The sequence below is a fragment of the Lactuca virosa genome, chromosome 1 (genome assembly GCF_052849685.1).
Source record: "Lactuca virosa cultivar CGN04683 chromosome 1, Lactuca_virosa_CGN04683_v6, whole genome shotgun sequence".
Classification (NCBI taxonomy): Eukaryota; Viridiplantae; Streptophyta; class Magnoliopsida; order Asterales; family Asteraceae; genus Lactuca; species Lactuca virosa.
In genome coordinates this window covers 89,202,047-89,274,135 of record NC_136426.1, presented here as the reverse complement: position 1 = coordinate 89,274,135, position 72,089 = coordinate 89,202,047, and the positions used below count along the sequence as shown (strand labels likewise).

Here is a 72,089-nt window from a genome sequence, read left to right as displayed (position 1 = left end):
AATCAAATTTGGAGCTTGATTGAATTGATGTAGATCCGTCGGTTGAACGATCTTCAACCGTTGAATGGTAATGAATTTGGTGATTTCTCGTCATGGATTTGGAAATTAATGATCAAAAACGTGTTTGGAGAAGCTTTGAATGTGTTTGGAACCCTCCAAAATTGTGGAAAATCGCAGGGAAGAAGTCCAAAGTCGATTAGGGTTAAATCTCCTTTAAATAGGTGCTGAAAAACTAATTTCCGGAGCTGTTTTCCGCGTCTGCGTCATAATGGGCGTCTTAGACGTCATATAGGACGTTTGGGCGTCCTTCGGTACATTTTACATGTCTTCTGTCGTCGTCTATTTACACTTGAAAATGGCCTAAAACGGGTAGGCATTCTAGGGGCCGTCTTAGACGCGTTCTAGGACGTCCTTCATCTTTGGTGCCCCTTTTTAGTGATGAAAAGGGTAGAATCAATAAAAACGCAAAACATGAAAGTTGTAGGAAATTTTGTCTAGTTTCCAGAACTTCTTCATTCATGTCAATCGGAGCTCTAGATCTTGAGATATGATCAAAACATTGAAGAGTGGTCAAATTTCTCAGCACCATTTTTCTTCATTCTTTTAATAATTTGTCTCCCATGCTTGTTAGCTTCATTTTGCTCTTTTTCTTGCGGATTCCGCCCACTTTAGCACTAAGTAGTTGCCGACACATAATGTTCAACATTTTATCAAAGTAGTGTCATTCTTGGACAAGTATACACCAATTTAACATATTTAGTATAATTTATTGTGCTATAAATATAGACCGATCAAACCTCCCCAACTTTATTCCAAACTCGTCCCGAGATTGTCCTGAAATAATCAGTGTAGGCTTACTCTCTAATCCTAAGAAAAACTCAATGGAATCACGAATTTCGTACATTTTATCACAATATTTTTGATAGCACAATATATTGTTTTTGGCCTGGGGATTATTAGTTGCTTATCCGGACTTTTAAACTCAAAAGACATGTTATGCTTATTTTACTTTGTTGTTTGAAACCCTCCGCTTTTTGAACCCTTTCCAATAATCAACATCATGAGTAATCAGGTTAACTCATTGCCAAAGTCCCATTTTCAAGGTTCACTAACATAGTTAGCGCGGTCGGTAACACTTAATGGACCAACCCATACACTCCCACTATCGAGGGGCCACATATTGTTTCACACAATGTCTTAAACTTGAACTTTTCTGCATATTTATCTTGATTGTGCATTCTCCAAGTTCTTTGATGGCTTCATCGGATTTGATCGTATTTATATTTGACTTGAGCTTGAATATATATACTTTGAAGTTCTTCAATGTCTTCTGATGCTTTTTGCTTGTGTGAAAACAATAATAGCCCCCTCCTAACCCCAAAGGCGCAGGAATAAGTAAGACCAACTACTCAGAGCATGATGACACATATTGTTCGGTTGGGTCCTCAACTGAAAGATCGTAGGCTCGGGCCAAAAACCTTCATTTTTCAAACTTGGGTATTTCACATAAAAATTTTTAAATAAAAATAAGTATTTCCAAACTGGCTGAGCAACCCCCAAAATCAATATTAAATAGATATTATGACTCTGTTGGAAAATTGGTGTTAACCAATTTATAAAAACAGTTTTTCCCCATTTTTTAACACATCCAAAATGGATTTAATATGAATGAGAAATTAATCCTTAAAGTAAGGGTGTTGGAAGGAGTAAATAAAAGAGTTTAATGGGTGGAAGAAAGAAAAGAAAAGTTCAAGGACCTTTCTTGAAAATATTTCTTTCTATTGTAACTGAAATTGTAATTAATATTACAATTTAATTCATATTAACACACATTAATCTTTGTGATTAACAGAGGTGTTTAAATGGGAGGTTATAGAATGTGTAGTATAAATACCACTACTCTACAACCATTTGAGTACACCAAAAAAAATATAAGAGAACTTTCTTCTTCCCACTTCATCTTCTTCTTTTTCTAGCTATATTGAAGATATAATCCAAGCCTAATGAGGGTTCGGGTCGTGTAGAAGAACCACTTCTAGTTGTTGTATCCTGGGAGACAAACACCCGATAGCGGGCGAATTTGTTTTAAGGACAATGTGTTAAACACATGCCTCAACTTTTTCCTATTTCTTGTTTGTTTTCGTACATTATCGGAATATTATTCCTACAATCTTAAAACAAATTCGTTTGTACGAAACGAACTACAAATTGGAAACAATTTTACTTGCATTTTTTTGTTGATATTGTATGATTTTCATAAAGAAAAAGAAATGGTTTTTTTTTTTTTGTGATTTTGAAGCACCTTTGTCCATTATGTCATTCAGACATGTATTTGTTATTAAGTATCTAATTTTATAGTTTTGACTCTGATTTCATTAAGTATCTAATGGGTTAGGAAGCTAGCTTAACTCAAAAACACAATTTACGTGTTGGTTAGAAATGCTCTAATCTGTCCCATTCTTTGAAATATCATAACTTTTTCATGGATACTCATTTTTTGTTGAAACAAATTCTAAACGTTTGGTATATGAGTCTACTGCATTTCATTAATTTTGACCAAAAGCTGTAAACAACTCTAACTAGGGTGAAAAATACGATTTTCACTGAGTGGTTCGGTTTTAACAGCTATGATACACAGTTTTGTAAAATTCATAATAAATTGTCGAAAAATCGTGTGCACTTGTGCAAGTAGTCCCTGGAAAGCTAAGATATAGGACTACTGGATTATGAAATTAAATTGCATTTTTGATAAGTTTAAATAGGGCTAAAGTAGTCTTAAACAGACTGCATTTTTGTGAAAAACAAAAAGGCTTTGTTAGTAAAAAATGACTTCAATTTTATGTAAAACAGTTTTAGAAATCAGAAAACAACTTGGTTTACTTAAAAACATCACATTTTAAATAGTTTTGTTGAAAGAAAACATCAGTTTTATGATATCATAATTTATGGATCAGTTTTCTGCATGAGAAATCAAATTTTAGAATTTATGCATTAGAAATCAAGTTTCATAATTGTTGAAATATAGATTTTTAATTATGTTGAGTTTTATCCAAGTAAGAGGCAAAAATATTTTCTAGAAATTATAATTCTATACATTTACATTTAGTGTATAAATGATTTCAGAAATGTCACCATCCAAAGTGGAATGATTTCGAAAGTCAACTCTATGGATGCTAACTCCATTGAGTGATGGATTGATATGGGTGTTACACACCATGTTTGCTCAAAGTGGGAGTGACTCAATAATTATAAGGTTGTCCAAGTTGAGGCAGAAATTTATTCTTGAAATTGTGAATGGTATCACATTGAAAAGAGCTAACACTTAATGATGTGTTGTATGTTCCATTGATTAGGAAGAACTTAGTGTTTGGATGGTTGTTGAACAAACATGGACTTTATTTGGTGTTTGAGTCCAATAAGTTAGTACTAACTTACAATGGTATGTTTGTAGGCAAGTGTTATGCGGATGGTGGAATGTTTAAATTCCATGTAATGGCTAATGGGCCTAATTTCAGTGAATTGGATAACTCTTCCGATTACTTGCTTAAATCCTCTAATGTGTGGCATGCTAGACTTGGACATGTTAATTTTAACACATTAAGACGGTTAATCAAACTTGAACACATACCTCACTTTCGTATAAGTCAAAATATTGATGAAACACATGTATTGAATCAAAGTTAATACACAAAGCATTCAAGTCCATTGAAAGGACAACTAAACCCTTTGGATCGATTCACACAAATGTGTGTGATATGAAGTCGAATCCATAAAACGGTGATATAAGTACTTTATCACTTTTATTGACGATTTCATTCAACTTTGATATGTTAATTTACTTAAAAGTAAAGACGTACAAGTTTAAATTGTACAAAAGTGAGGTTGAGAATCATCTCAACAAAAAGAGTGAATGTGGAGGTGAATATGCATCACCATTTGAGGAACTTTTTGCAAGTCATGGTATTAAACATGAGCTTAAGGCACCTTATTCACCATAACAAATGGCATCAACGAGATGAAACATCATATCTTAAATGAAATGATTAATGCCATGTTGTTGCTTATGTTTTGGGTTGCCACACTCAATGTGGAAGGAAGTTGTGTTGTCGACTAATTACCTTTTTAATAAGGTACCCCAAAAGAAAATGAAAAAAAATACCATCTAAGTTATGGTCGGGTATAAAATCATCTTACAAATACATTCGAATGTGGGGGTGTCTCGCAAAGGTTTTATACCTAACCCCAAGGTTGTAAGGATTGAACACTAGATTGTTGGTTGCATCTTTATTTGTTATGCACAAAACAATAGTCGTTCTTATTGATTTCCTCTATATGACTCTAAAATGTTGGAGATTCATAAAGGCATGCTAATGGAATCAACAAATGCAAATGTGTTTTTTATGTTTTGATAAGTGCTCCAAAACAATTGGGCATAACTTTCTCATTAAGAAGAAATAGAGGAAGCAATTTAGCCTCATCGAAGTAAAAGGGCACGATTTAAGAAATCATTTGGAAATGGTTCTTACAATTATATGGTTGAAAGAGAGCCTCAAACTTTCAAAGAGGAATTAACAGTGAAATAGATTCCTAAGAAAGACCTGAATGGAGAGAGGCAATTAAAAGTGAAATGGATTCTATCTTGCCAAATCACACATGAGAGCTAGTGGATATACCTTCTAGTATGTAAACCACTAGGCTATAAATGGACTTTCAAGAGGAAAATGGAAGCAGATAGATCCAAAGAATATGAGAATCAGTTAGAACATAGTGTTTTATGATTTCAATAGAATTATGCACTGATTTCTTATTTGGAAATTTAGAATCCAATGATACTTCTATACTCCAAGAAGCTATTTCCATTAAATCCAATAATATTGGTTGGAATTCATAAAAAACAAGATAAAGATTTTGATGAATATTAAGATATTCAACATGAATTTGAAAGGACTATGAATGGAAATATGATTACTCTAAGTCTGGAATCAAAGGATCGTTTCTTAAAAGATCGTATTGGATTAAGCTGTAAAAAAAAAAAAAAAAAAAAAAAAAAAAAAAAAAAAAACTAATAATGGTTCTATCGTTTGAACTATTGAGTTTGAGAAATCATTTCGATTTAGTGGGTTTCCAAATGAGAAGTAAGAGCTGATGACATTTTTGAAATATATGTTTGGAGTACAAATATAAGAATGTCTTGATTAATTTCATGCTCTTATAATTATATGTGGTTGTAACTTCACGAAATTTGGAAGTATATCATTCTGATATGAAACTAAAACTTCTAAACATAGTTTTAGAAGTATAAATCTACATGGAATTGCCAAGCAATTATCTTACCCGAGGGAAAGCAACAAAATGTACGAGTAAAGCAAGCTTTGGAACAACGGGTAACAAAGTTTGAATATGTCGTTCAACATCAATGGATGTGATGAAATAGATCCATATAAATGGCATTCTACTTTATGACATAGTAGAATCCTTGTGATAGGATGCCTAAAGAATTTTACATGTAGATGGTTAAATCAAGAAATTGCATGGAAAAATACGATATTTGCAAGAAAACTCATGTATGGAATATTCATAATTACATCTGGCCAATGTTATTATGAATTCACAAATACATGTAGTACATATGCTTATCGTATTATGTTGACATAATTAAGCATATTCAATAGTGGTAACTATGGTGTAGTTATAAACATATTGATAACGGTCAACATTTGTTAGAAAATATAGGAGATATTTTTTTTGCAAGTTTATCCAAGGTTGGACAATAAATTAAAGGGCTTTGTAAGTTCTTGGGAGACGTCCCATGATGAGCCAATAACTCCTATATATGTACATGATGATGTAGATAATGGTGAGTCTAGATATATTTGTCAAAGACATAACACCATTCAACAACGACTCTCAAGATGAATTATCTTTAATGACTATATAAAGTCAAAATAAGATTGCGGATCCGCTAACGAAATGCTTGGAATGAGAGGTCGTTATGAGGAATGGGACTAAAACCCATAGATCAATCACTTATTGCGAAGGAAAACCCAACCTAGTTGACTGGAGATCCCAAGATCTAGGTTCAATGGGACAACCTACTTGCATATAACATTTGTGAATCACTTTGGGGTTTAACCCCAACCCATTCCTAAAACAAACAGTGATGCAGGTTAAGCTTATAGCCGAAGATGATAAGTTGGAAATCATCATGCATTAGCTTTTAATGATTATGATGGAATCACCTATGTGAGAGAGAAGTGGGGTCGCTTCAAATGGAATTGTATGGGCACATTCCTAACAGCTCTTACAGAACCAGGCAAGTGTCCATGACCATAACGGATACATCAATGAGAACCTAACTAGGTCAGGGAGAATCGTGTGAGACACATATTGATTATTTACACAAACGGCAGAACAGTTCAAGGACATCGAGTCTACTGGTCCGCTAGTAAAATAAATATGTATCTTAAGGGAAGGTTCAAAGGGTAACACCTACCTATCCTATGCATGATTCAACTGTTGGATTTTATCTAGGTAGCTTGCAAATGCTTGATCAATTTTCATTCATGTGGGGGATTGTTGGAAAATTAGTGTTAACCAATTTATAAAAATGGGGTTTCCCCATTTTTTTAACACATCCAAAATGGATTTAATATGAATGAGAAATTAATCCTTAAAGTAAGGGTGTTGGAAGGAGTAAATAAAAGAGTTTAATGGGTGGAAGAAAGAAAAGAAAAGTTCAAGGACCTTTCTTGAAAATATTTCTTTCTATTGTAACTAAAATTGTAATTAATATTACAATTTAATTCATATTAACACACATTAATCTTTGTGATTAATAGAGGTGTTTAAATGGGAGGTTATAGAATGTGTAGTATAAATACCACTACTCTACAACCATTTGAGTACACCAAAAAAAATATATGAGAACTCTCTTCTTCCCACTTCATCTTCTTCTTTTTCTAGCTATATTGAAGATATAATCCAAGCCTAATGAGGGTTCGGGTCGTGTAGAAGAACCACTTCTATTTGTTGTATCCTGGGAAACAAATACCCGATAGCGGCCGAATTTGTTTTAAGGACAATGTGTTAAACACATGCCTCAACTTTTTCCTATTTCTTGTTTGTTTTCGTACATTACCGGAATATTATTCCTACAGACTCGATGTACGAAACTCCTATCATTTTCCATCTCGATGAGTTACATTCAAGATATAGAGAAGCTACTAACTCATCACATATTTCATGGTGACCAACTTCAAGATAAGATAATTAAAGATAGAGTTTAATATAGCAGTACATTCATCCTAAGTTGATTATCCAAAAGAAAATTCATCGAAGTTAATGTAAAAGAAATTAAAAATATGGAGGACGACACACATGATGGTACTGATAGTAGAGGCGGTTTTGATTTCCAAAAAACTTCACTAGTTGGAGGTATTTGCAAAATACTTCGTTATGCCCAAAAAAACATCGAATAATTTTGATTTTTTTTAAAATCACTTTTTCTTCAATCATCCATCTTATTCTTGTGTACACCCCCTCCCCAACTTTAAGTCTTGTATCGTCTTCGATGCATCAAAAGATAAATTCCTAAAACAATAACAAAAAAAAACTACAAGCACACAACTCAAATCAAATAAAAATAAACGACACTAACTACCCTCAATTTCGTCGGGGTCCACGATTGCACTTGGCACGCGCAACAAGCCTTTTAAACCCCTAGGTTATCCCTAGTGGACGAGTGAAGTCTCGTGAGGGTTTGCAGTGAACTTACCCATAAAGTTCCAAAATTGCCAAGTTTAACGTCATTAGCGGGACAGGTTACCTCGACCGATGTCTATGGAGGATCATATGTTAGTTGACTTCCTTGAAAGCCAACCACGAGGTTGCTCACCTTACTTTGAGGAATCGGATCATGTGGCAAGCCATTTTTGGCCTTGTGTAAATCAACTATTTTGCGTTTAATCCTTCCACGATGATGCTTAAACCTTGTTTTGAGGAGCCATGCATCTTTCCATCTAGTAAACTTCTTTAATCGATACTTGATATCATGTAACACTTTCATTTTTGATTTGTGGGCACGTGTTGCATCATGTTTTTTGTTCCACAACTTTCTTTCCATGTGTTGAATCCCACTATTATCCAATGATTTTGACCTGTTACATGAGAAAATTTTCTCCAAATTGAGGGCGGTGTCGGAAAGCATATTTGCGGTATGCTCATAGACATAATCATGAATAGTATTGATTACACACAAGTCACCACTGATCAGAGAATCATTAGTAGGTCTAAACACAAGACATCTCACCTTATGGTTTCCAAATATCATATCAATTGCACCTTCCTGACAACCAATCTGAGCATAGATGGTTGCCAAGAAGGGACGATCAATGATTAAATTTGTTTGTTTGTATTTGGAATTTCTTTTAGAATCCGTTAGAACAAAAAGTTGTGTTTCAGTTTTTTTCAAAATTATTGGGTAGGGGATGGTATTAGCCTCCACAAACCCCTCCCCAACTTTGGAGTCTTCCAACTCATGAAAATCTACATTATGCTTATCTGATTCAATTTCAACTTCTTTGATTTCAGAAATACTCTCAGTCTCATGATCATTTAAAGATACATAATCCTCCACCACAAGCTCTAGTTCGGGTGGTGTAAGTTTATGCACTTTGTTATCAAATAATTTATCACTACATGGAAAAGTTACCTCATTCACCAGGGTAGTGTTTGAAATATTGTCTGAAGGTTGTTGATTTAGTTGCTCGGCTATATGTTCTGATTGTTTTTCAATAACTGAAATTGACTTGGAGTTGTCTTATTCTTTGTTGAAGGTTTCATTCGGTATGTCCAACATTTGATCCAACTTCTTGCTAAATGAAGATTCATCTGATTCTTGGTCCTCCAGAAAACAAGGTGATTCATGGTGTTGGCTTTGAGTTGAATCGTCAGTCCACCAACGATCATCGTCATATGGATCATCACATGTATCATAATTATATGACTCATAGTAGAGATCATTATAATATTGATATTAGCCTGAATTTTCGTTCCCCAACCACATATCTTGATTCATGTAAGTGTATTCCTCCATTCACGACTGTCCCTACACAAAAACAGTAAAATAGTGAAGATTCTAAACTAAAAATAAAACAAAATAAAATAAAACTTAATGACTACTTCAACACAATAGTTTAAGCGCACAATCTCCCCGGCAACGGCGCCAAATTTTGATCGAGGTCGTTGTCTCGGTCAAAAATAAACCTCACACACACTAGATAGCTAGGGTAAGTGAGGGTCGAATCTACGAGGAGTTCGTGGTTAAACTTTGTTTCAAAGTAATCAATGAAAAAGAACTAATACTTGCAATTGTCACAAATTCAAATTAAAGTAAAATAAACTAAACAACTAGAGACTTCATGTTGCAAAAGGTTGTAAAAAAATACTATGAGTGAGAAAACAAGGTACTTCCGGTTCAGTTGTTCAGATGGTTGGACAAAAATGTTTTCTTCCCTTAAATTCCAATTTAATTACCTAGACATAAGTATTGTTGACTCACATTAATTATGGGCACACAAAATGTTGATCCAACTAATTGTCTTACTCCCTATGTCTAACTGGATTAGGAACAACTAGTGGTTTGGCGATAATGTGTTTTACGATTACTTATTACAATGTTGAGCGTTTAATACTACAAGTTCGGAATAATGTATGTGGGTTCAACTGATCATCTTAGTTCCTAAACTACTTGAATTCAGAATGATTAGTGAATTAACAATACACTATCTTAGTTTCAATATCACACAATAAGAAAACCCAACTCCAATTACTGTAAGTAAAAATCATAACTTTAAGAATGAAACAATAATTGAAATTGACTAGAATAAAAGTAATAATCAAAACGTGTTCATCCTAACATCCTACAACGTTCCCGGAAGTAACCTAGGTGGTTTAGCCTTCCATATGATTAACAAAACACACAACTTCAATATAAACAATGGAATTAATGCTAAAATTCACAAACCAACTTGAAATCATAAAATCAATGAAGTCTAATGATCAATCAACTATGGAACGATGAAACCTTGGGGATGAAATAATCAAATTTGGAGCTTGATTGAATTTATGTAGATCCGTCGGTTGAACGATCTTCAACCGTTGAATGGTAATGAATTTGGTGATTTCTCGTCATGGATTTGGAAATTAATGATCAAAAACGTGTTTGGAGAAGCTTTGAATGTGTTTGGAACCCTCCAAAACCGTGGAAAATCGTAGGGAAGAAGTCCAAAGTCGATTAGGGTTAAATCCCCTTTAAATAGGTGCTGAAAAACTAATTTCCGGAGCTGTTTTCCGCGTCGGTGTCATAGTCGGCGTCTTAGACGTCATATAGGACGTCTGGGCGTCCTTCGGGACGTTTTACATGTGTTCTGTCGTCGTCGATTTACACTTGAAAATGGCCTAAAACGGGTTGGCATTCTAGGGGGCGCCTTAGACGCGTTCTAGGACGTCCTTCATCTTTGGTGCCCCTTTTTAGTGATGAAAACAGTAGAATCAATAAAAACACAAAACATGAAAGTTGTAGGAAATTGTGTCTAGTTTCCAGAACTTCTTCATTCATGTCAATCGGAGCTCTAGATATTGAGATATGATCAAAACATTGAAGAGTGGTCAAATTTCTCAGCACCATTTTTCTTCATTCTTTTAACAATTTGTCTCCCATGCTTGTTAGCTTCATTTTGCTCGTTTTTCTTGCGGGTTCCGCCCACTTTAGCACTAAGTAGTTGCCTGCACATAATGTTCAACATTTTATCAAAGTAGTGTCATTCTTGGACAATTATACACCAATTTAACATATTTAGTATAATTTATTGTGCTATAAATATAGACCGATCAGTAAATCCACTTCAGAGTTAGGTATGTTTAGCTTTGCGTGGGTTTTGGTTCAATAGTGTATTGGATCAATGGATTAGTTGTCAATGCATCCTCGATCATTGGTCATTTTCGTTCCTCATCAATAGCAGAGATTCATCGGAAATTTCAAGGTGTATTAGTTGAAGTTCAATAGATACATCAACATATCGTCAAGTTCGAATCGAGTTAGCAGATGTCCTTGGTTATTGGAAGTTTAGAAGTTGGGGTAGTGTTGTTCAGTTTTCCTGATGTGACCTTAGATTTGTGTAGAATCCAATTTTGGCATGTCGTGTCGATAGGTTTGGTATTTGGATTGGTCTAACCAGGGTGTTAGAAACGTTTCTGAATAGCTTTGGAAGTTTATCGAGCTAGTTACGTATTGGTGGGATCTGTTCAGTTTCAATCGAGGTGTGAGATCTTCTATCGGTCGTTTATGAGAATGTTTTGCTAACGATTGAGGTTTGTCATTTCGTTAGATCTGTTGGTACTTCACCCTTTGGGTAAGGTTGTGAGGAAGAAGGAATGCAGTAGATCCAAGGCTGGTTATGTGTCTCCCTTGAGGGCGTACATTATGGTAGTACCACGATTATGGTCACGAGGTAGTGTATATGGACTAAGTGTGATGGAATGAGAGCATTGGATTCAGATTATTGGCATGGTTCTTATTTGGTTTATAGTTTTTGAATTAGAACGACCGCCTATCTCATTCTCTGGTTGTGTGCGACCATGTTTTCATCTGATTTTGCATTGGTAACAGCATGTACTGTGAAAGGAATTGTATGTGATAAAAAGGTATGGCCCATGTTGTGTTTGGTAAGCGACGAGGGGGATGTTGATTGGGTTCCTACAAGACGTTGAATTGGCGGTTGAGTGTCTTTAGGACCCTGTGGGGCTGTTCATGAGTCTTCAGGACAGTGTTGGAATAGCGGCAAGATCGGTCTGATACCGTGAGCTTATCGTCCTAGTGATTAGATGATGCCACGATGTATCGTGAACCAATGGTTGCATGACTCATATGAGTGGGGCCCGCTAGCCATTTGATTGAGACTTTTAAGTCTCAGATTGCTAGTTTTCTTGGCATGTGTAACGACCCAATTTTTCAAAAAAAAATTTCATTTTTGATTAACCAAAACACATTTCCATCAACCACAAAATTCAAATACAATTGTTTTCAAACTTCATATTAATAGATAATTAAGGATTTATATTATTGTATTTATCAACTCCTTTGTTATAGGAGTGTATCTTGTATAATTTGTTGTTATCTTGAATATAAATACATAAACACACACATGTTATTTTGTGTGGTTTTAATAATAACCTTCTTATATGCTATCAGCCTAATATCACCGTTCTTTTCTGTCCTCCCTCCTTAACCCTACCTTCTGTCGTCTTCTTCCTGGTACCTTCAATGTCGACATCACAAGATGGAACCTTATCCATGAAAACGCTTCTCCACATGATTCCAATCAAGCTGTGTTCCACAAATTATCTCTTATGGCACAATCAAATGCTCCCTCTTCTTTCCTATCAAAATCTAATGCCTCACATCATAGGAGACTCCATTGCCCCTCCAACTACCATTATCGTTGATGATAAGCACGTTCCAAACCCTGCTTATACTTCGTGGCATGAGCTGGATCAAAAAGCTGTGATTCTTCTCAACTTTTCTCTCACAGAGGAGGCAACGGCTGAAATCCTTGGTCTTACCACATCTTGTGCCATCTGGACTGCTCTAGAGAAAACCTACAACAACTCTTTTGTTGAAAGAATTCATTCTCTAAGGGATTCTCTTCAACAAATGTCAAAATGTACTTCCTCTGTCTTTGAATATGGTCGGAAGTTCAAGATTGTATGTGACAAACTTACTGCCATAGGGCAGCCAGTTCATGAAATGGATAAACTCCATTGGTTCCTTTGTGGGTTAGGTGCTTCTTTTGAAAAATTTTCCACAGCCATTCGCACAACCAAACCTGCACCAGTTTTTCGTGATTTACTCTCTCAGGCGGAGACTCATGAGATTTTTATTCAGTCCATACATGGCACCACCACTCCTCCTGTTGCTTTTGTCTCTCAACAGTCCCGTTCTACTACATCTCGAGGCCATCAGCAATCCTACTCAAGAGGAGGAGGTTCTCGTGCTTCTTCTAATGGTGGTAGGGGCCGTGGGGGTAGGTGTCCCCTATTGTCAACTATGTCGTACAAATGGTCACTACGCATCCTCATGTCCCAATCTACATACGTATGCTTCAAACTCGAATGCAAATCTTGCACAAGCCTTCCACTCACAGTCCCATGTTACTCAAGGAAACCCAGACTAGTATGTTGACTCCGGTGCCACAGCTCATATGACACCTTCATCAGAAAATGTTTCTTCTTCGGCTCCTTATTCGGGTACTATGCATGTCACTGTTGGTAATGGTGCTAAACTCTCTATTTCTCATATGGGTCGTTCTAATCTTTCTAATAAACTCGGATTACATGATGTATTGGTTATTCGCAAGCTCACTAAAAATCTCTTGTCTATTAGCAAACTCACCATGGATCATCTGGTTGATGTTCTCTTCTCTCAACCATTTTTTCATATTCAAGACAGGGCAAGCAAGCAGGTGATACCTCAAGGAATATGTGAAGAGGGACTCTATGTGCTTCGTGATTGTCAAACCGCTTTGGCTGCAGTTTCTAGTGTTTCTAAGAAGGCTTTATTTGAATTATGGCATAATCGCCTTGGACATGTTTCCTTTGATGTTATTTCTTTTTTTTGAACTAATTAGGTGTTTTACATGTTACTTCGGTTTTACCTAAACCAAACATTTGCAAACCTTGTCAGCTTTCTAAGGGACACCAATTACCATTTGAATTAAATTCTAAACACTCTCTATTTCCTTTAGATTTAATTCATTGTGACTTGTGGAGACCAGCACCTGTTTCCTCAAATGGCTATCTATATTATGTAGTTTTCGTTGATTATTACTCACGTTTCACATGGTTTTACCCGTTGAAAACCAAATCAGGTTTCTACTCGGTATTAACAGCCTTTATCAACCTTGTGCAAACTCAATTTTCCAAAAAAATCAAAGTTTTTCAAAGTGATGGTGGCTCAGATATGTTGTTATCTTGAATATAAATACATAAACACACACATGTTATTTTGTGTGGTTTTAATAATAACCTTCTTATAAAATGCATGAGAGAGTGCACGCCGCGTCATCAAGCCTTGCCCATGCCCTTGGGCTCAGATGTACCTGAAACAAATCCATAAAATGTAAGTTAATGCTTAGTGAGTCCCCCAGAACATACCCCCCACACAATCCACATAACACATATCATATTATCTATAAAATCTACACATATCACATAAGCCATACATACAACATATATAGATGTCGTGGGCTCCCCCCAGGGTCTTATACCTTCGTGTCATGGGCTCCCCCCATGGTCTTTACCTAGGAATTCCATGGGCTCCCCCACATGGTCTTATATCCAACTTCCATGGGCTCCCCCCGGGGTCTTCCATGCAATTCACATATATAATCAACTAGCATATCATATATCACAGAAATATTTATCATACTACCTAACACATACATAAACATATAAGGATGTCGTGGGCTCCCCCCAGGGTCTTATACCATCATGCCATGGGCTCCCCCACATGGTCTTCACCTAGAAATGCCACATGCTCCCCCACATGGTCTTATATCCAACTGTCACGGGCTCCCCCGGGGTCTTCCATGCAATAACATACATAATCACTAGCATGCCACTTATCATAAAGCTAACTATCATACTACATATCTCTACTACAGCTAGTGTACTACATATCATCAAATGGGCCGGCCTTGGTGCTGTAGACCCATTGGTATGGTGAGAAGACTCACCTCTCAGATGCTGAACTGACAAGCTAGAATCAGATATGTCCCACGTGTTGCTCCAGCTCAACTACCTATAGTCATTAAGTGATTAACTTGTCATAATCCCATATTTACCCTCAAAGTCAACCCTGGTCAAATTCAAGGTCAACAATCAAGGTCAGCAGTCCAGGTTGACCTCGTCTCGTCGAGTGCATCTAGCAACTCGTCGAGTTCCTGCATAGTCCAGAACACCTGAACAAACCCTAGCCAACTCGCCGAGTTGGTTCATCAACTCGACGAGTTCACTTGATATCCAATCGACGGGGAAACCCGATCCGACTCGTCGAGTTTCCAGGGCAACTCGTCGATTCCCCCTCCCTGTTTGCTTATTATGATAATCCATCGAATGCAGGGACTCCAGGGCTTAGATCTGAAACCCTAAGGTGTCTAGAAGGATAAAGTTTCCAACTTTACCTTCCAGAACCACTCTGAATGCTCTAAGGCCCTTATCAAAGGTTGGAAAGATCCAAAGCTTAGCCATTTCGTCCAAGACTCTAGGGATCTGGAATCCCTCCTTTCCAGAAGATTTTATAGTCCTCAAAACGTTCCAAAGATAGAGGCTTTATGGACATACATGTCCAATGCATGTCCTTAAGTCAAAATGATCAAAAAGGGGGAAAATACACTAAAAACCCTTGCATGGTATCCTTGCTTGACCAAAAGCTAGATCTAGCCCACCTTGGGACTATTTTGCCCTGGAGATCCATAAAGTTGCAAACTTTATGAATCCCATGCATGCAATCAACAAGAATAATGGGAAATGAAGAGTAAACTCAAGATCCAGCCATTTCCTAAGATAAAAATCAAGTCTTAAAGACTTACAACTGTCCACAAGATGATCAAGCTCAAGAGTGAGGGCTTGGTTTGCTGGATCTCCTCCTTCTTCTCACTATCTCCTTCTTCTTAAGCTCCACAAATCACTCTTGGCTCATAAAATGGAAGAGAATGGGGATTAGGGCTTATCACAGACGTTTTAGGGTTTTGAGGCTGATGAAAGGCCAGCCTCAAGGTGCTTAAGAAGATTATATAGGGTGCAAACCCTAAAAATTAGGGTTTCTCTTTACAACTCCTAGTCGTCGAGTCGGGCCTTCCGACTCGTCGAGTAGGACCTAACTTCCGCGTCCTCTTGATAGCCTCCACTCGACGAGTCGGGGCTCCCAACTCGTCGAGTCCCAATGCCAAAACCCTAAAATTTTGAAAATTACATTAACACCTGGAACATGTGTTACAGCATGGTTGAGTATTAGTGCATTGTTGGGAGTCGGGAGACTTAATGACCGGCTGGGTTGGATCATATGGGCAGTTAAGGGTTGGGAGTAATAGTTGTGCATCTTTTGTGTCTTGCGAGGTGTTTTCATTAATGATCCTATTTGCTTATGAGTTGTTTATTGGAATTGGTTACCGGTGTTGAGTACCGTTTATGGAATCTCGAGTCATGAAGTTCAATGAAATTGTCTCAAGCGATCTGCCAGGTGGAGGTACACCTGAGCTGATAAGGGATTTAGATGCAACGTGAAATTCTTGGATGGACCATCCTTAAGGAGATTATATAGGGTGTAAACCCTAAAAATTAGGGTTTCTCTTTATAGCTCCTACTCGTCGAGTCGGGCTTCTGACTCGTCGAGTAGGACCTAACTTCTGCGTCCTCTTGATAGCCTCCACTCGACGAGTCGGGGCTCCTAACTCGTCGAGTCCCAGTGCCAAAACCCTAAAATTTTGAAAATTACATTAATACCTGGAACAGGTGTTACAAATCTCCCCCACTTGAACTAGACTTCGTCCTCGAAGTCTGCTGACCCAAATAAGTCCGGGTAGTGGTCTCGCATCTCATCCTCTGGCTCCCATGTCCATTCGGAGCAGCTTCGGTGCCGCCATTGCACCTTCACCAGCTTTACTTCCTTGTTCCGAAGAACCTTGGTCTTCCTATATAGAATCACAATAGGCCTCTCGATGTAGTTCATGCTCTCATCCACCTGAATGTCGTCCAGAGATACGACTACGGCCTCGTCCGTGACACACTTCCGAAGCTGTGACACATGGAAGGTGTTGTGAATCTGGCTAAGCTCATCTAGCAGCTCCAAGCGATATGCCACCTTTCCCACCCGGGTCGTAATCCTGAAAGGTCCAATATACCGGGGACCTAGCTTGCCCCTCTTCCAAAACCTGATGACTCCCTTCCATGGTGACACCTTTAGTAGCATAAAGTCCCCCATCTAGAACTCAAGATCCGCTCGCCGCCAGTCAGCATAACTTTTCTGATGACTCTGCGCGACCCCGCAGCCGGTCATGCACCTGCTGAATCAGCCCGGTAGTCTTGAGCACCACCTCGGTGCTCCCCATGACCCGGTGTCCAACCTCGTCCCAGCAAATCGGAGTCCTGCATCTCCTACCATACAACATATCAAATGGAGGTCGGTTGATACTAGCGTGGTAACTGTTATTGTATGAAAACTCTACCAATGGAAGGTACGTATCCTAACTCCCTCCAAAATCCAACACACATGCTCGCAGCATATCCTCCAGTGTCTAGATCATCCTCTCGCTTTGGCCATCTGTATGAGGGTGGTACGTTGTACTAAAATGCAGCTGAGTACCCAGTTCCTCGTGGAACTTCTTCCAGAACCTAGATGTAAACCGAACATCCCTGTCAGAGACTACCGATACTGGCACCCCTTGTCTAGCCACCACCCCTCGCACGTAAATATCTGCCAAATTCTCAGCGGATATACTCTCAGAGATCGGAATAAAGTGGGCACTCTTCGTCAGTCTGTCTACGATCACCCATATGGCGTCCACACCCCTTGCTGTCCTTGGTAACTTCGTAATGAAGTCCATAGTGATCTCTTCCCACTTCCACATAGGAATGGGTAGCGGCTGAACCTTGCCATGAGGCCGCTGGTGCTCGACCTTGACCTTCGTGCAAGTCAATCACCGCTCCACAAACCAGGCGATCTCCCGCTTCATGCATGGCAACCAGTAACTCAGTCTCAAATCCCTATACATTTTTGTAGCCCCTGGATGTATAGAGAACTTGGACTTGTGCGCCTCCTCCAATATCTTCTGCCTCACTCCTCCAGTCACCGGTACCCATACCTGGCCACACTGCATCAAAAGGCCACGGCTATCCTTAACAAACAAAGGATATTGCCCCCGAATCCGCTCTATCTTCCAATTTTCCTTCTTCACCCCCTCGACCTGAGCCTCCTTGATCATATCCAAAATTTGAGAGATCACGGTCATCCTTAAACAAACATTCCCAATCGGGGAACCTGCCGCCTTGCGGCTCAAAGCATCGGCCAGCACGTTGGCCTTCCCGGGATGGTATAGGATCTCACAATCATAGTCCTTCAGCACGTCCAACCACCTCCTCTGTCGCATGTTGAGGTTCTGCTGATCCATCAAATACTTCAAACTCTTGTGATCAATATAGATGGTACACCGCACTCCAATCAAGTAGTACCTCCAAATCTTGAGGGAAAACACCACTGCCCCTAATTCCAGGTCGTGAGTGGGGTAATTCGCCTCGTGAGGCTTCAACTGCCTCGAGGCGTACGCTATCACATGTCCCCTCTGTATCAGCACCGCGCCTAACCCTAAAAGTGATGCGTCACATTACACCACCAAATCATCTAACCCCTCGGGTAGTACTAGAATCGGAGCCTCGCATAACCTTCGTCTCAGGGTCTCAAAAGCCAACTGATGGTCCGTACCCCATCGAAATGTCACATTCTTCTTGGTCAAACGGGTCAAGGGCACAACAATCTTGGAGAAATCCTGGATGAATCTCCGATAATAGCCCGCTAGAACCAAGATGCTATGGATCTCGGAAGCATTCTTCGGCACCTCCCACTGCATCACTGCCTCAACCTTGGATAGATCAACCGAAATACCCTCCTGGTTGATGATATGCCCCAAAAATTGTACCTCCCGCAGCTAGAAATCACACTTGGAGAACTTGGCATACAACCTCTCCGCCCTCAATGTCTCCAATACCTCTCTCAGATGTTGTTCGTGCTGCTCCTTGGTCTTAGAATAGAACAGGATATCATCAATAAAAACGACCACTGACCGATCCAACATCGGTCTACACATTCTGTTCATGAGATCCATGAACGCTGCTGGGGCATTGGTAAGCCCAAATGGAATCACAACAAACTCATAATACCCATACCGAGTCCTAAAAGTTGTCTTCGGTATGTCCTCATCCTGAATCCTCATCTGATGGTATCCCAACCGAAGATCAATCTTGGAAAACCAAGACGCACCCTACACCTGATCGAAGAAAATCATAGATCCCCGGTAACGGATAACTGTTATTCACCGTTAGTTTGTTCATCTCTCGATAATCAATGCACATCATGTGTGATCCATCCATCTTTTTCACAAACAGGATCGGAGCTCCCTACGGGGAACTGCTCGGACGGCTAAACCCTCGGTCTAGCAGCTCCTGAAGCTGCATAGATAGCTCCTGCATCTCAGGCGGTGCTATCCGGTATGGTGCCTTCGCTATCGGAGTGGTACCCGGCACCAAATCAATGTGAAACTCCACCTGCCTCTCCGGAGGCACTCCTGGTAACTCTTCGGGAAAAACATCCCGAAATTACTGCACTACCGGCACACTGCCCACATCTGTCGTGGTCTCAACCCTCGTATCCGAGATATAACCCAGAAATCCCGTACATCCCTGCTGCAAAAATCTCCTTGCCCTCACGGCCGAACAGAGGGTCGGCCCTTGCGAGGCCCTATCACCATGTATAACCAGTTCTCCCCCACTTGGGGTTCGAACCCTCATTAACTGAATCGATCTTGGCCCCATTGGACCCCAACCAATCCATCCCGACAATCACCTTCATCCCTCGCAACAGTATCGGGACTAAATCAACACGAAACCTCTCCCCCAGCACATTTAGGACACAGTCCTGATACACCCTCGCAGCACTCACAGTGCGGTCGTCTGCAATCTCCACCTCGAGCAGGGAGTCCAAAGTTCCCGGCGCATCTCGGAACTTCTTGCTAAGCGCAAGAGACACGAGCGAGCGGGTAGCCCCCGAATCAAACAAAACATGATGTGACAACCCGATATTCCAAGTCAATGTATTGTTCAAAAGTCAAATGTTATAATCTATTTTGGAATCATTAAAAATAGCGTCAAAAATAAAGTGTTCTAAAATCTCAATTGGGATACATAAAATGTTAGATATTGTGTCAAGGTTTTCAGAAATATAAAGAACACTCAAATCCGAGTTATAACGAAGAAGTTATGACCAATCAAAAATCCGCGACACAACCAGTAAAACACTGTTAAGCGTAAAAAGTGAAATTTCAATAAAATACTTTTTAGCCTTAAGTATCTAAATGAAAGTTGTAGATAATAACAAACCATGAGCGTACATAAAGAGAACGTCCAAATCTGACTTCGTATGAGGAAGTTATGATTTTTCTAAGTTTCAGAACAGCAGTAGACAGCTAAAAATTCGAAATAAATATCGAACGATTTTTAGCCGACGCGAGAATTGAAGATCTCGACAATAGTAGTACAACGGTAAAAAGACAGACGAAAACGGACATCGGATGAAGAAGTTATGAATTTTTAACGGATTTATCTTGTCCCGGCTTATTAAAAATATAATATTAAAAATTTAAGTCAAAATTAGCCGACGGAGTCCAAATGAAAGTTGTAGAGTATAATTTCACCTACGTGTGGATATAAAGAACGTCGAAAACGGAGCTCGTATGCGAAAGTTACGGATTTTCAAAGATTTGGGCACACACTTCGAAGCTTATCCGAAGGGTTACGCCCCGCGTACTTCGGAGTACGCCCAGCGTACCCAATGCATAGCCTCGGATCGGCCACGTCGCCCCTATACCCTCTACTTCCGTCCCATCCGAAGACCAGTGACCGGTGACGTCATCGCTAACGTACGCCCCGCGTACGAGGTACGCCCTGCGTACTTCGGAGTACGCCCAGCGTACGAGGCCAGCTTCCACCCCTATAAATAGGATGCGAGGGTTCCGGCTTCTTTTGCCATTTCACACCTTTTCTCCCATATTCTCTCCCTCTCGAGCCTCCCGAAACTATCCTGACGCCCCGGTTACGTACCCAAGTCCCGACGAAGGTCCGAAGCTCCGAGATTCCCGAGGAATATACCACTTCCCGGTCGAAGTGCTGCCCGAGAAAATCTCGTTTTCTTCAAATCACCGCACTTTCCAGGTGAGTTCATACCCCTACATTTTCACGTCATTTTCATGTTTTAGGGGGGGGGGGGGGAAATACAAGTGAAACACGAGAAAAACTTATATTAAATTACTCATCGTTACAAATGGTTTCAAATACTTTACCTATATTTTGTTTATAAATGTAAATCTATTGATACTAAGTTTTGTGAGACATCCGGCTTCACCGTACTTTCAAGTACGCATTTCAAGTCGTGTATTATAAATCATAATCTCTTGTAGGGAGAGCGTGATACTTGTGTATAGATCTATACGGCATTGACAATCCCGCACCTAAATTGTTAGCTACAGTTAGACCGGCAGGTCTGGGGTGACAAACGTCATAACACTGCAACGCCTGAAGAACGTTGTTACAGGCAGTCTGAGTCAATAGCATGGTTATAAAACTCACATGGAGTATCGAAATATCTTGATTTACGAGACTATTAAATGCATTCAGTAATTACATTATATATGTATAAATCCACTTACACCATTTTTTAGCATGAAAGATACTATTGCATTTCAGTCTTTGGAACTTTTTCAAACTACTTCACATACATGGAAAATATTGGATTTTCTGGAAACACGTTCAATTATTTTTACCGAAAGACATACAAATTTAAGTACAAAAACGCTTATGAACTCACCAATTTAATCAGTAATACAGGTAAAACATCAGCTTTTGGAGGAGGGACGTTAAGGCGTCAGTTTTCAAAACTTATTAAATCATCATACTTGTAATATTCTTTTGAAACATGTATCACATGCAACATTGTAACTTTTAAATTATATTTATGATGGTTGTGTTTACTTTCTTTACGATATTCAACTGTTATGATACTACGTGAAGTCATCCACCCCCGAATGTTTCCGCCGTTCTGGTTTGGGGGGGTGTGACACATGAGCCGGCATACCATTGACCAAAAAGGTCCCTATACATAAGCACAATGCACACATAAGTAATACAAATAAATAGAGAGCAGAGAAAAATAAACACGTACCAGCCACAATGCCTGGTGCTGTCCGAGCCTCCTCGGTAGTCAGCTGAAATACGCGGCTCTTCACCGTTGGATTATCTGCCTTAGCAGGGCGGCCATCAGTAATCCTCATTATGGCCGGCGCGGGCACCGCCACTGCTCCTCCCCCTCCCTGCAACCTCGGACAGTCGGCATTTTTATGGCCAGTCTAGTTGCAGTGGAAACATATCAAGCCCTTCTTGGGTCAATCCCTGCTCAAGTGGCCCTGTTGGCCACATACGTAACATCCTGAGCCTGCTGTCCGACAAGCCCCACCGTGTGATTTACTGCACCTGGCACACCGGCCCCGACCCTGCTGGCCCCTGCTGGAAGTGTCTGAGGTCTTAGGCTTTTTAGCCCGACCCATCGCTGCATGTGCCTGCTCCGGATTCCGCTTGATGTGGAAGTCCAACTCACACGCCTTCTCTACCATCTCATTCAGGGTTTTGCACCTTGTAAAGCTCACAAACTCTCGGATATCATCCCTCGGCATGGAATGATATCTCGTCCTCCGCATGTCCTCATCGGTAGCATACTGTGGGATCAACAATGCTCGCTCCCGAAACTTGGCGGTGATCTCCGCCACAGTCTCGGTGGTCTTCCGGAGCTCCTGGAACTCCCTCACTATCTATTGCACCTCAATAGCTGGTGAAAACTCCAAGTCAAATCGTCGAACAAACTCGCCCCATGTCATCTCAGCCACACCGGCTGCTCCCACCTGACTAGTCACCACGCCCCACCAGTCTCGGGCTCTGTCTCTCAACATACATGAAGCAAATCCCACCTTTGTCGCGTCCGGGAAAGAACTCGTGCGTTGGGCGTTCTCGATGTCCGCCACCCAGCATCGGCTCACAACGGGGTCCCTGGCCCCAAAAAACTCTGGCGCTCCACACGCCTTGAACTCCCAAAACGAGGGAGTTCGGGCCCCGATCTGGCCCGCAGCAATCTCGGCTCTAAATAACATGAGCCTCTCCTCCATGATCTTCATCATCCCCTCCTTGACCATACCAAAGATCACTGGGGTAGCGTCAAGGATACCCTTCGTCACCTCGGCTGCAATGATCTCGCGCAGCCTCTCATCAATGGGCTCTGCACCGCTGCCCGATCCGGATCCAGATCCTGATCCTGATCTTGATCCCCCTGTCCCAAATCGTGTCACCACCATGCTGAACTGAAATGTCATAAACCATAATAATCAGGACATCTATATATGGGATTTTCCCACACCGGTCCTCCTTAGAGTTGTCAGATCTAACATTGGTTCGGGTACAGGTCCTGTGCTTTCAGTAGTACGGGCCCAATACTACCTTCCACACCTACTTGTACCTTCCCCAAATCTCTACCTGATAACTCCAATTCGTCCCAAAATAAATCATATCCCACAAGCCACCGCATACCCCAAATCCCAGGTTGTCCTAAGATTTGCTCTACCCATATCAATCAGACCAATCATAACAGGTTGCCTTTATGCATGAAAATTATACACAAAAAAGGATCAAATAGACTTTCGAATAAAAGATTCTACCCTAGGACCACAACCAGACAAGGAACAGGAAATAAGGCCAAATCAATCATTTTAAGGCTATAAGCTCCTAACCGTATACAATTTTAAAAGCATGCACATAGCAAGTTCCATATGATTATCAAAGCTCAAATATTAGTATACATGGTTAACATATTGGGGAACTACTTACTTGGCTCGGCTGATCACGCGCGTTACACTCTCCTCTTTTCCAGTCTCAAAAGTTTTTAACTTTTATTTTTGAAAACAATTTTACCATTTCCTTAGTTTGAGTCCTGACACACCCGAGAGTGTGCCCGAATCCCTCAAACCAAGGCTCTGATACCAACTTGTAACGACCCAATTTTTCAAAAGAAATTTTTCATTTTTAATTAACCAAAACACATTTCCATCAACCACAAAATCCAAATACAATTGTTTTCAAACTTCATACCAATTACAATTTTATTTTAAAATATCAGAGCGTCCCATAGAATGCATGAGAGAGTGCACGTCGCGCCATCAAGCCTTGCCATTGCCCTTGGGCTCAGATGTATCTGAAACAAATCCATAAAATGTAAGCTAATGCTTAGTGAGTCCCCCAGAACATACCCCCCCCCCCCCCACAATCCACATAACACATATCATATTAGCTATAAAAGCTACACATATCACATAAGCCATGCATACAACATATATGGATGTCGTGGGCTCCCCCAAGGGTCTTATACCTTCGTGTCATGGTCTCCCCCCATGGTCTTTACCTAGGAATGTCATGGGCTCCCCCACATGGTCTTCTATCCAACTGCCACGGGCTCCCCCCGGGGTCTTCCATGCAATTCACATATATAATCAACTAGCATATCATATATCACAGAAATATCTATCATACTACCTAACACATACATAAACATATAAGGATGTCGTGGGCTCCCCCAGAGTCTTATACCATCATGCCATGGGCTCCTCCACATGGTCTTCACCTAGAAATGCCACAGGCTCCCCCACATGGTCTTATATCCAACTGCCACGGGCTCCCCCCAGGGTCTTCCATGCAATAACATACATAATCACTAGCATGCCACTTAGCATAAATATAACTATCATACTACATATCTCTACTACAACTAGTGTACTACATATCATCAAATGGGCCGACCTTGGTGCCGTAGACCCATTGGTATGGTGAGAAGACTCACCTCTCGGATGCTGAATTGACAAGCTAGAATCCGATATGTCCCACGTGCTGCTCCAACTCAACTGCCTATAGTCATTAAGTAATCTGTCATAATCTCATATTTACCCTCAAAGTCAACCCTAGTCAAAGTCAAGGTCAACAATCAAGGTCAACAGTCCATGTTGACCTCAACTCGTCGAGTGCATCTAGCAACTCGTCGAGTTCCTGCAGAGTCCAGTACACCTGAACAAACCCTAGCCAACTCGCCGAGTTGGTTCATCAACTCAACGAGTTCACTTGATATCCAATCGACGGGGAAACCCGATCCGACTCGTCGAGTTGCCAGGGAAACTCGTCGAGTCCCCCTCCCTGTTTGCTTATTATGATAATCCATCGAATGCAGGGACTCCAGGGCTTAGTTCTGAAACCCTAAGGTGTCTAGAAGGATAAAGTTTCCAACTTTACCTTCCAAAACCACTCTGAATGCTCTAAGGCCCTTATCAAAGGTTGGAAAGCTCCAAAGCTTAGCCATTTGGTCCAAGACTCTAGGGATCTGGAATCCCTCCTTTCCAGAAGAGTTTCTAGTCCTCAAAACGTTCCAAAGATGGAGGTTGTATGGACATACATGTCCAATGCATGTCCTTAAGTCAAAATGGCCAAAAAGGGGAAAAATACACTCAAAACCCTTGCATGGTATCCTTACTTCACCAAAACCTAGATCTAGCCCACCTTGGGACTATTTTGCCCTGGAGATCCATAAAGTTGCAAACTTTATGAATCCCATGCATGAAATCAACAAGAATAATGGGAAATGAAGAGTAAACTCAAGATCTAGCCATTTCCTAAGATAAAAATCAAGTCTTGAAGACTTACAACAGTCCACAAGATGATCAAGCTCAAGAGTGAGGGCTTGGTTTGTTGGATATCCTCCTTCTTCTCACTATCTCCTTCTTCTTAAGCTCCACAAATCACTCTTGGCTCACAAAATGGAAGAGAATGGGGATTAGGGTTTATCACAGACGTTTTAGGGTTTGGAGGCTGATGAAAGGCCAGCCTCAAGGTCCTTAAGAAGATTATATAGGGTGCAAACCCTAAAAATTAGGGTTTCTCTTTACAACTCCTAGTCGTCGAGTCGGGCCTTCCGACTCGTCGAGTAGGACCTAACTTCCGCGTCCTCTTGATAGCCTCCACTCGACGAGTCGGGGCTCCCAACTCGTCGAGTCCCAATGCCAAAACCCTAAAATTTTGAAAATTACATTAACACCTGGAACATGTGTTACAGCATGGTTGAGTATTAGTGCATTGTTGGGAGTCGGGAGACTTAATGACCGGCTGGGTTGGATCATATGGGCAGTTAAGGGTTGGGAGTAATAGTTGTGCATCTTTTTTGTCTTGCGAGGTGTTTTCATTAAGGATCCTGTTTGCTTATGAGTTGTTTATTGGAATTGGTTACCGGTGTTGAGTACCGTTTATGGAATCTCGAGTCATGAAGTTCAATGAAATTGTCTCAAGCGATTTGCCAGGTGGAGGTACATCTGAGCTGATAAGGGATTTAGATGCAACGTGAAATTCTTGGATAGACCATCATTTTGCTCGTGGGAGCAGTGGGTTGGTGGTGACTTGTTAGGAAATCAAGTGTGTATTTAAGGTTTTTGGGCACAACTTCCGGATTTGGGATTGGTTGGAATTCACGATCAGGGTGTTTTGAGTATTCTTTCTGCATGGTTGGGTCGTGTTCCTAGTCAAGGGACTGGGGGTAGGTGCGACGGTTGGATGATCATTAGACCTAGGGAATGGTTTTTGAAGTTTAGACTGATTGGTACCGGTTCCGGGGAATATATTACTGGATTGGTTTGTAGTTGTAGTTCTAAGAGTTCCTGGTTTGAGCTGTCCCCTCTAGAAGTGGGTTCATGCAGTTAGAGAGAGCTTATGGAAAATGTTGACGTTGTTTCAGGGATCTTAACCAAGACGGATTTCGATGACGAAATTCAGTTTAAGTGGCGGAGACTTGTAACATCCTGTTTCGATAAGTTCTTATTTCAGGGTCGTGGGCCGGAAGTCGATTGTGTAAAGGTTTTGGGCCACATTTAATAATTTCATGTTGTGGGGCCCTAATGGTACTTCAGATAAGCTTGTAAGTTCTTCTTTACCATAACAGAGATGCTCATGTGTTAATTGTTAAGAAAAAGGCATATTTTAATAAGTTTTTGACTCTTTTTTTTTCTACAGTTTTTTTTTGACTCTTTTTTTTTCTACAGTCAATACCATGTACATAAACTAAGCCTAAGTGGCTAAACTAACTAAAATGGGTTTGGTTTGCTTTCTTTTCCGGTTAGGGATAAAGTTTTTTAATTTTTTTATTATTATATAGTATATTCACATGGATGCAGGATTTCACAGTAGGGGTTGCACGAGAAAGTCATGGGTTGCACGGTAGTAGAAAAAATAAAAATTTTCGAAAATTTTTTAACTACGGCTGGAAAAGTCAGAGGTTGTCTGTGCCACCATGGACCCCCTTGGTCCGCCCCTGCTTATTCATAAGACTCATCTAAAAAAAATTATATTAAAAAGGAGTAACATTAAGCCAACTATTTCAAATATATCTAAAACATCAATTTATACAATTCACTACATTAAAAGTTAAACAATAATGAAATTTGTCCCTAAAATGATTGTTCTAGATTGTATAGTAGGTTTTATATAGTTACATACTTTTTTTTATAAATAATATGGACCTAAATTTTAGCATTGTTTATGAATTTGTCTCAACTTTTTATATATTTGCTTCAATTTTTTTACGAATTTATTTTTGCATTTTTTTAGAACTTTGTTTTTGTTGAAAAAAAATTCAATATTTTTTACAAATAATAATAATAATTAAACTTCTTTTATAAATTTTTTCACAACTTGGTTATTTACAAATACATTTTTATAAAGTCAATATTTTTACTAAATATGAATAAAATGTGCTTCTAATAGTTTTATCAGTGATTTCTCCTTCTGATTTAGATCCACTAGAGGAAATCCAACTCATTGATCAAATGTCTGAGAAAATAAAACATATTAGTTTGTTATGGCCAATTTATTATTAGCTTCAGTTATGAATGTCACAATTTTTTGTTCCATTGGTTCTAATGCGGTGAAAAAGATTCTGACACATTTTTTCATATAGGTTTTAAAAATTTACAGGGCGGCGATAGTTTCGCTATGGCAGCAAAGCGGAAAATTCTTCATGTGAAAAAGAAATAAGCATATGTAAACCATCATTTTATTGTTTTTTCCTAATGATCTTATCAGTTAAGTTATATTTTCTTTTAGTAAAACCCAATGACGTACATCATCAGGTCTATCTTAGAAATTCACTTCTTCAATCAGGACTTCCACCTATCGCACTTACAAATGGCTTCTTTTTATGGAGTCAAATGTGTCTTTATTTTAATCTATGTTTTTAACACGTTTTCTACTCTTTATGCTAATGTTTTTAATTTATGTTTGTGTAGAACCCCTGTATAGCAATTGCTGATCTATGTGGTTCAATCATAGCAGAAATCATTCTATTTTTTCCTACACAAGTCACTATTGGGTAAGCATATAAAATCTTCATATATGACTAAATTAATATTTTAACCATATAGTTTTTTCTAACCATATTTAATGTTTCAATTTCGAATAAAATTATTAGAAGAGACAAAAAAAATGTTACTTGGTACATGACCCGTTATATTAAAAATTATTCGATTCGACTTGCTGTTTAATAGGTCTGTTTATTTGACTATCAATGGCTTATCACTTAATGAAGATGGCTTGTTAAAGATTCAACCACCAAACCATACCATCGTCTCTATCACTATGGGACCATGGTTTATTTTGATGAATGATTCATTTTCTTGAACATTCACCCTTTTCTCCATCAACCAACTTCCCCCAAATAATGGTTGGGAGTCGTGACCAATGATGTGAAAGGAGCTCACTTTTGATTATTATTATTATTATTATTTTTAAATGGTTAGTTTGTTTATATTGTAACAAGTCACTATTTTGTCGTTGTCAAATTAAATAATAAATCATAAACATTAGATTTTTATGAAGTAAGAGGAAGAATCTAGAAAAATATATATTTCTGTTTTTTTATTTAATATTACTTTCAATTATTGTTGTAACAAATAAAATTCTATTTGTTCATTTTTTGGTTTAAAGTATTCTTTTTATTCTTTGTAACTTTTAATTAAATGTAATGTTCGACTTGATGTTATTTTATCTATTGTTATCGGTAATCATTTTCTAAAACCTTCTAATACTATTTTAACTATTTTTATTGTTTATATTTTTTATAACTTATTTGATTTTTTTTTAAATAGTTTTTTAATTTTTTAGTTTATTTGAGAATTTGATTTTGGTATTACATTTAACACCATATTTAAATGTTATCATTTATTTAAAAGTTGATCTTTAGATATTTTTACAACATATTTAAATTAAAAAATTAAATAAGTTTTGTATAAGAAAATCAAATTATCAAAGATAACTATTTATCTCAAATCATAAAAAAAAACATCTATTATGTTGTAAAATACAACGGATCCAAATTGACTTAAATAATATTAGCTCAATGCGGAATGGGATCAAAAATTATCAAAGCATAATAATCACAACGTAATACGAATAAAATAAATAGAATAGAGACACAGGAATTTACGTGGAAACCCAAATCGGGAAAAAACCACGGGCGGAGGAAGCCGAGAAACAATTCACTATAATTTGCGGTGTTTACAGGGATTATGAAAGAGATTACAAAATAGAGTGTGAGAGCTAAAATACACGGTGGTGTATCAGTATATATATGTAATACTTTTCTATATATACTTGAATAATTTTTGGTTGTGTTCTACGCTATTGTTCTGCTGCAACACAGATATTTATAGGGAGAGTAGCCGTAAAGTTTCTTCCAATTAACATCAAATTGCCGTAATGTTTGACAACTTTCTTACCGTCCAAATTTGCCGTCCATTGACAATAATAAACAATTGTTTAGCAAAACAATTATTTGGCCGACTGTTGCGTAGTCAAAGAATTCAATTCAAATGGAGCCGCCATTTTTGACATATCAATATATATGCCGTCCATCAATATTCAATTACCATATATATTACTATTCATAGTCAAACTATGAATAGTAAATGATAAGTTACTGAAATAACCCCTGAACTATTTGCCACTTGCTAATTTTGGAGGCAACTTTTCCACAATCTCCACCTTGACGTCAAAATTAAGCAAGTCATGCTTTACGATTAGTCAAAACATATAGCTCACCAAACTCTAAAACTTCCATAAGAACCTGCAAATTTTATATAGAGAAAAAATTGTTTCCGAAAAATAAATAATACTTCCTCCACCACGAGCCTTCAGGCTCAACTGCGATCAGAAACACCCACCATGTCCAAACATAATTTGAACTTGGCTATAGGAAGACTTTTGGTGAACATATCAGCGGGATTATAATCTGTATGAATCTTGTCCACAACACAATCACCTTTTTCAATGATATCCCGCACAAAATGATAACGAATATCAATATGCTTTGTTCGGTCATGAAACATTTGATCTTTACTCAAGAAGATAGCACTCTGGTTGTCACAGAAAATTGTGGTCACCTTTATTCTATCATTGAGTTCTCCAAATAACCCCTTCAACCAGATATCTTCCTTAACTGCTTCTGTAATCGCCATGTACTCTGCCTCGGTAGAAGACAGGGCAACTGTAGACTGTAACTGGGCTTTCCAACTAACAGCACAACCATTTAGAGTAAACACATACCCTGTAATTGATCTTCGTTTATCCAAATCTTTGCCATAATCTGAATCAACATATCCGAACACCCCAGTGTTAGATTTACCAAAACGTAAACACATAGAAGACGTACCGCGTAAATAACGAAAAATCCACTGTACTGTTTTCCAGTGTTCTTTCCCCGGGTTCGCCATGTATCTACTAACCATGCTAACAGCATAAGCCAAATCAGGGCGCGTGCAGATCATAGCATACATCAAAGATCCAACAGCACTAGAGTATGGAACACGTGCCATGTAAGCCATATCAGTCTCATTAGTAGGACTCAAAGCGGATGATAGCTTGAAATGAGCTGCAAAAGGTGTGTTGACAGACTTTGCTTCGTGCATACTGAAGCGTCTTAGGACTTTCTCAATATAACTTTTCTGAGAAAGATGCAAGATCCTAGACTTCCTGTCACGAATAATTTCCATACCTAAAATCTTTTTGGCAGCTCCTAAGTCCTTCATTTCAAATTCAGCTTTCAACTGGTCTTTTAACTTCTGAATCTCCTTCATATCTTTCGCTGCAATCAACATGTCATCCACGTACAAGAGTAAGTAGATCTTTGAACCATTGTCACCTTTCTTAAAATAAACGCAGCTATCATAGGTGCACCTGCTGAATTTGTGACTGGTCATGAAAGAATCGAACCTCTTGTACCATTGTCTAGGAGACTGCTTGAGGCCATAAAGAGATTTGTTCAATTTGCATACGTAATTCTCCTTTCCAGGAACTGCAAAACCTTCAGGTTGTTGCATAAAAATCTCTTCCTCAAGCTCACCATTTAGGAAAGCTGTAGTGACATCAAGTTGTTCTAACTCAAAATCATTAGAAGCAACCAACCCCAACAATACACGAATGGAAGTATGTTTGACAACTGGGGAATAAATGTCAGTGTAATCAATACCAGGAATCTGACTGTAGCCTTTAGCTACTAACTGAGCTTTGTATCTTGGTTTATCATTTGGGTTGACAGGTTCCTTGAGCTTGTAGACCCACTTGCATTTAACTGGTCTCTTCCCTTTCGGAATAGGAACTAAATTCCAAGTACTGTTTCGCTGCAAAGATTCCATCTCATTTTGCATAGCGAGCATCCAATCATTTGAGTCTTCAGATTTGATAGCCTCGTCATAATTTGCAGGCTCCGTTGCAGACTCAATATTATCAGCAACAATAAAAGCATAGGCAACCAAATCAGATTCAGCATACCTCTTCGGAGGAATAATCTGTCTTCTCGGTCTATCTCTTGCAATGCTTGGAGTAGTAGCTTGTGGTTGTGAAGGTGTTGAATCTTCACCAACAACATGCTCATCCGACGAAGAAGAATCTTGATGCTGATTTGTACTCTGATTAGTGGTAGGTGAAGTAGGAAGCTCCACCTCCATTTGAGCATTCTCTTTATTTGCTTCGGATGATACATCTGATGCATCTGTTCTTTTAGAAGAGTCAGCAACTGGTTGAATTATAGCAGACTCATCAAAAGTAACATCTCTTGAGATGATAATTTTCTTCAAATCAAAGCTCCATAACTTGTAACCCTTTACACCTTGATTGTACCCAAGAAAAACGCATTTGATTGCTCTTGGTTCTAGCTTCCCATTGTCAACTCGTGCATACGCTGGACATCCGAATGGTTTTAAATATGAATAATTTGCAGGTTTACCGGACCATAATTCAAACGCAGTTTTCTTCTCGATTGCTCGTGACGGTGATCGGTTGATAACATAGCAAGCAGTCGAAGCAGCCTCCGCCCAAAAAGACTTTGGCAATTTGGAATTAGAAAGCATACACCGGACCTTCTCCATAATGGTGCGATTCATTCTTTCAGCTACACCATTTTGTTGAGGTGAATGGACTACTGTGCGATGTCGAGTAATGTCTTCCTTTTGACAATAGACATTAAACTCTTCTAAGCAAAACTCAAGTCCATTATCCGTACGAAGATACTTTACCACCAGACCTGATTGCTTTTCAACCTGAACTTTCCAATTTCTGAAGGTAGAGAAAACGACTCCTTTATTTTTTAAGAAGAAAGACCACACCTTCCTGGAGAAATCATCAATAATAGTGAGCATATAAATAGCTCCACCTTTTGAAGCAACTCGAGCCGGTCCCCACAAATCCGAGTGAACATAATCAAGTGGTCCTTTCGTTGTATGGATACCACTTGCAAACCTTACTCGTTTTGCCTTCCCATATACACAGTCTTCACAGAAATCCAAATCAACAATCTTTTGTTGACCAAGTAAACCTCTTCTACTCAATTCTGACATGCCTTGAAAACTCATATGGCCGAGTCGAAGGTGCCAAAGACGGGACTGATCTGGATCAGAAAGAGACTTTGACACAACAGCAGCATCACTCGAAATTGTTTGCCCGTCAAGAAAGTAAAGATCTGAGGTTTTTCGTTCGGCTCTCAGTTTGTCGGAACCGTCTTTGAATACCCTGAGAACTCCACCTTTACCAGCAAACTCGTATCCCTTTTTGTCAAAGGAACTGAGAGATAACAAGTTTCTTCTGAGGTCTGGAACATATCTAACATCCCCCATGGTTCGAATAACTCCGTCACACATACGGATCCTGACTGAACCATGTCCAAGAACTGGACATGTAGTATTGTTACCCATCAACACATAGCCCTGGTTAACCTTTTCAAATGTGTAAAACCAACTTTTGTTGTGACACATATGAAAAGTACAACCAGAGTCGAGTATCCAATCACCAGTGGAATCCAGTTTATCTGAATAAACTGTCAAAAGTTCTCCAATACCTTCGACCTCAGCTAGATCGGCTTCACCCGAAGTGCTAGCTTGTTTACCATTTGTTGCCGTCTTCTCTTTTTCTTTGTTCTTCAACTTGAAGCATTCTTCAAGCACATGTCCCTTCTTGTGACAATAGTTGCAAAACTTTCGTTTGCCTTTTGACTTGGATCTGGTTCTGTTGGAAGATTGAGAAGTTCTACTTCTCTCTGTTGTTCTTCCTCTGGCATTCAAACCTTCGGTTTTAGCATCACTTGAACCACCACCAGTAATATGCTTCATCTTCTCTTTTGAATCCAAAGCTGTATAGACTTCATCTAAAACTAGAGTGTCACGGCTATAGATAATAGTATCACGAAAATGGCTATAGGATTCTGGCAACGACGATAGTAAGAATAGAGCCAAGTCTTCATCTTCATACTGAACATCCATATTCTCTAAGTTATTTACTAACTCTTTAAATGTGGATATATGTTCAGTTAAAGAGCCTCCTTCAATCATCTTGAGATTGAACAACCGTTGCTTCAAATGCAACTTGTTTGGTAAGCTCTTGGTCATCAACAGTTGTTCCAACTTTAGCCATAAAGAAGCCGCTGACGTTTCTTTTAGAACATCTTGCAAAACATCGTTTGACAAGTGCAAACGAATTTGGGATAAAGCCTTCAGATCTTTCATCTCCTTTTCTTCTTCGGTCCATGTATCGGGCATCTTATTGAAACCCAAGAGCGCCTTGTGTAAATCCATCTGAATGAGAATGTCTCTCATCTTTACTTGCCACAACGGAAATCGGGTGTTACGATCCAGTAGTGGAATATCGTATTTTACCGAAGACATGATTAATTACTTGATAAAATGATCCCAACGAGCTAATATCACAACCCGGATGCTCTGATACCAATTGTTGTAAAATACGACGGATCCAAATTGACTTAAATAATATTAGCTCAATGCGGAATGGGATCAAAAATTATCAAAGCATAATAATCACAACGTAATACGAATAAAATAAATAGAATAGAGACACAGGAATTTACGTGGAAACCCAAATCGGGAAAAAACCACGGGCGGAGGAAGCCGAGAAACAATTCACTATAATTTGCGGTGTTTACAGGGATTATGAAAGAGATTACAAAATAGAGTGTGAGAGCTAAAATACACGGTGGTGTATCAGTATATATATGTAATACTTTTCTATATATACTTGAATAATTTTTGGTTGTGTTCTACGCTATTGTTCTGCTGCAACACAGATATTTATAGGGAGAGTAGCCGTAAAGTTTCTTCCAATTAACATCAAATTGCCGTAATGTTTGACAACTTTCTTACCGTCCAAATTTGCCGTCCATTGACAATAATAAACAATTGTTTAGCAAAACAATTATTTGGCCGACTGTTGCGTAGTCAAAGAATTCAATTCAAATGGAGCCGTCATTTTTGACATATCAATATATATGCCGTCCATCAATATTCAATTACCATATATATTACTATTCATAGTCAAACTATGAATAGTAAATGATAAGTTACTGAAATAACCCCTGAACTATTTGTCACTTGCTAATTTTGGAGGCAACTTTTCCACATATTATAAAAAGATATAGTATATGTAATGAAAGTTTAATGATTGAGGAAGCCAAAGGTTCAAATATTGATATGTTTAAAATATAATAAATTTTAACCATTGACCTTCTACATAGATCATCAAGCATATTGACATGAGTCGATATATGTAGATCATCAAGCATATTGACATGAGTCGATATATGTAGATCATCAAGCATATTGACATGAGTCGATATAGATCACAAACCACATTGACACGAAGCACATTGACATGAGTCACCATAGATCATAAAGCAGATTCACATGACTTATTGAGATAATGCTTTTATTATTTCTATTGTAAAAAATTAATATTATAATTTGACCTCACAACAGTTAATGTTTTAATACTTTAACAAATAGTTAGGCAACAGTCCAATAATAAGTTTAATATAAATACAACATGCCTATTATAATAGTTAAAAAAATAATTGTATTCACTCTTTAGTTTTCCTTTAACCGTTTGATCTTCTTTAGCCCCATTTCATAAGTTTTTGGTTAGGGCTCATAAGGGAAATTTTATGAAATTGTTTATATTTTGACATCATTTAGGATGAAATGAAGCAAGTTCTTATTTTTAAAGTTGATTTTAATAAAGCGTTTGATTCTCTTAATTGGAATTATTTAGATGCTATCCTGGAGCAAATGAATTTTGGAGCCAAATGGAGGAGTTGGATTAGAGGGTGTTTATCATCCGGAAAAGCTTCTATCTTGGTAAATGCTTCGCCCACAAAGGAGTTTGAGATTAGGAGAGGTGTTAGGCAAGGTGATCATCTCTCTCCTTTTCTTTTTATCCTAGCCATGGAAGGCCTAAGTGTTTGTTTAAAGGAAGCTTGTGATCATCTTATCTTTCGAGGTATTTCATTGCCTAATAATGGTCCTATTTTGTCGCATCTTATGTATGCGATGACGTTATGATTGTGGGGGAGTGGTCAGAGCTCAATTTTATCAACTTAAATAGGATACTTAGATGTTTTAATCTTGCCTCAGGTCTTAAAGTTAATCTTGGAAAGAGCAAAGTTTTTGGTATTGGGGTTGATAATTTGGACATTGATCGTCTGGCTAGTATTTTACATTGTGAGCCCGGTTGTTTTCCCTTTAAATATCTTGGTCTTCACATTGGGGCCAGTATGAACCTTGTTAAAAGTTGGAATCCGATTATAGAGAAGTTCAAGAATAAGTTGTCTATATGGAAGGCTAAAAATCTTTCTTTTGGAGGTCGGCTTACTCTTGTCAAATCCGTGTTGGGTAGTCTTCTTCTTTTCTATTTAGCTATTTTTAAAGCTCCTAAGAAAGTTATTGCAGTTTTGGAAGGCATTCGAAGGAGATTTCTTTGGGGAGGTGTTGAGAATTGTAAGAAGATTCATTGGGTTGCTTGGGAATCAGTTACTCGACCAAAAAATTTTGGTGGCTTTAGGGTTGGTGGTCTTAGATCGATGAACATTGCACTCCTTGCAAAATGGTGGTGGAGATTTAGAGTCGAGCAAAATTCGCTTTGGTCCTCTTGTATTAGGGCATTGCATAATACTAGAGGAATTGATGGGATGTCTTTTGCAAGATGTGGGATACCGGGGCCTTGGCTGAACATTTATCAGATAAAATGGGAGCTTGATGAATGGAATATTGGTCTTGATAATTTGTTTTGCAGAAAATTAGGAGATGGGAAACATACTCATTTTTTAAAAGATAAATGGTGTGGTGATATAATTTTAAGAATGGAATTCTCGGAGTTGTATAAAATTGAAAGTGAAAAGAATTGTAAGGTCTCGGATAGGATTAATATTGACAGCGGTGTTGTTTTTAAGGGCATGTGGAAGAGATGTCCGAGAAGTGGTAGGGAGTCGGCTGAGTTGGAGAAGATGTCAAGTATGGTGGCAGGTACAACTTTGTCTAAAAAGGCAGATTCATGGGAGTGGAAGGTTGGCGAGTCCAACATTTTCTCTGTTAAGTCTCTTAGAGATTTAATGGATAATTATTTGGATATCCATAATCATATGGGGGATTTTCATTGGGTGAAATGGGTTCCAATTAAAGTGAATTGTTTCGTTTGGAGGTTGCTTTGCAATAGAATTCCGGTGGCTTGCAAGCTTGTGGAAAAAGGAATTTTGTTGGATTCTGTTACTTGTCACTTCTGCACGGAAATAGAAGAATCAGTTGAGCATATTTTTATACAATGCTCGTTCTCAAGGAAGATATGGTCTTGGTTTAGTAATTGGAGTGGTTTACTGCCTTGCATTCCCAATAATTATGATGAGCTTAAAAAAATTGTTTTGATTTCCTCGGGCATTGATAAGAAGAGACTGAAGCTCAGGTTGATGTTAATATACTCGGTGTTGTGGAGTATATGGAGAACTCGCAATGACTTTGTTTTTAAGAAGAATAGATGTTCGCCTCTTAAGACGGCAGATGATATTCAAATCATTGCGTTCAATTGGGTTAAGAATAGATCGAAGTTTAAGTTTATCTCGTGGTTTAATTGATGTATTTCTCCTTTAAGTGCTTGTAATTTGTAACTCTTTTTTGTGCTAGCGTCTTGCTGGTCTTTAATGCATTTGTCGTTCAAAAAAAAAATTAGGATGATTTCTTTGAATAATAAAATTCAAAATACTTTTAATTTTAATTTATATTAAAAAAATTATATATCTCATAAAAGTTATATCACGATCAATATTATCTTTAATGCATTTCAAATAAGTAATTTTAAAATTTTATGATTCGTGACGGAATATAATGCTTTTATATTACTTTATTATATTTTTGTTCAAAAAAAAGGTATGTTAAATGGAAAGTATTTTAGCTTTTATTTATATTTTTTTTATATAAATGACATGTTTTGTTATCACATTTAGAACTTTTTATAATTTTACTGTTTTGACTTAGGTGAGTTTTTGTGAACAATCCTAATACAAGGTTAATATTTTTAGACTAAATTATAAAATTAGTCTATATGTTTGTACGAAATTTCACTCTGAGATTAAGTTACAGAAACCGAATTTTATAATTTGTTTCTCAACACAAAAAGCCGAAATCATATGATTTTTCAACCCAAAAATGCAAAATCGAGGGATTTTTAACCCAAAAAAAAAAAACAAAATTAAATCACTGAAACAAAAAAGAAATGTCCCCCCCCCCCCCCCAACCCCCAAAAAAAAATTAAACTAAATCATAGAAACCAAACGAATGATTTTTCAACATAAAAAACAAACTGTACAGTTTGGCATCTACATATATTGATTTTTTTTTTTTTTTTGAAAATAATAGAGGGTTTTTTAGAACAAAAAGGGGAACCAACATTTGTATGCAAGACATATGACTTTTTAACAATAACTAAAATTGTATGGTTAAACCTAAAATTAATAACAAATTATAATATATTTTTTTTATTTATAATTTGCCCTTTTCATTATTTTACTTGTTAACTCTATAAATATTTTGGATTTTTCAAACACCCAAACAATTAATATTTGGTTGATACAAACTCAAACAATTATAACATATCTAAACACTCTTTTTATTAAAAAAAAATCGTATTTAAATATTATATTGTAACTCTTTTTATTAAAAAAAAATTGTATTTAAATATTATATTGTATGGTTTTAGTTATTCAAAGTCATATTTCAAAACATACATACAAATACACCTTAATATATTATGTGGACTTTTTTGCATGCATTCTTCTCCGTTTACACTTATGTTAATACGTATGGAAGTAAACACGGGGGATTTTAATCGCACCCAAATTTCAAATAATTACCCTATTTACGAGACAGTGTTGACTATAGCAAACCTTAGAATCATTTTACCACTTTGAATTATACTGTATTTACACTTCAACCCTTTTTAGTTTATAGTATATGTATAATGTACAAATTCATTTTTAATTTGACGAATAAAAGAAAGATTGACCGTTTTATTATTACCGATTGTTACTTTTGCGCATTATTTATTATATTCACATGGATTGTATTATAAACATTAATATTTATCAAATGTTGATATACTATTCTTAAGGTCAAATCCATGAAACAGTGCCTTGCACTGTGCTCACTGCTCAAACATGTTCTTGCGTGCTCAAGATAATATCACAACTCTACCCAAAGATTGTATCTTAATTTTCACTATTTCTCAAACCTCACCATTCCTGTTTTGGTCTAAAACCCCGAGCCCCTCAAGGCGTAGAACACCAGTTGCTCACCATCGTGCATAACCACGAGTCTTCATTGCCGCCCATTGTTGTCTTCGTCGCCATCACCACCATCGCCCCTGTTAGACAAATATGTCTTCTGTTTAAAACCCTCGATTTTCACAGGTCTTCGCCTCCATCCATCTCTCCCTCTCTCAATCCAGAAACATAGATTGTCGTTGCTTATGTCTCTCTTTAAACCCTTTATGTAAAATAACCCTAATCGCTGCTCTTCCCAGGAACTTAAAAACGGACCATATGGATTTAAGAGGTGCATTATTTGTTTGTTTACAGGTTTACATGATTCTTGACTTTGTACATATTTCCTTTTGATTTTTCATTATGATTATGATGAGGATATTGTTGGGGGATATCATGTCAAATACTTGAGTTTTTTTTCCTAAAGTAAGGACAACAATGGTTGTAATCAGATGGTTTAAACATGATTACTCTTGCAATTCTTGATGAAGAGGAAGATGTGGTGCCCTTTGAAGATGAAGTTTTATCTTTACAAGGTGTTGGTAATCAAATTTCACTTCATATATTTTACAAGAATGTATTAAAATATATATTTTATTTATTTTTATTTTGGTTGTTTCAGCTAACATAATCATGAAAAAAAATCCAACATGACCTACCCATATTAATGCTTTTGAGCTCATCCCAAATGGAAGTACTAACTGGTCTCTATCCCCAATTAAGAAAAGCATACATATCTTTTTTCACGTTTGACAAAAATATTGGTTTGTTTTCATTTCTTTCTTAGTGATATTGTGTTGCTAATGGAACCTTATGTTTATCATTTTTTATTAGGTAAACATCGTGACAACCTTCAATAAAGGTTTAGAGATTTGGATGTCTGAAAGATGCATTCCCTTTGAACACATATCTAACAAGCTTCATTTTCTTATCACCAATTAAACTTGCGCATGTTCTATCTCATCGATATCATGTATACAAGGTTTAGATTGTGTTTCGATATTTATAGTTTTAATTATGATTTTTAGGTATCAGTTCATCATCGTCTTTCATCATCAAAATGGATTTTTTTGTATAGGGGCTTAATATGGATCAAAATTTCTCTCAAGGATCCTTTTGATTAGGGTCTTTATCCAAGGTGAGTCACATTGTTGGTTAAAATTTTAGATATTATGATATCTTTTAATTGATTACTGATTTTTGTTAACGTTTCAGATTTTAATCCACTTTTGAATGATAACTTTTGAGTGGTTATAGATTCAATAATAACTTTTTAGATTTTAATCCACTTAGTGTTCTGTTAATATCTTACACGAGTTATTTTTTGGTCTTTTTTGTTACTAAAAACTTCATCAACATTTTTGGTAGGTTAAGAATCTCAGGAGAGATGTTAATATTGTTGGTGTAGTATGTTGAGATCTGCCTCAAAGGTATATTGTTTCTCCTTTTAACATTATCTATGAAATTGGAAAATTGAGTTTGTTTGACCTTAAATTTTGTTGAAAGACGTGTGAAACTAAGGTTCCTGATTGGTTTAACCAATACAAATATGCAACTACATTTATATATAGTGGTGGGGTGTAAATACCCCAATTATAACATTGTACTTTCTTTCTTTTTGAAAAAGAAAACCCAATTATAGCATTGATCTTTAAGTTCTTTTGAAAACTACCCAATTGCACTTTCTGTTGCACTTTCTATTGGACCTGAAATCATTTAATTTACACCCTTTGGTTTACAAGAACATTGAAGAATAAAATTTTACTAAAACAAGTACCCAATATTGTACTAAATTATAGCTTTGTATTTTCATTCTTTTGCTTATTAAAGCATTTCATATAAACAGATATTGAACACGTATTTTACCATCAATTTTTTCCTTATTAGATTATTATACTTTTAAAGTTCATCCATTTATATAAGTTCTATTCATTTACTTATTTATTAAAAGTGATCAGAAGAAAAGGGTATAAAGGAGTATATTATCTATTTCAGTAAAGTGGAGTAAAGTTTAATATAAATTTTCAAAAAAATAGTAGTTTAAATAATATGGTTTTGCAAAGTTTATTTATTTAAAAAAAATGTTTAAAAACATTTTATTTTATTTTTCTTACTAAAACGTTGTATTTAAAAGTAGAATGTTATAATCGGGCATAATTTGAAAACAACCATCCAATTATAATATTGTACTTTCAAAGTACAATGCTTTAATAAGAAAAAGAACCTATTTATAGCATTGTCTAATGATTTTTAGAAACCTACTTATAGTTGATGGTTTTTTTGGTAGCCTACCTATGTATCACAAGTTGAGAAAGAAATACTTATATCATTTCTTGATGGTTTCTATACCTAAGTTTAAATAAGTTATGTATATGTTTGTATCTGGATGTATCTGTATGAATATGTAATCTATAATTATCATTTCTTTGCCATTAGTAGCAATGTACTTCCATTATATTTGCAAATATTCATTAAAACTAGCAGAATACACGCGCGATGCAGCGGTAACAAACAATTTCTTCGATAAATAATTTTATTTCGAAAATTAATATTTAGGGTATAGGTTTGTAGATTGTAGTATAAGAATAAGGGTTTAAATTTGGAATTCATGAAGTACGTTTTTATTTGGAATTCATGAACCAAAAGGTACAAGACCGTAAATGTACTATTTATCTCATATTTTTTTAAATTGTTTTCATTTATATTCTTATATTTTTATTATCTTTTACTTTAGGTTCTAACAATTTTCCATGTACACCTTTTTGTAGGGGTGAACAAAAACTGAATTGATTATAAAAAACCGATAAAACCACAATAAACCGAAACCGATTCAAAAATCAACGATGTGGTTTTCGATTTAAAAAAAATGAAGCTGAACGGTTCAGTGCAGTTTTTAGCAACAAACCGAGCCATATAAGCTGAACCACACCAAGCTTTAATAAAATAATAAATTATAAAAATTTATTTTATAAACATTATTTAAAATACTAATACTATATTTCATTATTTTGACTTTGACAAACTCTAACCTTTCAACAGGGGATTCAAAACAATTTCATTTTCATTTTGAGGGACACTTCAAAAAACTAAACAATTTTAATTTCTCTTTGGTTGTCATTGTTAGTGTTTTTAACTTCTAAACTTTGAAGTTCAAATGCTTTAAAGAAATGTGTTTATGCGTTTGTGGGCTATAAAAAAATATGTTTGTAATTGTAGAATCAAGAATGTATGCCATTGTTAACGTTTTAGGTTTCAAATGAATTAAAGAAATTACAAATGTGTTAGTTTTAAAGTCGTTTCATAGATGATATTAAAACTAAATTAGTCCAACATTACTTCATTTGCTTAAAGAATATACCACGATCTTCGACGTATGCATTTTCTTAGCTGGTTTGTTCTATTTGATATATTTAATAAAAATAACATATTATTGAAATTTTAATTAATATATATTTTATAATGAAGACATCAGTAATTACTTATTGTGCTTGATGGTGAATGTTAATTTATAGACAAATTGAGAAAAGGATAAAAAAAGGTGAACATTCAAAAGACTAAATATGTATAATGATGTTTGGAGGTTAATGCTTTGTTGCTTTCGGTTATCAAAAGAAGTGATTTCACAAAAACGAAATAAGAAGGAATATATGGTTTACGGTTTAAAGAAAAATGATGGGAATAAAAGTAAAGTTTGTTGCTATTTTTGGTTCTCTCCATGAAGTTTGTTGCTGATTTGGTGTCACAAAAGTTAGTCATTTTCTAGGACAGCTTCAGAATGTTGTTACTACTTCATTGATAAATGGTATTGGCTCTTGGTCTTAACTGCAACAATGCACACTGGCCTTTCATGGAGCATCAACATTTTTTGCTGCCACTTGTTATAGTGATCTGAAAAGGTAAATTCAATGTAACTTTTCTTAAAACTTGAAAATAAAAAAAAAAAAGTTATACTCTCCCTCATAACAATAAACTATATGATAAATTTGAATACTATATCTTTCTACTTTCACACACACAAACAAAGAAAACACACGAAATTCAACAAACACACACAATTGCACAAACATTGTACTTCCACTTAAACCAAAGACACACTACAACATTGTACTTTCATTTAGTAGAGTAGCAGTTCAGGTAATCGACAGGGTACCACCATCCAAAACAATTAGGTCCAAATATATTTATATAATAAAGAATAAAAATTATTTTGTTCCTAGTCACCTTACTAAATAGATAGCCAAAAACAGATTTTGCTTTGACGTCTTCTCAATTCTCGCCCTAACAATAATATCAGCAAAATTTAACCACTCACAAAATTATTGCAAAATAAACTTAAATGAAGAACAAAATAGGGGAAAACCTTTTGGGCTACTGAGTTCTTGTAGATTAAAATATTCAAACACAAACAGTCACATAAAAAAACTTCACCGATAACACTCACACAAAAAAAGTTCTATAGATCAAAAAAGTTTCAAACTTAAAGGTAACTTTTTAAAAATTAAAAACACTAAAATAAAATAAGACCAACTCTTATATTTTCGATCAGATAGAAATCTATAAAATGGATACAAAAGGGAAATTAAGAAAATAAAGGGTACATAAGTTCTCTTTTGTAACATGTGAAGGTTTCGACGGTGGTGGTGCAAGCCTTGGTGGCTGATGTGAAGAGCCGGATGCGGTGGCTGACGGTTGTGCTAGGGTATTTTAGCATCTTCAAAGAGGTGGAGAGACGTGGGTGGATGCATAGAAGAAGCTATTGGAACAAACCACCTGCAATCCATCAGGAAGAAAAAAAGAAACCTTTGAAATCGACCAATAAAACCGAAAAAAACTTTAAAATCGCTAAAATCAACCTGAAATTTCAGCAAATGCTTGTAAAATTGTAGTGTTTGCCTCCTGTTTCTGCAATAGAGAAAGAGTTGGATGAATACATGTGACCACCAAATAACCGATAAGTATATGCATAGGGGCTTAGAGAAAACTGACCTTGAAGTAGTGTGAGAGCCTGGTCCACGGTAACACTGGTTGTGAAAAAGGCGATTTTGGTGGTGCTTATGTGTTTGTCTGGAAGTGACTGATGGTGGTCACGACGGCGGTTATTGATGATGGCAGCGACAACAGGTGATGTCGGGGGATGTAGGTGTAGAACGGCGAAGGGGTGATGGTGTTTAGATCGGAAGAAAAATGTATAAAGGAGTATATTATCTATTTGGAGTAAAGTTTAAAATAAATTTTGAAAAAAATAGTGTTTAAATAATATGGTTTTGCAAAGTTTATTTATTTTTTTATAAAATGTTTAAAAACATTTTATTTTATTTTATTTTATTTTTCTTACTAAAACATTGTATTTAAAAGTAGAATGCTATAGTCGGGCATAATTTAAAAAGAACGATCTAGTTATAGCATTGTACTTTAAAAGTACAATGCTTTAATAAGAAAAAAACTCAATTATAGCATTGTCTAATGATTTTTAGAAAACCTACTTATAGTTGGTGGTTTTTTTTGGTAGCCAACCTATTTATCACAAGTTGAGAAAGAAATACTTATAGCATTTCTTGATGGTTTCTATACCTAAGGTTAAATAAGTTATGTATATGTTTGTATATGGATGTATTTGTATGAATATGTAACCTATAATTATCATTTATTTGCCATTAGTAGCAATGTACTTCCATTATATTTGCAAATATTCATTAAAATGACAGGCTTTTCCTTTTATAGCAATGTACTTTTAACGAAAAAATTAATGCTCAAACTCCCGCCGCAACGCGCAGGCTTAAAACCTTGTTATTAATATTTTCTAACTTTATATTATTTAAAAACCAGTTACGTATTCTTTAAACATAACAAACTTTTTCAAACATAACAAACTTTTTCAGTTAAAAAAAGTTACACCCCTTAAACTTATACAAGTTCCAATAAAAGTTTCAACTAATACACTTTAGGTTTATAATTATCAAGGTTCTAAATAACGTAAGGCGTGACTTGGCGGCAATGTCAAGCCTCGAGCTTTTCCGAGCCTTGGCGAGTCACGTCGTTTGTAAGGCGTGACTTAAGGCGGCAATTTTTTATATAATTCATATTTTTATATGTATTTTCTACTATTATTCATTTTTATACACATATATAAGTCAAGACGACGTTTTGGTAAAGTTTGGCGGCACATACAAGCCTTGGAGTCATGGCGCGCCATGGCGGAGCCATGTCGAGCTTTTTAGAACCTTGATAATTATTGACTTAAAATCAATATATTAACTTGAATTATTTCTTCAACTCTTAATATATATATATATATATATATATATATATATATATATATATATATATATACACACACGCACGATTGCGATACCATTTAATATTGATGTAAATTTTGATATATATTCAAGGAAATCAGAAAACCTTTTACCACAAAAAAAATTCAAAAAAAAATTATATATATCTAAAACGTGTATATATAAACACTTTCGCCAAAAATAATTTAAAAAAAAACTTGTATAAGGGTCATAGTTTTGTATAAGGTGATTGTTTGATGGGATGTGAAAGAAAGTCGTGAACACCAAACCAAACAACCTAAACCGTGTAAAATACGGTTCTGTGTTTGGTGGATAACCTCTTTGTAAATTGAACATGGATAAACCGATAAACGCTTAATCGAATATTAATACGGTTCAGTTAACGGTCAGTTTGGATACGAACACCAAACCGAATAACCTGAACTGTGTACCCAAAAACTGTCTAACCCGCCCGATGCTCACGTGTAAATCGTGTTCTGATACTTTAGAAAACCGAAAAGCAGCACATTCTGATACGTCCAAAACAGCCAAATAATTGTAGAGAAAATGGCATCAAGAATCAATCATATTAGTTAATATTAATATATGAATATTACTAGGTTATAACCCGTGGAATCCACGGGTGACAAAGTAAAAAAAATATTGAAACTTCAAAAGTATGATCATTAATCATAGATTTGTAAACTTAGATGTTTTATCAATATCAGGTGAAGTGAATATTTGTTTTCGGCGAATGAATTTCTTTATCAATTAGTTTCCTTTCGGCAGACAGGAAATAATTAATTTTGTTGATTATTTTTTTGAAACATTTCGTATTCCAAAGAGCATCAAAACACGATATATATTTTTATTAACAATTGGAAAGATAATTAATCGTTTGACACGTTTGTTTAACTATTATATTCATGATTAAACATTTATTTGTTAATTTTCAACTTCGATCACTGTTGTATACTCGTGTATGTTAGAGAGTTTCCCAAGAAATATATATTTTCTTAAAATACATATTAATGTAAAGTTTTATTTAAAATGTCTCCAAAATTTATAAAGTAAAAATCAATTTAATGTTTTTATATAAAAATATTATCCCACTACCACTCTAAAATTTACAAAGTAACAATCAATTTAATTTTATATATAAAAATATTATCCCACTAACCCACCGAATATAAGGCAATTACTTAATAAAACATTTTTAATGTGTATCTTTTTAGTTTTTCTATTTTTTTATGTCTTTATATAGTTTAAATAAACTTACAAGTTATCATTAAAACATCAAAATAAACAAAATAAAAAGTATTACATTTAATATTTATTTACAATTATTTTTAACAATTGTTGTAGTTAATTAAAGTTTTGAATAAGTAAAATGTAAATATAAACAATTTGAAGTTGCAATATAAACTTTGTTGGTTCCTCCTCGCCACTTCTTACATGCGAAATATTTCTAATATTCAAATAAAAAAATTACTTCTAACAATAATGAGGTGAAAACCTGTATACCACAACAGTTAACAAAATAAAATAATATAGACGATAATAAAAATATACTCACCAACTAACTATTAGCATTAAACCTTTCTTATAAGAAAATTTTTAACTATTAGCTTTAAACCTTTCTTATAAGATAAATTTACACACTAAAACATGTTGCTTACAACAATAATTGAAGTATATTATCATTATTCTTATTGCTATTACAATTTTTATTTTTATTATAGTAATTCAATGTTAATTTAGAAACACCAATTTTACAACCAGGTATAACACAATTTTTATTTTCATCATTTGGGTCAAAGAACACCCCATGACCCCATAAGTGACTCAATGCTCCAAAATAAATTACTGACATGTTGGTACCAGCTAACCATGCATCTCCTATTATAATGTTGTTGTTCTTGATCTAAAGGGACAATCGACCATAAAAGAAACACCATTATGCATTGCATTGATTTTTGTTCTTTGACCACTCATTTTAGGAACTAATTTAAACCCAAAAAATAAAATGTAAACTTGGATGTTAATTAGAAAATAACCAATTCTCAGCAGATGAATTCCTAAATGTAGGAGATTTCCAACTTGATGACCACATAGGCAAAAATATAAGAGCAAAAGATTTAATTAGGCAATCAAAATAATAAATCAACTTCAAAATATTTAGTATAAGAGCAATTACAAAGGTCAGGTGCATCCCATAATAAGCTAGATGAACATATCTACAACAATAGTCAAGAATCTTATGCAATATATTGAAATGAACCAAAACTCTAGCTTCCAAAAAGTGAAAATCGAATAGATCTTTACGTTTGTAGACGAATACTTCATGGTTACCCAACAAAATGTCTTGAATAGAGGAGTTGTTTATGAACGAAGTGCTCTCATAAAATGAAGAAAAAAAAGGATGCAAAAAGATGAAAATACAAATAAGTAGTCAAAAATCGACTTGTATTTGAAAGATTATGTAAAAAAAGAATATAATCATTCATTTTTAAAGAAAAAAAGATAATGTATAATAATTTAAAGGTTGATTTATAGTTTAAAAGGTGTAATTTTGGATTCTTTTTAACTTCATTCAATTAAATAGAGACCTACAGACACATCTATAGTTTTCAACTTGCATGTTCCAATATAAATTTAAAGGTTGAAGGCATACCCAGGAAATTTTTTAAAATGACGTGAAAAGATTAAATACAAGATATAGCAATGTAGTTGTAATTCTTTGCACAAGCATATGGCTACTGTCATCACAAACCAAAAAACTTTCATCAAATGGCATTTTAGGTGTTACATAAACAATCAAACATTGCAGGTTTCATGATATGAAGTAGATACCTTGTTTGAGTAAATGAATCTTTAACAGGAAAGCCAAATGATTTGTTCACAATATCAGACATGTCAGAAAGAATCACCACCTTTTATCAAGGATTGTTTATTGATACATGAGAAGAATTTGAATGCAATTAGAAATGTGTAGAAGCAAAGGGCCTTGAAATTAAAGTAAATTGTTGAACCTTGATACCTTATTTTACTCACTAGGAATCAATTAAAACACAATCAATGAACATTTATAGACCTAATATTCAAGCATGTAAAATCAAAAAACCATAAAAAAATAGATGCGCATTAACAGATTTAAACATTTCATACCTAAAATTCAAACCTGTGAAATAATAAAAAAAATCATAAAATCGAGGAGGAGCCCCACCCATCGGTTGAACTGATGTTTCACCTATCAACGACGTCACTCCCCAATTGAAAGGAGTCATGTTAAAACTCATTTTGTTATCATCGTCATCCAGAAGAATCCCTAAGCTATCGACCAATCCAAAAAAATATAGAAAGCACTCTTAAAGTAGAAAATAAGCTCTAAGATCCAAAAAAGAGCACATATTTTGTCATGATCAACTTCCATTTTCTTTCTCTTTGAATCCATCTGTTTGCAAGCTTGTTCTTGAAGGTACCAAAAGGACCTTCAACTATCGTCTTTACATCATAGTTTCCATCATAGCACCATGATCTATAGCATAATGGTTCAACCAACAACATCAAAACTTGAAGTATTAACTCACAAGAACTTTTGAAAAAGCTGATGTTTAAAGGGGATATCTTTTCCATAACCTTTTTACCAAGATCAAAAAACTAAAATAAAATTGCAAGACTAAACTATCATGGTATTCTAGGTTAAAAAGAAACACCAAAGGAGACAAATATAACATTTTATGATACCATACACATCAAAGTTTTTCATTTGGGCAAATCATCGAACAGTTGGCTTGCATTATGAAATATAGCTATAACTTACAAACAAAGAGGGATGATGCTATCTTGCCAATAGCCAACCCTACAGATTAAAACTCATGATTCAACAAATAAAACCTTAAGGCTAATGAGCAACTTATCAGGTTGGATATTTGTGACTTTACTGATGCATTTTCACAAACACCTTGTAGGCACAAGCACAAAGATAGAACTATATAGGTACAAATAAGAAATGAAACTGATAATGCATATATTCAATCGACAAATAAAAAGATTATAAGAGACGGATTTCAAGAGATTGCTGAAAAATGTTCGTGATTCAAAATTTGAAAGAGGGAAGAACACAAACCGGACTGAGATTCTCCAATTTGGTATTCCTGTAATAATACAACCATCCAAGTCATAACTACTTTCTGCTACTAATTCCTTTATCTACAGGGATCAGATAGTAGATGAAAATATATGATTTGATGTCAAAACGTAAACATTTTCATATCTGAGTTCGAAATTAACAACAGAATCTAATAAAAACTATTTTAATAAACTTTCTAACAGTTCTCACTTTACAAACTATATCATGATGGTCAAATCCAATTCAAGTCGTGGTCCTATATCAATTGCATATATTCAATACTCTCATTACAAAATCGAAAACAATATGCTAAGTAACCTCTTGATTAAGAAAAAATCGATTGATATACAAATGCCAAGAGAGGCTTTTTCTTATCCTTCCCACTTCATCTAAAATCTCATGAAACTCAGAAGTCAAATCGACCATTTTTTTCCAGAACCTTCAGCCAGATCCAATCGAATATTATATCATAATATAATGAAAATATATCTCCCAAACCATAAATCCGAAAGTTTTACAAATCACGTTAAAAAAATTGTAAACACAATGGTAAAATACAACATATGAACAAAGAAAGAAGATGATGATGATACCGTCAGATTCTTAGAAAACGCATAAACCCTAGTCGATGATTCTGCTCTGATGCCGAAACATCCCATTATAATCCCTTGATACCGATAGATTATCTTCGTTTTGCGATCAATGCGTAAATTACGGCTTCAATTTGGGAGGATTTGAATTTTGATTTTGATTTGAATGTGAGACGAATGATTATGGAAACTACTTCAATACGGTATATAATACAAGTCAAAGGAAGCAAGAGTAATTTGGGAAATTCAGTTAGAAGATAGGAGCGGGAAAAATCGATTGGGAAGGGCTAAGAGAATGCCACGTGGCAAAAATGTACTTATTTATTAGATTAGGGGAATGAGATTTTTTCCGTCCCCCGGTACGTTGAAACGCTAAGCGGCAGATGGAAAAATATGTGTCCCAAATTTATTTTCGCATTTTCAATTGGACATATATATATATATATATATATATATATATATATATATATATATATATATATATATATATATATATAGGCCACATATTTCAAATGAAAACAATTATGAAATCGAGAACGTGAAAAGTAATTTGGGCCATCTTTTTCTTTTTGCTGCAAAACCATCCAACGTACCGACGCGATAAAGGAACGTAATATTCATATGTGAATATAAAGGTAAGTATATTCTCGCATATTACAAATATGTCGCTTAAGTGCTCTTGCGTACCGGGACGACGGAACAGATAATATTCATATATGAATAATCACTTGAAAATATGCATATACTTGTGCCGGTACGCATGAGGGTTTTGCGGCAAAAAAAATATGGCCCAGATTTGTTCTCGCGTTCTCAATTATATAATTGTTTTTTTTTAATGAAAATATGAAAAATTAAATATAATAAATTGTAACTTTATCATGTAAAGTTTGAAAAAACACTTTATATCATGTGTAGTAAAATATAATAAAAGAAATTATTTCATTTAATAAAAGAAAAAATAAAAATAGAATAGATTAGTCATCTCGTATATGTTAATTATGATGTTGTAGGTTAAAATGGGTGTGGTTAACAACACCCAATATAGTAAATTAAAAAAAAAACTGATTTTTTTTCTTCTTAAATATAACGAATAAAACATAAAAAATATGGATGATAACAAATTATTATAGCAATCATTTGTTTGGAATTAGTGTCTAAGAAGAAAGGGCTATTTAATAAACAAATAAATAAATAAAGTTCATATTATATTTAGCTTATATTTTGTACTACAAAATAATGAGATCAATCAATAATTTAATAATTTAACTAATAGAAATCAATGTTTATATTTTATGCAAACAAAACTTACAAAACTTATAACATGATATTTGGGTTTTGGGTAGCAACCACAAGTGAGACAAATATAGACAAGACTATTGGGCTATGAAGCCCGATATGGCCCAGTTATATTAAACGCGAACCCTAATTTTTGCATCCTATAAATTCATAAAAAACTTTTATAAGACGGTTTTCAATATTTTGGTGCTTCTTAGTTCTAGGGTTTTGTTTCTTCTCAATCTGCGGAGATGGTAATGACCTCATACATTTTTTTTCTTAATTCCTTGAAAGCCACTTGATTTCGTGTAATGACGATCGTTGTTTCTGTTTGTTGTTCTTGAATCTGTTGATTGAAGGGTAAAGGAACAGGGAGTTTCGGTAAGAGGAGGAACAAGACACACACCCTATGTGTGAGGTGCGGTCGACGCAGCTTTCATCTACAGAAGAGCCGATGCTCTGCTTGTGCGTATCCCGCTGCTCGCGTCAGAAAATGTAATTTTTCTTCTACTTCTCTCTGTTAATGTTCTTTTATACATACAGATCGCTTCATCACTTGTTTATTTTATTAGCTCTAAGAGAAACCTAGTGGTTGCATTTGATTCTCTTTGCTTGATATTCATGTTAACATCAGCCTTCAATCTCACTATAATGCCGTGGATATGTTTTTTTTGTTAGCTTGGGGAACTCTAGAGCAAATATTTGTGATAAACTGATCGCTTTTCTTTTGTGATTTTGTAATTTGTGTTATGATCCTTCTCGAATCTTTGAGCTACAATGCTATGTGTGTTCAATTATTATCTCTTAACTATTAACTGATGTATTCTCATATTTGAAATTCACTTGATACTCGTGAGCAGCACATCAATAGTCTATCAATTAAAATCATTCATCACTTATTTTACAGTTTTTGCTTTTATGTTTCAGACAACTGGAGTGTGAAGGCAATCAGAAGGAAGACCACAGGAACTGGACGCATGCGTTACCTTCGTAATGTTCCCCGTAGGTTCAAGAGCAACTTCAGGGAAGGTAATTCGAGAAAAATAAGTCTTTTTTTTTTTTTTTTAATTCTCTAAAAGAAACACATCTATATGATTTAACTAGATTTAGGTATGCCCTCAATGAGTGTACTTTTAAGTAAAAAGGAGAACAAATTTAGTGACCAGTTTTATTGTTTTCAGGCACCCAAGCAACTCCAAGGAGCAAAGGAGCTGTTGCCACCGCTTAAATTTGAAGTACAATTTTGTTTGATTTTCTACTTTATATTGTTATTGGAAAACCAACCTTTGAAGTATTGTTTTTACATTAATAACATTTTTGTTATTTTTGAGTACTAGTAAGTTGAATTGTTCTAATTCTTGATATGAGAAGGCATTTACTTTCTAATTGTTTTTGTTTAGATCCTACTCATTACTTATGGTCTTCTTTTGAATATTCTGGCTGCAAACCCTAATAGCATCATATGCTTTGGAAATATTTTTGACATTTTTTTTATCGATGTTATCTCATAACAATCCACCTATCAAATAAGTAGAAGTTTTTATTAAGCTGAACAATATCACCTACGAGTGTGTGGTATGTTGTGGCATGTTCGTGTCCATTGAAGTAACATATAAAAATATCTTATTTTTTCTGTGTATTTTTATATCATTTGTTAATTTGTGAAATGTCTTGGCGAGTAAGATGAAAATTCAATTCGTATTATGAATGCTTCCTTGAGTCTTCAAGAAGTGAAGCATTTTGTTGAGTGAATATTTGGCTTCAAAATCCTAAAATGTCAAAGACTACATTGGAACTTCATCTCAAAATGTTTGTCTTACTCCGGTAGCAAACTATGCTTATTTTGATGATGGAAAGCTTGGGATATGTAATTTAGGAAGTTCAATGGTGATTGAATTAGATAAACTAAATCCAATTTAGATTCGTAATTCATGGTTGATGTTAAGTAATGAAACCCAATAATACATGATTGAATTTGTTTCAATTAAGAGGTATCAAATATATTTTTATTTTTTTTTATCATCTTCCTACACATATTTTCCTATTTTTTTCCTATCATCTTCTTGAAAGTTCAAGGTGTCATATTTAATAAAATCAATAATCTTTTATTAGACAAAACTGTAAAATTGGTCCCTTGGTATAGGGTCTAAAAAGTTTTCAACTTGCATGGTCCAAAATCAAGAATTTCATTTGGTTTTACTCCCAAAATCATGAATTTTTTGTGAATTTGGTTCATAAAGCGCATCTAATGACCGTTTTGCCCTTCTAATCTCTCTCTCTCTCTCTCTCTCTCTCTCTCTCTCTCTCTCTCTCTCTCTCTCTCTCTCTCTGATTTGGTCCGAACCCCATCTCTCATCATCTCCATTCATCGCACCTCCATTTTTCCGGCAACACCACAACCACCACCGATTATCACCTCCTGTCCATTTCAAAGACAAATTTGGGTTTACCAACAATTCTTCCTATAACACCCCTTTAAATTCACCACCTAGGAATGGCAACGGGGCGGGTTCGGGGCGGGGCATGGTTTCCCAAACCCGCCCCGATATTTTTCGGGTATCTTATCGGGGCGCCCCATTGGGTTTCGGGTTTTCCCGTCGGGTTTCGGGTATCCTATCGGGTTTATAACAATTTATAACAAAATCTTTATTCCATTTTAGGGTACCCGATGTCTTATAAAAAATACATGTTCTAGCTTCCCTTTTAAACTAAAAATATGATGCATCACTTTAATAAAATAAACTGGACGTTATATTAAAAATTATTTGATTTAAGTTTAGTATAGTACGTCAAAACATAAATAATTGTTAATAACTAAAAAGAATATTTGATTTAAGTTTAGTGTAATACGTTAAAATATAAAAAATGATCATTCACACCATATTTTTTTAAAAACTAAAAAGATTGTCCACAGTAAGTATTTTATCTTTGAATGCGTTCAATTAACATCAAAAGGATTCGTATATATATATATATATAATCGGGGCGGGGCGGGTCGGGGTGAGGAGAACCCACTCCCTGCCCCGAACCCGATAAAAAACCCGATAACGACCCGTAACCCGACCCGAAATGATCGGGTTTCGGGTCTCCCCGTCGGGTTCGGGTTTTTTTTGCCATCCCTATCACCACCAAGGCTTAATCTCTAAATAACAGATCATTAAATTCACGAGACTTTACCAATTCTCAGGAATCACCAATCAAGACCTGCTCTATTCCCTACAAAAACATCAACAGACTATCTATGTTTTCAACTCAAGATAACACAGTAATAGGTGATTCCAGGGAGGAATCATCAATTTCTGAACAAATTCTAGGTGGGGAAAATGAAATTGAAACATTAATGAAAGGGCAGAGTAAGGAGAAGGGGTGTAGATCAAATAAACAAATGACCAATGATCTAGAGTTTACCAAAGCTTCAATCGAGAGGGTGTTTGGGTATCAGCAATGGAGTCATACTTACAGATAGTAGGCACTTTTGGGATAAAGACATCAATGGTTGTGTTTCTTGGACTTCTAAGGAGGTTACACGTCAGTGCTGCCGCATCAATTAGGGTGGTTCAGAGAGTGGTCGGTGATTGTGTAAATGGAGAAGGAGCTAGGGTTAGGAATGCTTCGCGTGGATCATGAATGATCGTTAGCCTTCATGCCTTCCTTCACCACCTTCGATCCATATCCACAGTATCAACCAGAGATCCATCTCCACTATGGACGACAAATTGGGGGTGAGGGTCACCATCAGTGGTGATAAGGATTGTTAATATATATATATATATATATATATATATATATATATATATATATATATATATATATATATATATATATAGACAAATAAAAAAATATAAAAAATAATATTAAGGGCAAAATAGTCCTTTCAACTTTTTCAGAACCAAAACCAAAGGAAATTCTTGATTTTGGACCATCCATGCAAGTTGAAAACTTTTTGGACTCTATCCAAAGTTTTTTGAATATCATAGGGACCAATTTTACAGTTTTGTCTTTTTTATTACACTTGTCATCATCTTAAACTTGTCTATCATCTCAAAATGGTAGAAGAATGGATAAGAAAAATACATTCGAGGTCTTTCATAAATTGTTTGTGAAATTCTCGTCATATTAAGGAAATATTTTGACTATCTTTTGTGAAATTTGTAAATTTTAGTTTTATGAGATAATTCTAATTCAGCACATCCATTTGGTAATCTTACCAACAAACATGTTTGCACTCAGATCCTCTAAATCATTTAGAATTTGCCAAACAATCGTTATGATAGCTTCTTTATTTTCTAGAACTTCAACAATACATTCTAAATGGGATTATAATCCATCATTAAATAATAATAATAATAATATATAGCACCATGAGCAAAAACTCCCATCATAATGTAGCTTGAATAGTAAATTCTTGTGCTATACATAAGCAGGTAAATAATATGTATTGAGCTAAAAAAAATTAATAACCCCTAAAGAAGCTAAGAGTAAGGTCTAATCAAAGGAAATTTATAATTGTCAAAAAAAAAAAAAAAAAAAAAAAACTTACGCCATCATCCACAATTCTTCCTTCCTATGTTGAGCATCTCAATATTTACAACAATGTAACCATCCGAAAAATAAAATCTCAAAAAAAAAAAAAAAATGCATCTCAAAGTACATGCTTCTTTCCCCGTAATAGTTTCCAAAAATAACCAACAAACAAAAACAAAATGAAAACAACAAATCCATCAAATATGAAGCATACATGGAACTTCCACTCATTAACTCTTCTGATTTTCATGTTCCTTCAAAGACAATCTTTTAAACCATTGTTTCCAAGCAGCATCCTGTTGCTGCTCAAGCCAAGAAAGAAAACAACTATCCAACAAGCAGAAAAAGTTTACATAAAGAAGTTGATACCTCACTGGAACAAACCGAAAATTCGCCACCTGGACAATCGGCCATATCCCACCTTCTAGAACCAATGCAGGAAGAAAATCTCTTTTCACATCTTCTTTTACTTGTTTCACACTCTTCCCAGATGCAAAACCCATGTAAGTGAAGAAAACAAATAAATCCACAGGCCCAAATATGATCCCATCAAGTGCTACTTTAGTTGCAACAAATCGCATTGATTTTGGTTGGTATTGAAGTTTCAATCTTAATAATCGATCTAGACCTTCATACCTGTAAAAATTATAATCTCATGTTTGTATTGACATTAAGATATTAATACAGTTTTTGAAGATGAAATCAGTTGTAAGTTATAACTAACCAGAAGTGACCAACGGGTCCCACAAATGCCATTCCAAATAAGCTAGTGTTAGCCACTCGTCTCCAATTGAGATGAAATTCTTTATCTTCCTCCTGTTATAGTATTGTTCCATATCAAAAAATCAGCCACTTTAGGATTAACCCTAGAACAGAAGATTTCTCCTTGAATACACACATCTAATGTAATACATATTTCGACGATTACAAGTCATTTAATCACAAATGCACAAGGGTCTTAAAAATACTTGCAGAATCAAACCATTTGATCGTAAACCCTCTCAACAAGAACACTAAAAAACGTATCGATCATAAATACTCGCAGTCAACAATTATGTAAGCTTGAAATACCTAGAAGAAAATATGAACATATAAGTCGAATGAAGAAAACTTACAGATTTTATAAGGGGTTTTTTCTTGACAGCAGTGGCATGGGTAACTGTTTGAGCTGCAATATCACCAAGCCCCCAAATCACACCGGAGCTGATGACCTGTGTTTTCAACGGATGTACAGCTAAACAATTTTGATACCATCTCCAGAGCTTCAACATTACTATACCGTACAATTTTCTCCAGAATTTTTAAGCAAAACGAGAAATAAATAAACTGGGAAAACTTCTAGGTTTTTTCTAGGGTAAACTGAATGAAATCTTTGTTTTCGTCTTTTGTAACAATCGATAGCTAGAGTTACGAAAACGAGCTTCCTCTTTCACGTAAATTCTTCCTATTTGTGCATAAATTAGGGGTCGAATGAATATCTCGTGTCTCGATAGGGTTGGCAGAAAATGGAATCGAAATTTTCTGTAAGATGGTTGAAGATTCAATTTTAGGGGTTTTTGAAATGGAATTGAGCTACCCACCAGGGCTGGGCTGGACTTCTAAATTATAAACTTAGTCCCTGGAGTATTCACAAATATGCAAGTTTGATCCATTTGTTTATTTATTTTACACTGGTATTATAAGATAACCATTTTTGCATAATATTATCTAATGAATTGGTCACTCAGTTGTTAAATGAAAGACATTTTTGTTTATTTATCACATTCATCTTCGTATTTATTTGTTTATTCTACAAGCTTTTAAAAGATGAAAGATTGTTTAAGTTATAAGAAAGAATTATATAAAAATGCAACTTTATGAGAAGAATAAACAATGATAATTACATAAGACTTTTTATAATAATCCAAAATGGCCAACTTCTGATTTTGAAATTGGATGTTCAGGAATGCTAGGGTTTTGATTTTGATATTAGGTGAGAGGAGTGATTAGGTTTTGATTTCAGAAAAAATTAATGAATATATTATTTTTAAAATTAATATTGTTTTTCTATTTAAGGTTTTAATTCTTATGTTCATGTTATTGAATATGGTTTAATAAAGTATTACTATTTTGATGTTCTTGAGTTTGTTTATGAATTTTGATTTAAAATAAATATTCAAGATAGTTATGATGTTTGGAGATTGTTACGGGAAATGGTTTGGATATCTCCAAGTGAGACACCTCAAACTATGGTAAAGAGGGTGGAGAGTTATGATGATAGAGGTTGACTTATAAAGAAGTTGAAAGTTAATGTGCCGTTGTGCAAAAGATAAAACAGGTACTCAACGACTCTACGATGAGGAAACTGGTTGGTTAGCAAGGAGTTTCCCTACGGGAGGGAATCTACTACGGATGAATTGATACTGACATTGTTGAGACTTGAGACTCAAAATTAAGTCATGTGTTTTATTCACAATCTCGAACATGTCACCATGTAACTAATTAATTTTCGCCCTAAGGGCAAAATAGAAATTGTCACTCTCTAAGGACATTACCTCATAGGAAATGAATGTAGATATAAAATTAGAATAATGGAATAATATAAATCTTCAATTACTTGTTCTATTTTTATGTGCATTTAATTATTTATCTTTTTTTATACATATTTACTATTTTATAATGTCAGTATTTCTAATACCCCTACTTTCATTCACATGACATATGTGTACGGTGTGCATATTCTTACAGTAGTTATAACACCCATGTTTTCATTCATATCATTATATGTCTATGGTATAGACATATTCTGAAACATCCCTCGCTATAGTTTAAAATACGTTTTTTAAAATCATTTGATCTTTAATAAAACAAATTTAGAGTTTTAATTATGGAAAATCATATTGTCCCATAGTTTAAAACAAGTTTTAAAAATACTTTAAAATATATTTGTGCATGTCCAAAAGTACCAAAAACATAGATTTTTGCTTAAAAGATTGAGGTGGTAATCAATTTAGTAATTATGACAAAGTTCAAATGTAACCTCACAATCTGAGACCTTTAAAATATCTTTGATATCTTCTAAGCAATTCCTGAGTCTTCAATCTAAACATAAGTCAACATAAGTTAAGTAATAAAATTGTCTAGTGAGAATATCGGAGGTTGATTCATTTTGATGTAACGTCTCAAAATTTATAATAAATTTAAACTTTTAAAATTTCATTTGTTAAATTTAAAATACCATTTGTTCCATTACTTAACCGAAAACCGTTAAGTTTAACTGAAGACATCCATAATAATAAATTATATTGTGTTTCATAAACCACCAATCAAAAACAGTAGAAATAAAGTCTAGAAAGTTCAACATTTATAATTAATCATCAAGTCGAACCATGTGTACAATCATGTTGTGCCTTTCCCTTTACTAATACATGCAATTCCTGAAACAATAATTTTAAGAGGGAAAAGGTAAGCACGAGGTTTAGTGAATTCCAACACAACATCATACATCAATATACATACTTTACACATGTCACACAGATAAAACATACATACCAACGATTTGTATTTCAGTCATATCACATAGGTAAACATCCAACGAACAATCAATCAACAATCTAGGCATATGATTCAGATAAATAAACAGTATAGTACCACACATGCAAGTCTAAGAACATGTCACTAAATGAGCATCCATGAAGGACTCGACATTTCTGCCTTCATTCTATTAACTCAACATTACTACCTTCAGTCTACTGACTCGACATTACTGCCTTTAGTTTATTGACTCGGCATTTCTACCTTCAGTCTATTGACTCAGTTTTTTTTGCCTTTAGACTACTGACTCGAAATTTATGTATCTGGTCCAATATACCACACAGCCTGGTACTACCCACATATATCCTACAATCACACACGAGCTAAAGAAAATGATATATAACATCAATATCATGTAGTGAGAAACTCACCTCAAATCTAACGTAGATCGCAAACAAGCAAACACCAAAACTCCAAAGGGTCAAGGCACTTCCTTTTTCCCTATATAAGTGTTATAGAGTATTAATAAACAAACCCTTAACCCTTGATTCCACTAATTAATCCCTAAAATGTTTTTCAACTTTTTACATCAAACTGTAGTCTTTTCAAGACTTTTTTTTTTTGCTCCCCTTAGACCCTTTAATACAAAATATCATTTCATATACATAGCGTTCAGATCAATATATTTCCAGGGATATATTACACTGATCCTAATTATGTTTCTATGATTTACTATGGATTTTACAAAACAACATATTAATGCAACTAAATTCGGACCTGTCATTGAAAATGACACTTTTCACCCTAGTTAGGGTCATAAATAAGTCAAGGAAAAAATCATGGAACTATTAGACTCAAAACCTGAACTTTGGGCACTGATGTAACACCAAGATTTTTATTAGTGATAATGTTATAGCTGGCGTTCTCTCTTAGTATTTGTATTTAAACATAGGGCATTGTATCATATATATATATATATATATATATATATATATATATATATATATATATAGAGAGAGAGAGAGAGAGAGAGAGAGTCAGGTTCAAATGTAGATTGACATCTATTGTGCGGACGTGTGGACAATGCTATTATGTGAGAATGATAAAGAAAATATGTTGTTTGGTAATATAAATACGTTCAATCTTACATAACTATTGTCATTATCACGCATTCTCACTAATTAAATCATTTATAAGGTTATTATAGACTTTTTATTATTATTCTCATTTTATCATAATGTTGTCAGAATGTTTATTGAGTTGTATTTTGTAATAATGAAATTGAGTAAAAAACGATGTGTTGTCCACACGTCCGCACAATAGATGTCAATCCACATTTGAACCTGACTCTCTCTCTCTCTCTCTCTCTCTCTCTCTCTATATATATATATATATATATATATATATATATATATATATATATATATGTGTGTGTGTGTGTGAGAATGATAAAGAAAATATGTTGTTTGGTAATGTAAATACTATCAATCTTACATAACTATTGTCATTATCACGCATTCTCATTAATTAAATCATTTATAAGGTTATTATAGACTTTTTATTATTATTCTCATTCTATCATAATGTTGTCAGAATGTTTATTGAGTTGTATTTTGTAAGAATGAAATTGAGTAAAAAACGATGTGTGAAAACAAAAATAAATAATAATTAGTGAGAATGCATGAAAATGACGATAGTTTTGTAAGGTTGAACGGATTCACATTAGCAAACAACTTATTCTCTTTGTAATTATCATAGAATAGCATTGTCCACACGTCCGCACAATAGTTGTCCATCCACATTATAACCTAGCCATATATATATATATATATATATATATATATATATATATATATATATATATATATATATATATATTGAATAAAGATCCTCTCCGCAAGTTGTGTTGAGAGTTGTTAAACCTTACATGGTATCAGCCATATCTTGATCCTTCTCTTCTGTCGCCGATTACCTTCTTGCTTCTCTCTCGTCTTCATGGAAATCGGTGATGATTAATCCCCCTTTCTCTAAACACCCTTCTCCATCTTCTTACTATTAAAATTTCTTCCTCCAATCATCTTATCTGGAGAAATCAGATCCTCCCTGTAACATCCCAAAAATTGAGGCCAAAAATTTCGTTTTTAATTAAGTGGTTTATAAATCAGTTTATCAAAACATTGCCAAGACCATGTCAATACATAAAACCATGATATCATGTCTCAAAACCAAATCATCCGAAGTAACGAAATATCAGAGTACAATCCCAGAAAACTCTAAGCGGAAATCATGTGTGTATGTGTGATGCGATGCTACACCGCCGACTCCTTCCCCTTGGACGAAGAGGTACCTGAAACCAAAACTGAAACAATAAGCACAAAGCTTAGTGAGTTCCCCCATCATAACACATACCATACAATCACATAGCATACATACTACCGGGCAATTCTGGGGCGCCCGTCCTACCCATGTCAAGCCATTATGGGGTGTTGACCTACCCATGTCAAGCCATTCTGGGGTTCTGACCTACCCATGTCAAGATATTATGGGGTGCTGACCTACCCATGTGAAGCTATTATGGGGTGCTGACCTACCCATGTCAAGCTATTCTGGGGTGCTGACCTACCCATGTCAAGCTATTCTGGGGTGCTGACCTACCCTCCGGTCTATATCAACCGAACACAGGGACTATTTCACCCCCTACTACTACCACATAATATCATATCATAATCATGTTGTCAGACATATATGGGGTGTCCGAACTACCCATTGGTCCTAGCGACCGGATCGGGGACTAGTCCCCTACTACTGATACTATCTCACATAACATAGTAACTAGCAAACTAGCATACTCACATATCTAGCAATCTAGCATACTCACATATCCAACAATAACAGACCATACAATTATCACAAAGATAATCGTCCCAACTATCAATTACTAATGGGCCGGCCTTGGTGCCTTAGACCCACTTCTACTGGAAGGTAACTCACATCGATGTCGTGTAGTGTCTGAACTATCCTTGGCGTGGAGGCCGGCTCTCCTCGACTCCTCAATCCCTACACGACAACCTTCAAGTCATCAAACCGAACATACAACCCTAACCCGGGTCAATACCAAAACCAGGCAAAGTCAACATTGGTCAAAGTCAACACCCAGTTGACCTGACTCGCCGAGTTGGTCTACCAACTCGTCGAGTCCATACTCCACTAACCCGATCCAACCTCGACACCACTCGTCGAGTCTAGCAAGAACTCGACGGGTTCTCCTTCATTCAAACCATCGGGACCATCTTCATCCGACTCGCCGAGTTCGTTCATGAACTCGTCGAGTTCATCTTCATCCATAAGAAGATGTTCAGTCTATGACTCGTCGAGCTCCTCTCGAACTCGCCGAGTCCGTCTTCATAAGTTGGGAGATTGTCTTGGACTCGCCGAGTCAGTTCTAGCACTCGTCGAGTTCCATGATTTCCAGGTCCAAGGCAAACCCCTAGCAGGCTGAGCGTTCCTTCCACTCAACCAAAACCATTTCCAGAAGACGTTTTTGGGGAAAAAGCGTCTCGACTCGCCGAGTCACCCAAGTGACTCGCCGAGTCACCCAAGTGACTCGCCGAGTCCCTCCTTGTCCATTACTATACAGTCGATTTCAGTGGGACTTAATGCATCCAAATCATAGATCTGACCTCCTAGGGTCCCTTTTATACGTAAAGTCACGAACTTGATGTCCATGCATGGGGGTCTTTGGCTCAAAAATCCATAAAAGATGGCCTCCTAGGTGCATGGGGAGTTCATGGCTGCAAAATGGGCACCTTTGTGCCATAAAACCCCCCAGTAGACCTGGATCTAAGGCATGCACTGACTTCCAACACTTAATCCCGAATACAACCTCTTTAGGGTTTAGAAAGATGTAGGAAAAGGCCCAAAATCAAGATCTATAGACAAAGGTTCAGCTTCATACCTCCAATAAGCTGAAAATGAGCTCCAAACTCTGGATCTTCTTGTTTCCCCATGGTCTCACAAGTCTCCTTCTCCTTTCCAAGCTTCAAACACAAAAAGTAGCACCACAAGGCTCAAGAACACAATAAGAACGGCTAGGGTTTCGATATACAGCTTTCTGGGAGTGATAGGGACGATGGAGGCTGAGATAAGGCGTTTAAATAGGGTGCAAACCCTCAATTTAGGGTTTTACTCAGCACCTACTGTGACATCCCCATTTTTCACGGCCAGAAAAGACCGATTTTGTTTATGCTTTAAAAAATCAGAGTACCTCTTTTAATAAAAATGTTGCGAAATTTGTTCCCAGAAAAATATGATAAATACGTTATCAAAGCATTTCCGAAGATATGTATTTTTATCCATTTTAAAACATTTGGGATGTCATCGTCAATACAGAAACATAAGCATAAACAGAACTTACATTCATTTACACTGGTGATCTACATATCTTTTAAATCCATCAGTGTAAAGTAGCCTCATATCGACACATGTGATACAAATAAGCTTGAGTGGGTCAGGTTGGGAAACCTGGTGAGTACATAGGGTTTTCAACCCACAATAATTTAATTATTATGTTTAAACATCAAACAATCAACCCAATTACCCATCCCCATTATCTTCCTTACTCTTAAGGATTTACCCTAAGAATCATATATATCCTGCATTCGTTCATTTCGAAGCCCATTGCTTCCAGGGTTTATATGATAGGCACTAAGTCCATAGCTGCCAATGCTTGTCGTAAAGCACTAATTCCGTAGCTGCTAAAGTTCATTCATCGGGTACTAAATCCATGGCTACCGGTGTTCAGCTAATAGGTACTAAATCCATAGCTACCAACGTTTATTTAACAGGTACTAAGTCCATAGCTACCAATGTTTATTCTATAGGCACTAAGTCCATAGTTGCCGATGTTATTTGTTAGGCACTAAGTCTATAGCTGCCAATGTTCACTCATATCATCTTTCATCTCTCATCATTCATCTACCCATGTTTTACCCAACATATTCGTAGATATAACTACATATACATTTTAAATTATTTAAAACATGTATAAAATCATTCATCCAACATAGAAAGCAAGTATTCAAATAATATGCACACATACCACGTAATTTATATAAAATACTTCATATCTATGTGTAAGATGAAAGTAACTATGCACTCACTTGAAAAGGTGGTGAATCCGAACTCAGACAGCGCTTCGCTTCTTAAAAATAATTTCCTTCGACGAAACCTAGTATTATTAACACTAGAGTTTAGTCTATTATTCGCCGAGACTAATTAATAGTCTAGCTATTATTACTATTATATAAGCGTTAAACAATACTTATATAACCTATAATAATAGCCCAAGTACTTATTATAAGTTCCTAATAACGTTACTATAATTAAATAAACGATATATTAAAAATAGCGTAGGCGTAGCTCACTTACAGCGGGTTTAATAGAAAACCGGGCTTTGCTTGGAGCAACGTTCCCGAGCCGAAAAGCTCTTCTTCTCGGAGCCGTCGAGCACTCCGGGGCTTCCGCCTCGTGCTAGGGAGGTTCCCTAGGCTTTTCGGGGGGTTTCGGGGCTAGAGAGAGGTTCTAGAGAGAGAGTAAAGAGAATAAAGAATGGGAAAGATGTGAAGAAAATGAGGGTGTGAGAGGTTCTATTTATAGGATGAAAAATGGCTGAACTTGGTGCCACATGTCACCATCTAGTGGCAAGACTTGGGGAGAAAGCAATGGCCAAGATTGTGTCACATCACCCATTTTCGCACAGCACACTTCCGACTTCTAAAATCCGTAACTTTCACATACGACCTCCGTTTTTGACGTTCTTTATATCCACGCGTAGGTAAAAATAATATCTACAACTTTCATTTTGACTTCATCGGCTAATTCTCGACCGATCTTAAATTTAACAGTACGAGGAGATTATATTGTTAAAAGTTCGCGTAAAATTCATAACTTCTACATACGGACTCTGTTTTCGTCTGTCTTTTTACCGTTGAGTTCCTATTAATGAGATCTTCAATTCTCATTTAGGTTGCGTAGGCCAAAAACTGCTCGATCTAAAATTCGAGTTTCGGGCTGTGCACTGCTAAGCCAAATCTTAGAAAATTCATAACTTCCTCATACGAAGTCAGATTTGGACGTTCTTTTTTTGTATGTTCTCGGTTTAACGTATACTACAACTTTTGTTTAGATTTCTAAGGCTAAAAAGTCCTCCATCATAAATTCACTATTTACGCCTCCCGGTGTCGTGCCGGTTTTGCCGTAAAACTTCGACGGACCATAACTTCTTCGTTATAACTCGGATTTCAACGTTCTTTATATGTACGGAACCCTTGAGACGTATTCTACAACTTGGTTAAGATTATTTATTCTAAATAATCTTTTGTCAAAAAGTCGTTTTCGACCCCTGTTATCTCTAAATTGACTAGCCCGAATCTACGGGTGTTACAATTATCTCCTCCTTAGGATGATTACGTCTCGAAATCATCAACGAAACTGGGTTGTATAATGACTCCCTACGTTATCTCTTCATCCTAGGTAGTACTCGTAACTTCTATGTTTCTTCGAATGCGTATTTAACTCCTGATCTTCTTGACTGCAAGCGGTGCTTGATCTTGCACCCGTTCTCTATGTCTTGTTAGACTTTCAATCATGACCTTCATGTCACAACCTCGCTCTTTACGTAGAATATTCTAATAGAATATTACACTATAAATATTCAAATATAACTCTTAGAATATTAGAATATTCTAGTATTCTTCTAGAATTGTTAAATATGTTAAAATGTTCTATTATTTTTGTAGAATTGTTAGAATATTCTAATAATCTATTACAAATGTTTGAAAATTTATAGTTTAATATTATAGTATAATATTTAAATATTCTAACAATTTTGTTTTAATATTTATATTATAATATTTTATTAGAATATTTCACGTGTGTGTGTTTGTGTGTGTATATATATATATATATATATATATATATATATATATATATATATATATATATATATAAAACGGTAACTTTTTTTTAAATAACCTAAATGACAAAAATAATATTAATTTTTTTTTTTTGAAAATTTTCATTTATTTTGCATTTTAATTTTTTTTTATCTCCAAATTAATTGGCTAGGATTATGTTCCCATGTCTCACAAAATATGATGGTCTCATATGAACCTAACCATCTCTCTCTCTCTCTCTCTCTCTCTATATATATATATATATATATATATATATATATATATATATATATAAAATAACAATAATAATAATAATAATAATAATAATAATAATAATAATAATAATAATAATAATAAATAGTCTTGTTCAAGATTGCGAGCTCACTGAATTGTTCACAAGCCGAGCTCGAGCTTGGTCAAGCTCAGGATTGGCATGGCTTGTTAACACTCCTAATCCCATCAATTCAAAATCAAGATCAAATGAAACCTTAGGGGTTGTTTGTTTTGAACTTATCGGGTCCAATAAGAGCTGACTACTAACTCGATTAATAGTTAGACCGATTGATATATTCGGAATTCTGCTGACTCAATCAGTATGGCTGACTCAAAGAGCTTACTTGGTCAACTTCCAATATGTGGCTTACTGGAAGAAAAAAAGCCCACTGCCCTTTCTTCCTTTTTCTGCCCTCGTGAAATACACAAAAAAAACGCAATTCCTTCTCCCCATCGACGCAACCTGATATTGACTCTTTCCAGATCGACACTTCAGTCCCCTTCCTCAGTCGATTTCTCTAAATCGTTTCCCACTACCTATTTCCTTCACAACAGCCACAACTCAACAACAACTTCTTTGAGTTTAAATACAAATATTCCATACGGATTCTTTGATTTCGATTAACTGGTAAGATTCTTGAGTTCGATTAAGTGGTAAGAATCTTGATTTCTCCAATCAATGCATATGAATATTCAAGTTAACATAGGTTTATATGTTTTTTTTGATTAATCGATCAACAACTTAACTTTTAACATTCGGACCTTGTAAGTTTCCTTTTAACCCCCGTTAAACAAAATCTTTACATTATTGGTCCTCTGGCTAGTACGTGGGGCGTACTCTATGAGTACGCTTAGCGTACTAGCTGGACCTTGATCGCGAACATCGCCCACGTACGCTGGACATACATAGGGTTACGCTGGGCGTACTCATGCCAGGGGCAAACCCTAATTTTTAGGGTTTGCACCCTATTTAAAGCTCTTAAGTCCCTCATAGTCTTCACCCTCTCAACCCCCTTGTCCTTTTAGTGTCAAATTCGAACCCTAACCGTCTTGTATGCATTTTTGAGCTTACCTTTGTGATTTTGGTGATCTTTGTTGGTTTTGAAGAAGAAGGAAGTTTGGGAAGAAGAAAGGACAAGGAAGGAGCTTGTAGATCCAGAAGTTTGGCACCATTTCTAGTTCTTTAAAGGTATAAAGTTTGAACCTTGTCCATTATAAGCATAGATCTAGGTTTAGGATAGAATATGACATATTTTGGTCCCCTGGTTTGACTTCTTAGTGTATGAGCAATTTCCGACCATATAAGTTGTCCTTTTGGACTCCTGGAGGTGTTTTGAGTCATAAAAATCTTATCTTGATGGTTAAGCCTCAACCATGCAAGAGTTACGAACCATCCGAGTATGCTTATGGACTTAATTCATGGTTTGAGTTCCATCCAGGCATGCAAAAGCATAAAGTTTGCAACTTTATGGCTTAGGACGTTTTTAGGGGCTTGGATCTAAGTTTTGGACGTTAGGTCTTAATGGAATAAGTCATGGAGGTGATTTTGGGTTGGCAGACCAGTAAGCTAGGCGTACTCCCATGTACGCTGCGCGTATTGGGTCAACACCCCAACTCCAGGTCAACACCAGCGTATGTTAGGCGTACATGCCGAGTACGCCGCGTATATGCAGACAGTGGGCTAAAAGGATTTTGGGCTTTAGATTTTTTTGGGCCTTGGACTTGTCTAGGTTGGGCCTCAAGCCCAACTATTGTAACAAAGCATTTTGGGCCTAGGACCATGTTATATGTCTTTGGGCCATATTGGGCCTTATAAGCCTTTTGTTGGGCTTGGATAATTTTATGTTGTTATGGATTTGGGCCTTGGAGGAAGGAGACCCAATAAGAAAAAGGTAAAGGAACCTTTTTGCCTTAAGTCAAGGATTAGGGTTTTGGACCTTTCGGGTTAGAATGTGACCTAATTGCGAATTAGGATTTTATGATTGCGATAGGGAGAGGAGTTCGAAAGTTATCCGCTGAGTTCGATTTGACACCCACATTATAAGATGAGTCTTCCTTCGCAATAGCCATGGGTCGAAGGCACTAAGGTCGGCCCACTAGTTATGTTATAGTATGATGATTTTCCTTGTGATAATTGTCAGTCATGTTTGTATTTGCTTGATGACTCGGTGATTACTGTTATGATATTATGTGGTTGTAGTAGGGGTGAAATAGACTCGGTATCCGGTTGAAATAGACCGAAGGGGTAGGCCAACACCCATATATGCTCGACAGTATCCGATTGAGATAGACTGAAGGGGTAGGCCAACACCCAGATATGCTTGGCAGTATCTGATTGAAATAGACCGAAGGGGTAAGCCAACACCCAAATATGCTTGGCAGTATGTGATGGGTTTTAAGCATAAGAACAATCCTATGTGCTCATACAAACCCTAATGCTTGGATCTAGGTTTCTCTATTGTACATACAATGAATCCAAGACTTACAAACCCTAGATCTATTAAATAAGAACTGAAATAAGGGTTTAGTAATTACCTTTGATTGTTATATAGCAATAACAATCAATCCTTGCTTTGATTGGCTTCAGAAAGCTTAGTGCCTCAAGTGTTGCACCTCTAATGGAGTCACAAACACCACTAAGCAACTTGGATGAAGAGGGAGGAGAGTGGATGCACCAAAAACGGCTGGAAACCCTAGAGGAACACTTGTTTACGTTTTTGGGGCATAGGGGTCCTATATATACATGTAGGCTATTAGGGTTTACAACCAGGAAACCCTAATCTGACTGCTTAAGCCCTAAGCAGCCCATGGACCATTCCAGAAGGCCCTTGGACGATTTCTTTATGGTCCTCCATATAGAATTCGTCCATTGCCATCTAATGGATCCTAAGCCCAACTTTGTAACTATCTTATAATTACAATATCAGTCCCCTTAATTTAATTAATCTCTTTTAGTCACAAAATTAACTCTTAATTAATTCTTGACTAATATTAATTAAACAATATGATTTCTCCTTTAATATATTATTCTTATAATATATTAATAAATCATAATTAAACCTTTCTCTCCTTAATTTATCCTACATATTGCTATGGTGAAGGCAACCCAAAAGGACCATGCTCATAATCGGGTCAAGTACATACCAAAATAGTTATGGACTTAGACACTAATCCAACAGTCTCCCACTTGGATAAGTCTAATAACTATTTTGCATAACTTCAGAACCTGATCAGCAATCGTAGCTTTCAAAAGCCGCTGTCAACTCTGATCTTATCAGATACGCGTGTCCTTTAGATAAGGGATCATATATTCCTCCATTCTACAAGATATCGTACAGATATGAGATATGGATTGAAATCATTCTCTCAGTCTATGTGTCGTTTCCCGATTTCCGATTTATGACGACTGACTAATTGAACAAATCAAATCAGTCCTGGCCCGGCCGAGCACTTTCCTTTGTCATCACTAAATCATCGAGGGGCCCACATATATCGCTTTTATCCCACCTTGGGTAAAAGGAATGGATAAACTTTGACTCAAATGCTTGCTTGCACCTACTAATCGAATTACACACAATAATAAGTTTTATAACACCAAGTTACTGGTGCGTTTACTTATCATCAATGTGCAACCGACCAGCAAATAACAACTCACACGTCTCGGTTTCAAGAATATACAATGTTATCGTCTCACCAATCACTCGTGATAAAACCATGAAGTGATTCTAGTGAGCGTGGGTTTGATCCAATACTTTAATCTTATCAAAGCACTCATGAGCTCTGCAGCAAACTTGTGCGATGTCTAAACACTTTAGACAATCTACAGACAGATTCATGACAATCTTCCTTCATACCTACTTCCAACGTATGACCGACTGTGGAGGTTCGAATAACCACTCTACCATAGCCTCCGTGCCTTCGGCTTACAGCCGGCCTGCACGGGGTATCTTGGCCTACAACACAAAGTACGACCGCCTCAACCCACCACCACCATATGTAGACATATAAACAAACAAGGATCAAGCATGCACATAATACATGCAAACAACAATCATACAACTCACTCCCGCCTACTAGTCCTCATACAACACACATTCCCAGTACCAACTAACCTCCATGAAATGCATAACCATAAGTATCTAGAGGTGACATAGCCACCCGAACAGATGATCCTACTCTAGAGCCACAACCAAACAAGGAACAAGAAAGAAAGCTTAGACGAAGAGTTCTCAGGCTATCCTACATAATCACAGATAGTCTCTAGGGCACTTCAGATGATAACCAGTAAGTACAGATAACATACAGATCCAACAGTGTACTATAGCATAGCAACATCCTATATACCAGGATACCGATCTAACATCTCACTACAACATAACAACATACTCGATACCAGGATACAGATCTAGCAGATCACTACAGCATAACATCATACTCGACACCAGAATACATATATAATAGATCACTACATCCTATCAACATACTCAGAAGCAATAATCCAAGGAATGCATGACTATATATAAGCAAAGGTGAGATAGACACCCAGACATGTGATCCTACCCTAGAACCACAACCAAACAAGGAACATGTAAGAGAGCCTAGATCAAGAGTCCTAAGTCTATCCTACGTGACTATATACAATCCCTAAGGCATCCCTCTACTAACAGATAACCGAAAACTAGTATGCCGACATTGGTGCCTTCGACCCACGGTACAATTAATCGAAACTCACCTAAAATGAAGAAACCCGAGAACACCGTGATACACTCCCTGCTACACTGCTCCTCACACTAAACAAAATCCAGAAACACTCCCACTCAATAACTAGGGTTTAACCCATAACCGTGGTCCAGTCCATCCTTCATCATGATAAGGGAAAAAGACCATTTTGCCCTTTCTATACTAGCCCAACTAAACTAAACCTAAAACCCTTAATGGCCCAAGGCCCAAAAATCGATCCATTGGGCTTCTGAGAGAACGCTTGGCGTTCCGACTATGACGCTTGACGTCCAAACGCCCGACGTTCCCATGCAAACAGCTGGTGTTTGCTCTTTGTCTACCAATTTCTTAACTAATGTCTTAATGTCTTAAGATCTCACGTCCAAACTTCAGATCCAATACTAATGAAATGTCTAAAGCCATAAAGTTGCAAACTTTATGGCCATGCATGGTTACAATGATCCCAAAAGCCAAAACTCAAACTCCTTAACCCATTAAGACATCTCAAAACTTGCATGGAGTGAAAGGAAGGTCCAAGATCACACTTTTATCACTTAATCTACCCTAAAACGTCCAAAAGGACAACTCCTTTGGTCTAAGATAGATCCTACCCAAAAAGACCAAGAAAATGGGGCTAATAAGCATAAACTTCTAACATAAGCAAGATCTAGAGATATGATGATCAAATTTAGAACTTTATACCACAAAATGATGCTCCAAGATGCCAAGAGTCCATATCCACAAGCT

General features: G+C 36.0%; 2 protein-coding genes and 1 long non-coding RNA gene across 3 annotated transcripts; 1 reads left to right on the top strand and 2 right to left on the bottom strand.

The window, feature by feature from the left end:
* Positions 1 to 43,615: 43,615 nt before the first annotated feature.
* On the bottom strand, positions 43,616 to 44,269 carry LOC145105556 (uncharacterized). Its single transcript, XR_013707352.1, has 3 exons — positions 44,075 to 44,269; positions 43,942 to 43,990; positions 43,616 to 43,858 (listed from the first exon to the last, which is right to left on the bottom strand). It is a non-coding gene; the product is annotated as an uncharacterized LOC145105556 (long non-coding RNA).
* A 7,264-nt stretch (positions 44,270 to 51,533) lies between these two features.
* Positions 51,534 to 52,746, top strand: LOC145150464 (large ribosomal subunit protein eL37z-like). Its single transcript, XM_079075276.1, has 4 exons — positions 51,534 to 51,614; positions 51,720 to 51,855; positions 52,288 to 52,389; positions 52,542 to 52,746. The coding sequence occupies exons 1-4, from the start codon at positions 51,612 to 51,614 to the stop codon at positions 52,586 to 52,588; spliced, it is 288 nt and encodes a 95-aa protein (XP_078931402.1). The 5' UTR covers positions 51,534 to 51,611; the 3' UTR covers positions 52,589 to 52,746.
* A 3,158-nt stretch (positions 52,747 to 55,904) lies between these two features.
* Positions 55,905 to 57,437, bottom strand: LOC145150448 (uncharacterized). The gene is made up of 3 exons (XM_079075274.1): positions 57,000 to 57,437; positions 56,609 to 56,700; positions 55,905 to 56,520 (listed from the first exon to the last, which is right to left on the bottom strand). Exons 1-3 carry the CDS (start codon positions 57,153 to 57,155, stop codon positions 56,115 to 56,117), a joined length of 654 nt encoding a protein of 217 aa, XP_078931400.1. The 5' UTR covers positions 57,156 to 57,437; the 3' UTR covers positions 55,905 to 56,114.
* Between the last annotated feature and the right edge of the window lie 14,652 nt (positions 57,438 to 72,089).

Coding starts and splice junctions, on each gene's coding strand:
- LOC145150448 (XM_079075274.1), bottom strand. CDS start 57,155: ATGTTGAAGCTCTGGAGATGGTATCAAAATTGTTTAGCTGTACATCCG. Junction 56,701..56,999: donor AAAAACCCCTTATAAAATCT/GTAAGTTTTCTT, acceptor ATACTATAACAG/GAGGAAGATAAAGAATTTCA. Junction 56,521..56,608: donor GGACCCGTTGGTCACTTCTG/GTTAGTTATAAC, acceptor TAATTTTTACAG/GTATGAAGGTCTAGATCGAT.
- LOC145150464 (XM_079075276.1), top strand. Junction 51,856..52,287: donor CGCTGCTCGCGTCAGAAAAT/GTAATTTTTCTT, acceptor TTTATGTTTCAG/ACAACTGGAGTGTGAAGGCA. Junction 52,390..52,541: donor CAAGAGCAACTTCAGGGAAG/GTAATTCGAGAA, acceptor TATTGTTTTCAG/GCACCCAAGCAACTCCAAGG.